Source organism: Mytilus trossulus, chromosome 1, assembly GCF_036588685.1.
Source record: "Mytilus trossulus isolate FHL-02 chromosome 1, PNRI_Mtr1.1.1.hap1, whole genome shotgun sequence".
NCBI lineage: Eukaryota > Metazoa > Mollusca > Bivalvia > Mytilida > Mytilidae > Mytilus > Mytilus trossulus.
Genome location: NC_086373.1, coordinates 80,593,285 through 80,654,232, shown reverse-complemented (window position 1 = coordinate 80,654,232; position 60,948 = coordinate 80,593,285). Strand labels below are relative to the sequence as shown.

At 32.6% G+C, this 60,948-nt stretch overlaps 3 protein-coding genes across 3 annotated transcripts; 2 read left to right on the top strand and 1 right to left on the bottom strand.

Annotated features, from left to right (window-relative positions):
• Positions 1-1,184: 1,184 nt before the first annotated feature.
• Positions 1,185-15,794, bottom strand: LOC134710407 (formylglycine-generating enzyme-like). Its single transcript, XM_063570765.1, has 8 exons — positions 15,330-15,794; positions 13,141-13,215; positions 9,987-10,069; positions 8,764-8,886; positions 6,872-6,986; positions 5,951-6,067; positions 2,475-2,534; positions 1,185-1,573 (listed from the first exon to the last, which is right to left on the bottom strand). Exons 1-8 carry the CDS (start codon positions 15,750-15,752, stop codon positions 1,457-1,459), a joined length of 1,113 nt encoding a protein of 370 aa, XP_063426835.1. The 5' UTR covers positions 15,753-15,794; the 3' UTR covers positions 1,185-1,456.
• A 2,115-nt stretch (positions 15,795-17,909) lies between these two features.
• On the top strand, positions 17,910-24,922 carry LOC134710396 (uncharacterized). The gene is made up of 3 exons (XM_063570754.1): positions 17,910-18,083; positions 21,261-21,374; positions 24,641-24,922. The coding sequence occupies exons 1-3, from the start codon at positions 17,941-17,943 to the stop codon at positions 24,861-24,863; spliced, it is 480 nt and encodes a 159-aa protein (XP_063426824.1). The 5' UTR covers positions 17,910-17,940; the 3' UTR covers positions 24,864-24,922.
• A 3,169-nt stretch (positions 24,923-28,091) lies between these two features.
• Positions 28,092-29,768, top strand: LOC134710386 (potassium voltage-gated channel protein Shaker-like). The gene has a single exon (XM_063570744.1). It carries the CDS (start codon positions 28,240-28,242, stop codon positions 29,578-29,580), a length of 1,341 nt encoding a protein of 446 aa, XP_063426814.1. The 5' UTR covers positions 28,092-28,239; the 3' UTR covers positions 29,581-29,768.
• The last annotated feature ends 31,180 nt before the right edge of the window (positions 29,769-60,948 follow it).

The window sequence follows — 60,948 nt, the reverse complement described above, 5'->3', positions numbered from 1 at the left end:
TTTTTCTGAATTAACAGAAGAAAAAATAGGCTTTTCATCAAATTGAGCATGAGAACAGTTATTTCTAATTTCATTTCTTTGAGACAAAAAAAATGCTAATAAAAAATATAGCACCTACTTTTGAGGACAAATTATGTAGAAAAGTCTATCAGCTCTAACTCTTGATATGGACTATTTATTGTTAAGTGGGTCTATAATTCAGTTTGACAGCTTCAGGCATAATTATTTTTGACCCTTTCAAACTGTACCAAATCACAACTTTTCCTTAAAATTCAGTAATAAAAATTAACTTAAGGAGGCTCGCGGGTAAAAAATTTTCAGAAAAAATTAAACATTTATTTTTCATTTCAAATTTTATTTATTACCTTTTAAAAGTAGTTGTTACTTTATCATATGGTACAAAAATCTTTCCAAATTATCAATTTGTGTTGGCCCCAGGTGACTTTTGAAATGTAGATATCATTGAAAAAGCTCCAAATTATCTCCCTTTGGTAAAAAATATAGCGAAATCCCATATTAAATTTAAAAAATGATTTAGACTCGCGAGCCCCCTTAACATTCTTAAGAACATTTCTGCATGACTTGTTTAATTTTCTTTCTAAATTTCAAATCAAATCTTATCTCCTGAAGTGTTTCAGTGTAGAATGCACTTTCATCATTGGTTTTAAAAATAACCACTGACCTCTGTTGGGGTCATAAAAAGAACATAAAATAACTTGTTTTAAAATGGTTCATGGTTCTGCCTATTAAAGTGATACATACAATTTTTGCATGAAGTTTTGAAGATAAAGCTATTTACATGAATAAAAGAAAACAAAGGATATGGGGTATCCATCCATGACACAAAATCAGTAAATGCACAGCATGTACATAATGGGCCCTGTAGTTATATACATTCAACAATGGAAGACATATTGGATTGGTTATCAGCACCAATTTGGCAAAAACAAAAACATAAGTAAAGATCAATCCAAGGATTACTTATAAAACATAACAACCCAATAGGATCTGTTCTTTGAGGTCAGAGCTTTAAACAATTTGCCTTTTCAGAATCTAAAGGACTATGGGTAATCTCAATCGTTGTTCCTAAACTAATATGAAAGTAACGTTATGTCATTGGTTGGATTTCTATTGTTTATCACATTTTGGTGTACATGTACGTTTTTCGAAATATTACCCAGAATGCATTAGATTGTGAAACAGCCAATTGAGACAATACAAAATAAAATATTTTACCGGTACTTAATAATGGATATAAATGAAAATCATAATTCAGAATATCATCAGATATAAATTTGAAAACAAACACCCTACATATTCAGGCTCACATGATCAGTCTAAAATGTATCAGTGAGTTTGGGAATATTTGCAAAACTGTATTGACAATAAATAAGAGATACCTATAGATGGTAAAAGTTCATAGTGTTCATGTGAACTAGTTGAGAAAATTATGACTTTAATTTTTTAAATATTTTGGTAATATATTAGCTGCACATCTGAATCCCAGATTTGATGCTGAACTATCTGGAGTATTCTGACTTCTTGCTTCACATCTATATCGGTAACAGTAGGACTGAAACAAAATGTTTATAGTATCACAAATTTATGCAAAAATTATACAACCCAACACACTTTAGTCTTAAATATTTTAAAATGATTACAATTAACTATTTCTAATTTTAATAAAGGGATTAGATTTCACTGATTCAGGCTAAAAGATCTGTTGTAATTGTTGAGTTAAATAATAAAAAAAAAATCCCAGAAATTGGCAGAAAAAATCATTAAACTCCCTCTGATAAGTGGACTAACAATTTTAGAAATGTTTGATTTCATTTTATTACATAAATAAGACCGTTAGTTTTCTCGTTTGAATTGTTTTACATTGTCTTATCTGGGCCTTTTATAGCTGACTATGCCGTTTGGGCGTACAGTGACCTATAGTTGTTAATGTCTGTGTCATTTTGGTCTTTTGTGGATAGTTGTCTCATTGGCAATCATACCACATCTTCTTTTTTGTATAATATATATATATTATGCTTGAAACTCTTATACCCCTAAAAACAAATTAATAATATGAATTATTAAGAGATACTGTGGATCTGTCATGAATAATCTTTGTACAAATGAAATTATCCTGAGAACTTCACCACTGCATTATGAGTTTGATGTCACAGCCATCTGACAAATGTCAAATGGACATACATTCCTATAAATCTTGACACGTTTAGATCTTACACTTCCGTGGCAACTACATGTTTTGAGCTTTCATGATGAGGATAAATCCCAAAAAAAGTGCTTTAGATGCACACAAAAAATAGCACACAATTTTCATTTACTATCACTAAGTTAAAACCAGTGCTGGTGAACTATTGGCCTTCAATGTATTGTAAATGAATTACAGACTTGACCATGAGTAAATTAGCTCAAAACATATTCTGAAAGTTATACTGATTAGATAATTCAATCATTCATACTTTATGGCACATATAAGATCCTCCTTTCTTTACTTTATCTGTACCTTTTGATGGTCCTTTCTGTAAATATATATCAAGACATATTTGTTATAGTAAAAAGGTTTCTATAAATAATTGTTAATCAATGAATTATAGACAAGAATAACAAGTGTAACATACTAATTATTAATACCTGGTATGACAAGAATAATGTGAGATAAACATAGGATCAAACTGTACTTAATTTTATTTGATCTAGCTGCTGATGAAATCATTAATCTGAATTTAACTTCTTAAAGAAGGTCTCACATGCATGTGATTTATTTTAGAAAAAAATTGCTAAATACTTCTTTAAAGCTCATACATGTCATAGAAAGTGAGCTAGAACTATTCCAGACAGTTTGGATAAAATGTTCATATTAAATAAAAATAGTTGAAATATTCACTTGAACAAGAATGTGTCCTACAATGTCCTAAGTACACAGATGCCCCACTCGCACTATCATTTTCCATGTTCAATGGACCATGAAATTGGATAAAAAATCTAATTTGGCATTAAAATTAGAAAGATCATATCATATAGAACATGTGTACTAAGTTTCAAGTTGTTTGGTCTTCAACTTCATCAAAAACTACCTTGACCAAGAACTTTAACCTGAAACTCCAACTTTCATTTTCTATGCTCAGTAGACCATGAAATTGGGGTCAAAAGTCTAATTTGGCTTTAAAATTAGAAAGATCATATCATAAGCAACAAGTGTACCAAGTTTAAAGTTGATTGGACTTCAGCTACAGCAAAAACTACCTTGACCAAAAACTTTAACCTGAAACTCCCACTTTCATTTTCTATGTTCAGTGGACCGTGAAATTGGGGTCAAAAGTCTACTTTGGCTTTCAAATAGAAAGATCATATCATCCATAAGCAACAAGTGTACTAAGTTTGAAGTTGATTGGACCTCAGCTTCATCAAAAACTACCTTGACCAAAAACTTTAACCTGAAGTAGGAAAAACAGATGGATGAACAGAAGCACAGACCAGAAAACATAATGGCCCTCTACTATGGTAGGTGGGGCATACAAAATGAAATCTACAAAAACATCCCCATGCAAAGTCCAAAAAAAGTCATCCTTCAAAATTAATAAATATAATATGTTAAGAGCATTTATTTCTTAAAAAAGAATGGTAAGCATGGACTAATTATAATCTATAAATGATTTTAGAAATAAAACAAAACATCTGTAATTTGATTTTGAAGGATGTGAATTTAAGCATGATTGATGTAATTTCTGACTTTTGGGTAAAGTAACTACTCATTGCAGAATAACGGATCATTAAGTGGTCAGTTGAAACCCATTTTTCTATGTTTTAATATGGTTTCAAAATTAAATTGGTGGAGCTATGTAGTAAATAATATAAGTTATCTACGTTCATATCCGTAGATATGGGTATTTTAACACCCTGAAGTACGCAGTACACCCTGAGGCTGAGGCATAGCCAAAGGGTGTTAAAATACCTATATCTACGGATATGAACGTAGATAACGAATTTATCGCCGGTCTTAGTTCGAATCGAGCGAGTTTTATGGAAATTGAGGTACAAAGTGTTACCTTACATTATCTAAAAAAGTTTTATTAAAATTTGGAAATTTTACATATTTTTAAGGCAGGTTATTCAAAAATATAAGAAGTTTTTAAAACAGAGACGGAGAAACTGGTTTGAGTAAAATTTGGCGCTCAATGTTGCGAGAGTTACTTCATAGATGGTGTGGTGACATCAACATGGGTCATTTGCATAGCTAGGCCAGTAGACCTAATCTTTGACATTGTGGACGTCAAACTGAATTTAATGAAATGAGTGTTATTGATTGGCAAAATAGGACAAAATCATTGACGAATTAAATACTTAATTACAAACACCATGGATAGTCTACAGAATTCAATATTTCACAAGGAGCAACCATGGAACTAAAGAAAATTTGCGTGAAGTTCCCCGGGACAATGGTGAGCAATGTCCAAGGATATGGATTAGCAACACCCAGGGGCTATGGGTTTTGTAACAATGTGTGGTAACCAATCAAAATCCTATATATAAACTAAGCCGGGGATAAGGTTTCATCTACAAAATAAACACAGAATAACTTTTGTCTGTATCAATAATAAACATAGGTGAAAAAAAATGTCAAAATAGGATCAATTTGGGTACCCTCCTGTTAAATAATTATTCAATGAAAATCAATAAAACCATCCCAAGGTTGCATCTTCAGTGCAATATTTATTTTAATGGAAATGAACTATGTAAATCAAGTATGTAAATCAAATATGTAAATTAAATATGTAAATCAAATAAGGTTTGCATATAATGTCCCACCTGCTTCAACATCGTTATTAATCTAAAGATCTAAAAACAACTACTAAGGTCAAATAAATCATGTCAGCTGGAAATTGTCTCATTCTTATTATAAACTCTGAATCAATATATATTTCTTATCTATTGCTAACTTTAATACAAGATACAAACCTGATCCAAAGACTAAAATAAGGTTTTGCTCATTGGTGAAGGCCATACAGTGACCTATAGTTGTTAATTTCTGTGTCATTTGGTCTCCTGAGGAGAGGAGTCTCATTGGTAATCATGCCACATCTTCTTTTTTTTTAAATTACACCCAACTTAAAATATTGTTTCCTTGAAGTAACTGATTGATTGTGGTTTGCTTAACCTCTCGAGGCAAGTATTTCATACATGTGTAGGACAAGAACACACTAACAACGAATCATTTAGATAGGTTGTGCAAAGTGGGTCAACTGTTATGAAGTTGAGACATTTCAACCTACATAGGAAATCTTAGTTGTGTTGGACAGGGGCAGAAATATTGCCTTTCAACATGCCACCTACAGACCCATTAAGCACATGTTTCTTGGTTCCTTAATTTGCTGAGTGCAAGGCAACCTCCTTACACTATGGATCAGATTTAATACCCTATTCCAAACGGGACATGACTGCATATTTATACATCTCACAATGCCAAAATGAAGGCTCACTTTTGCCTAAGTTTTACTGAAGGATGGTCAACTACAGCAATTACCATAGGTTTGTGCAGCTAACAAGAAACAGACAATGTACTGAAAACCTTAATCTCACCACTGGAGCTTCAAAAACAAGTCAAGGTCATATGACATATTTTCCTTACCTAATATTGTTAAACTAACATCTAATATTACTGGTGGTGGTGATTGTAAGGGTGGGGGGGTTGAATTATCTAGAGCATAAGATTAATGACCAATAAATAATGAATGATAAGGAACAATCTGCATAGGATTGTTTTGTTGTTCAGTATGTTTGGTATATTTCAAGGGTTTAGCTAAATCTAAGTGCTGCCACCACATTTAGAAGATAAATTTACAAGTCTCACCCATGGCATTTTGCATCATAGGCAGTGAAAAAGTGAAGGATAGAAAAAAGTGTAATAATTTTAAACTTAAAAATCTATTGTACATACAGGATTATCTTTAAACTCTGGTGTATGCTGTGTTTCCCACCAATCACTTGTCCATTCCCATACATTCCCTATAATATTTTTCAAGCCAAATTTGTTTTGGTCTGGAAACATTGTTACCTGCAACAATAAATAAACAAATACATGTACTACTGTGTTGCATAGAACTCACATGACAAACATATACATTTTGATATAAAACATGTCTTCTCACCAAAGGTAAGGTTCCTTAACTTCTCAAGTTCTGTGGTTTTCAACACTCTTTTATAGAAATTATATTATCCTGTATTGTACTCATTAAAAAAACATGCAGTTTTGTTTTCTCTATATTGGTTGTAACCTCAATTATTTTCAACTTGGCACCATTATCATTGATATATATATATACATTTTTAGATATATATCTATATATTCTGATTTCCAAAAGTCCAGAATTCTCAATACACCTTATCGCTAATCCCGGCTGACCTGGCCACTTGAACTTTTGACGCAGACAACAATAACTTTTCCATTATGGCGTCAGATATTTTGTATTGTGACATCAAAATTTTACGGGAACCTGTGTGATATCCAGTAATGGCAAACAAATAGCAATAAGGTGTATAAATATTGTTTCTTCAATAGTTCTCATAGTTTTTCTATTACTCTGTAAATTTATCTTAAGATATATTAAGAATAATGGATATCAGTAAAACCTGCATACAGATAAATTCATCAGAATGTGAGTTTTAATTATTGAGATACTCAGTCACATTATTTTTGCATCTTTAAAACCTTAAAATAACTTCACAATTAACACTTTATATTAAAATATGAAAGAAACATATCTCTATACCTTTGTAATTTGGTTTGTGAGAATAAAGATATAAGAGGGATAAGAGGGTAACAAATGCATATATGAATAATAGCTTCATACACACTTACTGGACAGGTTGAATCATAACCATCTTCGACAGTATTTTCCTTGGGAAATTCTCCATGCCATATGTTCATCCAATGTTCTTTCTTGGGATTTTCACTATTCCCCCATGGATATAATCTGAAAGAATAAAATAACAAGAAAATCATGAGAAGTAAATGATGTCCTTTTATGTGTCAATTATTCAACCTTATAATCTCCCCCACTTTGTACCTAAAACAATCCAAAATGACAATTAAGAATTGTCGAAATGAGATTGGAGTTCCCAGCATTACTATTTTACAATCATTCAAATCAAATTTGAGTTATCAAGGACATTGTTGGTGGATGGACAGAAGGTGGTTTTTTTTTAATATAGACCCATATATCCTGAGCAACAAATCAAAAATCATCAGGAAAATGAAAATGGAGGTTATTGAAAATTTCTGATAAAGTTCTAAACATTTTTAGAAAATCTTTTATTGAATTTTCACACATGTGAAAATTGTAACCTAAACCAAGCCCTACATTTAATCAATCAAATCCTATAAATGAATTCCAATTCAAAATCACAATCTTTAAATTTGTTTATGTTATGAAAACTAGTTAAAGCAAACTAGAGTTTTACTACCAAGTACCAACTGATAAACAATAGCTTACAATAATAGGACCAGTCTAATTATAAGGTATTAAACCAACAATTTATGATTAATAATTACCACACTGTATTTAAATTTAATTTATGAAAAAATAGGACTGGATGAACTTTTGCATGTAGCACTGAAATACTGATCTTTGTAATAAACATATGTATTGTAACAGATGGCAACAGTTTACTTTTGATACAAGATAGATGTAACAAGGACAAATCAAATCATAAATGTATTTGACATGACTTATAACAATATATACAGACATTGACCAAAGTTGTTTAGACAGCAACAGGCAATCCTTATTACAAAATATTATTCCAAAATTCATGTACTTTATGTTGAAAAAGGAAAAACATTTTCATGAAGGAATAAGCTAAATCTACATAATTTTAAACAATGACATAATTTATGAATAATTCAAAGGCAAAGAAAAACTTGTCTTTATAGCGAGATTAAGGGTTAAAAATTCCTACTTTAGCATTATCAAAAAATAACCTCCTGCTTGTATATATTCCTTTCTTATAAAAAGCTCTACTATAATAAAATGTTAAAAAAATAAACACATATGTACGTCTTTCCCAAGTCAGGAGTCTTGTATGATTTTTAATTTTGGTTCATTTATATGTTTTGGAGTTAAGCTAGTATGACATCCATTACCACTGAATTAGTGAATACTTTTGTTAAAGGGCCAGCTGAAACCCGCCTCTTGGTAGTAGATTTTCACGCTGTATTGAAGACATATTGTTGGCATTTGACTGATTTCTGCTCTTTGATTGGGTTGTTGTCTCTTTGGCACAATCCCCATTTTCTTTCTCATTGTAAATCTTAGCAGAACAGTGTGGGCGTTTCCTTTCACATTCAGGAACTTCACAATTAAATACACACACAAAGTATGTCTATGTTGCTCAATCTTCAGTTTGTTTTCTATGTTGTGTTTTGGTAATGGTTGTTTATCTTGCTGCTTTTTTTCAGCTTTTGAATTGTCTGCCCTTCTCTTCTTTCTGAATTTAAATTGCTCATAGTACCTCATTTATTTTGGCCTTAATTAGCTTCTAGGGTTGAGGTTTGGTTTACAGATAAGGGTAGTTTATGCTTAGCTTTATGGTTTGCAGCTAGTGTTAGAGGTAAAGTAATCACTAAAAGTAAATGAAGCGACATTTTTTGGACCATAGCTTTTTGATTTTTTTCTCTGGATAGTTAACAGACCCAGGTCATTGATTTGGTATGCTTTCAATACTACAATGTACAATGTCAAAGTTATTAACCTGTTGTTTTTACCACCTCTACATGCATACTCAAACTCTGCCTCTGTTGGAAGTCTTTTCTCTGCCCATTTACAATATTCAACAGCATCATTCCATGAAATATGAATAGCTGGATGATCCATCCTGAAAAAAGTAATGTAATCCTTTTCCTTATTTTCTTTTTTTTCATTTGTGTCACTGCTATTTAGTATTTGGGCCATATTTAAAAGAATGTATGTTTCCCCTCCCCGGGTCTACCCTTTGTAAACAGACCAGGAAGGTAGGTTTTTTTTAATTATTTTTTTTAACTGGATGTGATTGTCATAGCATGGTCACATAAATGGTTTGACTTGTCCAGTCCAGGCCACTTATCAATTGTTTGTGCTCAATTTGAGTGTATTTATTTAGATTATCAATCCTTCTGCTTTCAAGCACTTTCCAAAAATGGAAACTTGATTTTTTTGTGGAATTTTTTTTTGACCCAGGTGGGGGAGGCAAACAAACATATTTTTAATTTTGGCATTGTTAACTCAAATATCTTGTATATTCAGTTATCACTATAGTATTTTGTGCATTTTTCCTTTGATCTTTTTTAGTGATAATTTTTCATATCATGCTACTCGCTTGAGATGGAAAATTATTGCTAGAAACAAAGCAGGCATGTGGCGTTGCTAATGAAATTGACATGAAATTGACAATGCTGTGATAGATATACATTGTATATGGATTAGATATCAGAAAGCAAGTTGTTTAAGTTCATGCATTGGTCTGATACTCAATCAGTCACAATATTCACATTAATGAAAACCACAAAATTATTTCTGATTTTACAGTACCTTTATAAAATTGTTTTAATAAGTAAAATGAACTTTGAGATAAGTCACCAATAAGATTAATCTTGTTATCTTTTTTTCAATATTTTTACAGATTAGAACACTTAGACATGCAAAATACATTTATATTTAGTGATATGGATTGTTTTCCATTAGTCATACTTTGGCCTCTTATAGCATACTATATATGGTACAGATTTTGCTGAATGTTGAGTCTTAGATTGACCTGTAATGGTTCATATCTTGATACTTTCATCTATGGAGAGTTATCTCATTGGCAATTATATCAAACCTTATTATTTTATAATGCCAACACCAAGATATCCTCTAGTTTTGCAATTTTTGAAGTAAGCTGAAGAATATTCCTATATTTGGATAGAGAAAAAAACCCAACATTTGTCTTTCTTTTACCTATTTTTGATAGAAGAGTCTGGTCCTTCAGGATGTTTCCAGTCTGACCCATCTACAGGTATCCACCATGGGGCTGCTTCAACCTGAAAGTACATGTACAGATTTATTTACATGTAAAATGAATAAAAGTTGATTTCCATTAAAATCAAATGTTTATGTTGCGTTTACATCATGTATATTGATGAGTTTTAGTAAAAAGAACATGATTTTCAGATTTCTTCTTCTGAATTATAAACTAGAGGCTCTAAAGAGCCTGTGGCGCTCACCTTGGACTATTAAACAAAGGAAGCAGAGGAATTCATGACAAAATTGTGTTTTGGTGATGGTGATGTGTTTGTACATTTTACTTTACTGAACATTCTTGCTGCTTACAATTATCACTATTTATAATGAACTTGGCCCAGTAGTTTCTGTGGAAAATGTTACCGGTAGTAAAATTTACAAATTTTATGAAAATTGTTTAAAATTGACTAGAAAGGACAATAACTCCTTAGGGGGTCAATTACCATTTTGGTCATGTTGACTTATTTGTAAATCTTACTTTGCTGAACATTATTGCTGTTTAGTTTATCTTTATCTATAATAATATTCAAGATAATAACCAACTAGAGGCTCTAAAGAGCCTGTGTCGCTCACCTTGGTCTATGTTAATATTAAACAAAGGAAGCAGATGGATTCATGACAAAATTGTGTTTTGGTGATGGTGATGTGTTTGTAAATTTGTACATCTTACTTTACTGAACATTCTTGCTGCTTACAATTATCACTATCTATAATGAACTTGGCCCAGTAGTTTCTGTGAAAAATTTTACTGGTAGTAAAAATTTACAAATTTTATGAAAATTGTTTAAAATTGACTATAAAGGACAACAACTCCTTAGGGGGTCAATTGACCATTTTGGTCATGTTGACTTATTTGTAAATCTTACTTTGCTGAACATAATGGCTGTTTACAGTTTATCTCTATCTATGATAATATTCAAGATAATAACCAGAAACAGCAAAGTTTCCTATAAATCACCAATTCAGGGGCAGCAACCAACAACAGGTTCTCTGATTCATCTGAAAATTTCAGGGCAAATAGATTTTAACCTGATTAACAATTATACCCAGATTTGCTCTAAATGCTTTGGTTTTTGAGTTATAAGCCAAAAGCTGCATTTCACCCCTATGTTCTATTTTTAGCCATGGCGGCCATCTTGGTTGGTTTGGCGGGTCACGCCACACATTTTTTAAACTAAATACTCCAAAGATGATTGTGGCCAAGTTTGGATTAATTTGGCCCAGCAGTTTCAGAGGAGAAGATTTTTGTAAAAGATATATAAAATTCACGAAAAATGTTTAAAAATTGACTTTAAAGGGCAATAACTCCTAAAGAGGTCAACTGACCATTTTGGTCATGTTGACTTATTGTAAATCTTATTTTGCTGAACATTATTGCTGTTTACAGTTTATCTCTATCTATAATAATATTCAAGATAAAAACCAAAAACAGCAAAACTTCCCTAAAATTACCAATTCAGGGGCAGCAACCCAACAACGGGTTGTCCGATTCATCTGAAAATTTTAGGGCCGATACCTCTTGACCTGATAAACAATTTTATTCATGTCAGATTTGCTCTAAATGCTTTGGTTTTTGAGTTAAAAGCCAAAAACTGTATTTTATCCCTATGTCCTATTATAAGCCATGGCGGCCATATTGGTTGGTTAGGCGGGTCACACCACACATTTTTTAAACTAGATACCCCAATGATGATTTTGGACAAGTTTGGTTTAATTTGGCCCAGTAGTTTCAGAGGAGAAGATTTTTGTAAAAGTTAACGACGACGGACGCCAAGTGATGAGAAAAGCTCACTTGGCCCTTCGGGCCAGGTGAGCTATAAACAGCAAAATTTCCTTAAAATTACCAATTCAGGGACAGCAACCCAACAACAGGTTCTCTGATTCATCTGAATATTTCAAGGCAAATAGATCTTGACCTGATAATCAATTTTACCCCATGTCAGATTAGCTCTAAATGCTTTGGTTTTTGAGTTATAAGCCAAAAGCTGCATTTCACCCCTATGTTCTATTTTTAGCCATGGCACCATCTTGGTTGGTTTTGCGGGTCACGCCACACACTTTTTGAACTAGATACACCAAAGATGATTGTGGCCAAGTTTGGATTAATTTAGCCCAGCAGTTTCAGAGGAGAAGATTTTTGTAAAAGATATATAAAATTTACGAAAATGGTTAAAAATTGACTTTAAAGGGTCAAACTCCTAAAGGGGTCAACTGACCATTTTGGTCTTGTTGACTTATTTGTAAATCTTACTTTGCTCAGCATTATTGCTGTTTACAGTATATCTCTATCTATAATAATATTCAATATAATAACCAAAAACAGCTAAATGCTTTGGTTTTTGAGTTATAAGCCAAAAACTGCATTTTACCCCTATGTTCTATTTTTAGCCATGGAGGTCATCTTGGTTAGTTTGGCAGGTCACACCACATAATTTTTTTAAACTAGATACCCCAATGATGATTGTGCCTAAGTTTGGTTTAATTTGGCCCAGTAGTTTCAGAGAAGATTTTTGTAAAAGTTAACGCCGACGCCGGATGCCAAGTGGTGAGAAAAGCAAGGGCCAAGTGAGCTAAAAATGTACATAATTAATTTGTTGCAATTTCTCTTATTCTACTGATAGGTTTAACAAAAAAACTTATTTCATATATAAGAAGATGAATTTGTGTTTAATGTCCAGTGGTAAATATTATAATACCATGCATACATGGACAAAAATATGATAAAGTAAAATATATATATGGATTCTGTTTTGTGCTAAACTGGAACTACAGATTTTTAATCAGCTAGTTAGTTCACAAGTTCAGTCTGCTGGAAGACATATTATGTAACCCTACCCTTTACCTTATATCATGTATATATATTCTATTCTGTCTTCTAGAAAACTCTACTGTTGACTTTATTCTAAATGCTACATGCTTTATATCATACATGTCATAGTAGCAACCAATTGCTATTTTCAAGTCTAATGTTTGATCTGGCTAAGGATCAAACCCACAAACTCCCTTCATTGAAGCAAGAATGGGACTACCATAGAAGACATTTGCTGTTTGATTAATAACTAATGTAACAAATTTTCATCTTGATGCTTACCTGTTGATTTACCTTCTTTAATGTTTCTTCACTCACATATTTATCCATTATAAAGGAATTTCCAAACTTTTCAGCCTAAAAAAAGAAAAAAAACTTTTACTGTAATAATTGAATTTCCTTTTGTTCTTCAGGATCATATCTACAAAATGCATCAACTTGAAGGACAAAACAGCCATTGGACGTCACAGTAATATGGGACTACTTTCAACACACACCATTTTTTAATTTCTTTTTAAAAATAATAAAATATACCATTTGACCAGAGGTCATTTGATTAAATAACATCAATGTACAATGTACAATCATCAATGATAACATGTAAGCATTAATTTTGTGGCATTTAATATTTATGTACAGTAATGCATATATTTGAAAGTTTTCTATTAGTAGTGGGGTTACTTTCCCTCCTTAGTACAGGTAGAACATACCTGTATAAAGCCAGTCTTAATCATCTGAGCTAGGGAATCGATTATTTAACTCAGTGGGACTGAGTTGAAGAATCGATTTAAGGGTTACCACACTGACTGTCAGTGTCAAGCAGGCAAACAGGGTTCGAATCCCGGTGGTGACGATATAAATTGTTGAGTAGATACATGCTCCCTGGTTACATTTGGCGCCCCATTAAAAAATCCATGATGGATATCTGGAGTATAGTCAGTTTTTGTGTTGTTAAGAGTATATATATAGATATGATGACTCTTGTGGTGAGCAGTGATATTGTTTGCCTTAAATTAGTGGAGAATACAGGCTTTTTCCCCTGGAGAAAAATCCCAATTCGAAGAAAAAAATGGCTTAAATTATTCCCAAAAAGACAACTTTTTTCCCAAACAGTGCAGTCTCAGTAGTAATTGTGCATGAATACAAACTGAAAAACACTCATCTAAAGATTTTTCATGCCTAAAATGACTATAGGTGCAGATTTGAGGGTCTATTTATGTATTATCACAAAACCATACAAGAAATCAAAAACAGGAAAATAAAATTGGAACAAAAAGGTTTTAGTATCAACATCATTTGGACACCGGGGCACTCTGATATAGAGGGAAATGAACAGGCTGACCGTCTAGCAAAAGCAGCGGCAAAAGAGGCAGATAATAGGGGGGAAATGTCTTCAATCACGACAAAACAAGACATCAAACAAGCGGCGAGAACATCAGTCATTTAAAAATGGAAGACACAATGGGAATCTAGTGAGGTTGGGAGAAGATTTTTTAATCATCACCCAGATGCATCAAAAAAAATCAAACTCGACTTCCCATCAAAAAAACACTTCAATATTCTAAACAGTCTCAGATCAGGATACTCCAAACTAAAGGGGTATCAACATTTTATTAACAGACATGTAGAAGACAACAAATGTACTTGCGGAGAAATAGAATCTGTAGAACATTTCTTATTATCTTGTGACAATTACAGTTTGGATAGAGAAAAACTCCGCCAGTCAATATATTTCAAAACAGGAACACTTAATCTAGATCTAGAAGAATTACTTAACACCGAAGCCAGTGCAGACATACAATATGCAGTTTCCGAGTTTATAGACGATACTCAAAGATTTGATCATTTGTTTTTATAAATCAGTATCAACAGCGCCTACCTAAAGTGAAAGTACAAAGAGAAAATACAAACGTGATTAATGTATACAAACGCGCAAGTGACCAAAGTACATATGAGAAAATCAGTGTCAAGATGACGCATACTAAAGACTAAAGACTTATGTATCATCACTGATAAAATGGGGTCTTATTTTATACCAGGGTTTGACTCTTGAAAATGGGTCTGTAAATTGAAGTTTAAGTCAAATTCATGGTATATTTTAAATTTCCCAATTTGATGAAAATGACGCATATTTTCCCAATAAAAAAGGGAAGAGGTAGTTTTGAAAAAAGCCAACAATATCACTGGTGAGGGAATAGTGTAGTGGGGTTGCTTCCCCATCTAAGTGCAGGTAGAACATATAAAGCCAGTCTTAATCAACTGAGCTAGGGAATCAATTCTTTGGCTCAGTGGGTTAATGCACTGACTGTCACACAGGCTACCGGGGTTTGAATCCTGGTGGTGACGATATAAATTTTAGGGTAGATACATGCTCTCTGGTTACAAATGGAACATAATTGGCCATATAAGATAAGTCATGATTCCTTTTGACTTGTTATTCACAATACAACAGTAATATTCTTCTACATTACCTCTGTTTTGTAATTTGTCTTAGTCACAAATATTTCAAACTCCCCATTGCTAACTTCATATTTGTCCAGGTAGAAAGGGTCAACTTTAACCAATCTTTCGGGACCTTCTCCATCTACCATAAAAATTGGTTTATTTGTGCCCATAGTAAATGTTCCACCTTCAATAAAAACCATTTCATTAGTCCTTGGGTACTTAAAATCATCTTTTTGCAAAAGTTCATTTTGTAGACCTTCGTCTTCACTGTCCACGTTTTTGTTTATTTTTTCGTCATATTTAGATTTATCACGACTAATTGAACAGCCACACGATTTTTCCTTCGCACTGTTACAACTATCATCTTTGACATCGCATTGTTCTTCCAGATAGCACGCACAAAAACATGCAAAAAACACAACAGTTCTCAAATGCGTCTGCTTCATCATACTTGCCGCTTATATCATTTACTTATTGCACCTCCAGATAAAAGAAGTTTACTCTTCTACTCCTGTGAATAATTTTCCAGTTACGGGACACCTTTTCTATTCATAGATGAATCGATGGCAGTGTGATTTTAAAATAATAATATTGCAAATCTATTCAGAATATAAAAAAAGAAAACCTGTTAAATTTAATGAGCTTTAATATGTTGAACTGTTTCAAGTTGTACAGTCTTAGATGTTTTAGGTTAATATTAATTTCACCAAGGATTTGTATAGTCTAACTATACAAATCCTTGATTTCACCTATTTCAATTTTAATTCCCCTATTATTTCATGGGCCCCCAATTTCATATAAAACCATGTTAAAAAAAATCATTCCTCAAAATCAGAGTTCGATTTTGATTAATTTTTTTTAATGTCAAGCTCATTAATGTCACGGTACAGTATTTTTGATGCCGACCTGTCATAACTGAACAATCATTGCCGTTTGCAGGGGCAGTTTAACCCCTGGAACTCACCTGGATCCACCGTTACATATGGCCATTTTGCTTTTATAGTCATATGATTATTTTTTTCACACAGTGTCAAATTCATATAGTCTCTGTGCAACGATAATAAAGATAACACGTCGGACGGTTAATTAAGGAATATACTGAGGGGGCTGGGATGGGATGGAGAGAAAAAGAGAGACAACAGCTGTATAGTATAAGAAGCTGCAATATTTCTGTACAGTATTGAATGAAGAAAAAATCCTTCAAATAGGATAAGAAATATCGCCAGTAGAATTGTTATGAATAATGAACTTATTAGCAATCATATATCACATCTCCGTATTATATATCTAATGGCAAACATTGCTAAGTTCCACAATTGAGAAATCACGAATAACAAGAATGTGTCCCAAGTACATGGATGCCCCACTCGCACTATCATTTTCCGAGTATGTTCAGCGGATTGTGAAATTGGGGTTAAATCTCTAATTTGGCATAAAAATTAGAAAGATCATAGGGAACATGTGTACTAAGTTTCAATTTGATTAGACTTCATCTTCATCAAAAACTACATTGACCAAAAACTTTCAGAACCTGAAGCGGGACGAACATACGGACGAACGGTACGACGGACAAACAGACCCACAGACGACCAGAAAACATAATACCCCGCCCCTCTACTATCGTAGGTGGGGCATAAAAAGTAATTAAAAGTGTCTAAAATAGGAGGCGCAAATGATTTTTTTGTCCAAATACAAAGTTATAATAGCATTGAAGAAAAACTGTTGCAGTAACTGATGACACTGGTGACAGAATACACCAATTTCTAGACATGCCATATCGTTTTCTGGTGACGCCGGTAAAAATCTTAAAACTCAATTGTAACTCCCCTTAACCCCCCCCCCCCTTTCCCCCCCCCAAAAAAAACCAACTCCGGTCTAATCGGTAATCAAATGCGACAAAGAAACACAATTACAAGCTTTAAGAATACGAATCAGTATAAGAATTTTATTAGTCTAAACTCCAAGCAATGGGATTACTAAAATACAAAACAAAAACAAACAAACAGACAGACAGGCATATTAATTCAAAAACGATAGACGATAAACACTACAAACATGTAGCATTGAAAGAAAAAAATATAGATTATTGATATTCATCATAATACTATTTTTGACAGCATGCCTCCTCTTTAAAATTATCAATTCAAATAGTACCCTTATATACATGTATACGTGACATTATAAGTTAAACCATCAACTACACTGTTCATATATATATATATATATTGACATTATAATAATGTTGTTTCTCTCATTATACATTTCACTTATATAGTTAACAATGATAAGTAAAATATCACATTCTTTGCAGGAAAATATAAAATCAAATTATTTTTCTTCACTCATTGAATTAAAACTTGGGACAATGCTAGAAATTTCATTAAACATTTTGATCCTAGTTTTATTAATTTCTGAACATGTTATAATAAAATGAAATTCCTTTTCCACCTCTTTATGGCATAACGAACATATTTTATTTTCTAAAGCTGTTGTGTTATATCTACCGCGTTCAACAGCCAGCATGCTATATGTAAAAGCGTAGGATTTTAACGAGAAGTTCCCTGAACAATGGTGTGACGTTATAATAAAATCTCTATAGCTACATATAAGCAGAAGACGTTTGACCACGTTAGCGCAATGAAGAAACTACAGTTTGCAAAAGTCGCACCGCTTGGAGTGAAACCGTCTGAAGATTATGATAAGAAAGGGTTATCGATTCAATCTGAGTGTCCCAAGGATTTATTTCTAGCTAAAAAGGGATACCAACAAACCAAACTCTCGTAAGTTAAATCTATCAGTATTATGGTGGCACGTTTTTCCTTTCATATTTTCTCATAGTAAAAATTCAAATTTGGATGAAACAGAGGTATGAAAACGATAAAAACGGAAAACAACGCTTTCTTCTTTAAAGATGCTATGAATATAAATAAAATTTGGACACGTGGTATGATTGCCAATAAGACAATTATCTAAAACGGTTCCAATCTACAAAATACTATACCATTTTCGTTAAAATAAAGTTCTTTTGATATTTTAGTCGTTCAACCACTATATCTGCCTGACAGAGGAAGAAAAGTTGTGGTTTTACCTTGTCAAAACCATTTAGCAGGAATGTTGTGACCTTGTTCATTGGTTATAAATAAATAAATGAAAGTAAACTAAGTTTTTGGCGGCGTCTATGATCACCAAAAATCACTCATATAGTTTGAATGGATCATTTATGCTGTAAATACAACTGGGTCGACACCTATGTTGGTGGACTGGTTAATCCCATTACTTTGGTACTGGCATGTATAGCTCCGATTCCTTATCAAAAATATGTTGTCCACGAGCATCACTAAATAGACACTAATAATCGCAATGCGCATCTTATGCAGCTAAATTGGTCTCGCTAATGTTATTATGTATCTACACTAATGAACAGGATGCAGTTCCCTTGCATTTCTGTTTCGGTTAATGCATGGACGTTTCATATAGGTCTCTTAGAAAGAAATTATTCATCAAAACGAACAACATTTTTATAAAATGTTTAGAAAAAAACAGCAGAAAACACTGATATTCTGTTTTGCGAGGAGTTCTAAAAAGGACTTCCTTTGTAAATGTCAAAGTCACAAAAAGAAAATAATAAGCGTTTATTTGATAAAATGTGCCTTTAGAATATATATAAGGATTGCCATGTTCCATTTATTTTTATAGTATGATAAAGATATATAAATATTTCAACATTAATCAGATTTTAAAAACAATAACCTTTTAAACCTATATCTGAAAAGGCTAGCTGGTTTATATGATATCATCGGCTAATATATATGCTTTTTCCGTATATCATATTCTTAGTATGTACTTCTTCCGTATGTGATATTCTTACATATATATATATAATTCTTCCGTATGTGATATTCTTATACTTCTTCCGTATGTAATATTCTTATATATGTACTTCTTCCGTATGTGATATTCTTATGAACCGTTGTAATTAGTTACTTTGCCTTGTTTTCGGGGGGGGGGGGGGGGGGGGGGGGGGGGTTAGCATATTAAAAGTCATGTTCGACTTGTATTGGTTGATGGCCATTTTTCTGGAGAGAAAAAAAACCAGCATAACAACAGTCAGATGATATGAAAGCGGCTGATCTGACACAATAAGCGATTACACTTTCTCTTGAAAAAAGAAATATAACAGCAGTGAAGTGACCTGACGCAATAGTTTTTAATAACATTTACAGATATTTTAATTTCTTGTTACACTCACTTTTGAGATCCTTGACATATACTTTTACGAAATTTCCGTCCAACATGTTTAACCCGGCTAAATTCTGTATGTATATATATATACTAGAACACACCCGTGATATCGCGGGTCCGTGACTGAATTAGAGTATATAACTATGCGCAAGCCTTATTTTAGTATTCTAGTAGTATTGTCATCTGATAAAGTCATGCCGATTATAAGATAACACAGTTTTCTCTGCTTTCAAATCTTTCTGTTTTAACCCGTCGAATCAATTATTGGTAATATTAATTATTTGGAAAACAAAAGGTTCTGGAACGGAGTATTTTTTAATCAACAGCATTGTAATATATTAGTCCTGAATACACCGTTTGATGGTGCGCCTGTCAGATGCGGAACGTACAGATAAGGTAATAGGTAATAGGTAAGAGGTGAATATACTATTGATATCGGTATCGGACTCGACCCGGAACTTTTTAATTATTGGCAACATTAATTACGTGGAAAACAAAAGGGCCTGGAGTGGTGTAATTTTTAATCTACACCTTTGTACCATATTAGTTAAATATAAAGTTGAATTCTTTGATTCGTCGTTTTTACGTGATGACGGCTGACAAATTCGACCTCGTAATTTTAGTATTATAGATATATGCCTGTTCTAAGTCAGAAGCCTGTACTTCAGTGGTTGTCGTTTGTTGCTGTGTTACATATTTGTTTTTCGTTCATTTTTTGTACATTAATTAGGCTGTTAGATTTCTCATTGAATTGTTTCACATTTGTGATTTTGGGGCCTCTTATAACTGACTATATGATATGGGCTTTGCTCATTGTTGAAAGCCGAACGATGACCTATTGGTTCTAATTTCCGTGCTTTTTTCACTCTCTTGTGAAGAACTGCCTCATTGGCAATCATACCACATCTCAGTCTTTTTTTATATTTTGCAAAGATTTTTTTATCATTTAGAGATTTTTATTGCACAATTTTGAAATGCTGTTTTCCGTGATTTTTTTCTGTTTTACGGATAAATGGTAGCATGGATACATGGTTTATATTTTTTTTGTAGTTTTTTGTAGTTTTTTGTAGTAATCATTTTGATAGTCTGTGATTAATTTGTTGAGACATCAATCACTATGTCACTTTTCCATGAAATGTAACGAAACTTGGACAGAACCATCTGTAAGATTAAGATCAAGATATAAAATCTGATGACATGTTTTCCCCTTCATATTTTCCTGACAAACGTCAGTCACAATTACACTTTAAATCTGTGACAGCAGCTTCAGCAGGCGAGACATTACGTTTTCGTTGGATCCTTTTACGACTTTCTTCTTTCAATCAATACTTAATGGGATAGCGCATATACATGTACTAGTCTATGATAACGAAATGCATCATTTCTATTTCTATAACAAAGATGATCTGTAAACCATCTATATACTAACTTGGCCAATAAGTTTATCAATAATTTTAAATTTACTTTGTAAAAGTCTGACACTTCATTTATATACGATATGAACATGTTAATATGGACACCCAGATGTTTTAAAATAATTATGACGTAGGACTTGAACAGACGCGAATAAATGTTTTCACACAACTTGCACATCAAGTAACTGTACATTTCCATAAAAACTACAGATGTTTAATCCAGTATATTATAATCTGTTTAAAGAAAGTCCAATATTTAAATCTCGTTTAACCGAGCTGAATGTTTATTTGTCTTTTTAGGTTTCTTACTACGGTACCACCTACGATGTCAGACGAAAGTCCGAAGTTCCTGAGGAAAATAGCAGATCATCGTAAAAATTTCCCGAATATATATAAAACATCGAGAAGGACAAGGTAGGTACATGTTCATTAAGACTGAAAGGTTAATATGGTAATTATTAAAGAAATGCACAAATCAACTAAACTTTTAGGTATACGACGTACACAAAACTTACTCTGATATGGTCAAACTCAACTAAACTTTCAGGTATACGACGTACACAAAACCTACTCTGATATGGTCAAACTCAACTAAACTTTTAGGTAAACGACAAACAAAAAACTTACTCTGATATGGTCAAACTCAACTAAACTTTTAGGTAAACGACGTACACAAAACGTACTCTGATATGGTCAAACTCAACTAAACATTTAGGTATACGACGTACACAAAACTTACTCTGATATGGTCAAACTCAACTAAACTTTTAGGTAAACGACAAACACAAAACTTACTCTGATATGGTCAAAATCAACTAAATTTTTAGGTATACGACGTACACAAAACTTACTCTGATATGGTCAAACTCAACTAAATTTTTAGGTAAACGACGTACACAAAACTTACTCTGATATGGTCAAACTCAACTAAACTTTTAGGTATACGACGTACACAAAACGTTCTCTGATATGGTCAAACTCAACTAAACTTTTAGGTAAACGACAAACACAAAACTTACTCTGATATGGTCAAACTCAACTAAACTTTTAGGTAAACGACAAACACAAAACTTACTCTGATATGGTCAAACTCAACTAAACTTTTAGGTAAACGACAAACACAAAACTTACTCTGATATGGTCAAAATCAACTAAACTTTTAGGTATACGACGTACACAAAACTTACTCTGATATGGTCAAACTCAACTAAATTTTTAGGTAAACGACGTACACAAAACTTACTCTGATATGGTCAAACTCAACTAAACTTTTAGGTAAACGACAAACACAAAACTTACTCTGATATGGTCAAACTCAACTAAACTTTTAGGTAAACGACAAACACAAAACTTACTCTGATATGGTCAAACTCAACTAAACTTTCAGGTATACGACGTACACAAAACCTACTCTGATATGGTCAAACTCAACTAAACTTTTAGGTAAACGACAAACACAAAACTTACTCTGATATGGTCAAACTCAACTAAACTTTTAGGTATACGACGTACACAAAACTTACTCTGATATGGTCAAACTCAACTAAATTTTTAGGTAAACGACGTACACAAAACTTACTCTGATATGGTCAAACTCAACTAAACTTTTAGGTATACGACGTACACAAAACGTTCTCTGATATGGTCAAACTCAACTAAACTTTTAGGTAAACGACAAACACAAAACTTACTCTGATATGGTCAAACTCAACTAAACTTTTAGGTAAACGACAAACACAAAACTTACTCTGATATGGTCAAACTCAACTAAACTTTTAGGTAAACGACAAACACAAAACTTACTCTGATATGGTCAAACTCAACTAAACTTTCAGGTATACGACGTACACAAAACCTACTCTGATATGGTCAAACTCAACTAAACTTTTAGGTAAACGACAAACAAAAAACTTACTCTGATATGGTCAAACTCAACTAAACTTTTAGGTAAACGACGTACACAAAACGTACTCTGATATGGTCAAACTCAACTAAACATTTAGGTATACGACGTACACAAAACTTACTCTGATATGGTCAAACTCAACTAAACTTTTAGGTAAACGACAAACACAAAACTTACTCTGATATGGTCAAAATCAACTAAACTTTTAGGTATACGACGTACACAAAACTTACTCTGATATGGTCAAACTCAACTAAATTTTTAGGTAAACGACGTACACAAAACTTACTCTGATATGGTCAAACTCAACTAAACTTTTAGGTATACGACGTACACAAAACGTTCTCTGATATGGTCAAACTCAACTAAACTTTTAGGTAAACGACAAACACAAAACTTACTCTGATATGGTCAAACTCAACTAAACTTTTAGGTAAACGGCAAACACAAAACTTACTCTGATATGGTCAAACTCAACTAAACTTTTAGGTAAACGACAAACACAAAACTTACTCTGATATGGTCAAAATCAACTAAACTTTTAGGTATACGACGTACACAAAACTTACTCTGATATGGTCAAACTCAACTAAATTTTTAGGTAAACGACGTACACAAAACTTACTCTGATATGGTCAAACTCAACTAAACTTTAAGGTATACGACGTACACAAAACGTTCTCTGATATGGTCAAACTCAACTAAACTTTTAGGTAAACGACAAACACAAAACTTACTCTGATATGGTCAAACTCAACTAAACTTTTAGGTAAACGACAAACACAAAACTTACTCTGATGTGGTCAAACTCAACTAAACTTTTAGGTAAACGACAAACACAAAACTTACTCTGATATGGTCAAACTCAACTAAACTTTTAGGTAAACGACAAACACAAAACTTACTCTGATATGGTCAAAATCAACTAAACTTTTAGGTTTACGACGTACACAAAACTTACTCTGATATGGTCAAACTCAACTAAATTTTTAGGTAAACGACAAACACAAAACTTACTCTGATATGGTCAAACTCAACTAAACTTTTAGGTATACGACGTACACAAAACGTTCTCTGATATGGTCAAACTCAACTAAACTTTTAGGGAAACGACAAACACAAAACGTTCTCTGATATGGTCAAACTCAACTAATCTTTTAGGTATATGACGTACACAAAACGTACTCTGATATGGTCAAACTCAACTAAACTTTTAGGTATACGACGTACACAAAACGTACTCTGATATGGTCAAACTAAACAACATGTTCAACCTAGAATCGTACAACAAAAGCGACAGTCCCGTTCAAATATTATAAATGTCATGTGAGTAAATAATAAAGTTGGATTTCTTCTTTCACCTTATACAGTTGAGACACGATTACTTTAAAATTTCGCCATTAATTTATTCGTAATTATCATGAGTATTAAATCAACAAAGTGGAGGGTGGAAATGTATATCATAGTAGTTGTTTCTTTGTTTGATAGGTTTATTTCTTTATCATATTCAGTAAATCTGAAAATGTCGAAGCAAATAGTATAAACAAAAAAATCAATTAAAAGACATGACACACATTAAAAATTAAGCGGTCCCTTTAAATCGCTTAAATAGCTTATATGGTTCTAAGTGGTGTTTGTATATATGCTCTTATTCACACACAAACGACATAGAACTACATAATTCTATAAAACATTGTTAATATGCTGGAAAGGTGTATTCAAAATCTAAATGTATTTATCAGCTTTCATAAAGAGTTTCTTTTCTGTTTTATAGGTCAGAAGATGTAGAAAAGGAGTTTTGTTCTGGGGATTTTAATGCGAGTTGTTTTGAGAAAAATGAACAAGCCAGCTGTTGTAACATAGCAGAAAATGCTACTACCTGTAACGACAGAATAGAAAAATTAGTTGTTAATAACCGAATTCTTAAATTTAGACTCATGTATTTACGTACAAAGCTTCGTAAACAATTGCGAAAGAATCGAGTATATCCAGCCTAAAACACGTTTCAATCAAATCAATGTGAAGGTTTATTTTTAAAATAAATTATGATTTTATATACACATCGTATTGGTTTTTTTTATGACGATAAGCATTTATGTTAGTTTCCACTATAAAATATGAAAGCGTCTAGTATGTTCAACTGAAAACAAGAATTTTTAAAGATTTAACTATTTAATGTCATATTTTCCTTCAGTCACAGTCCCTTATCTCAAGTTCTGTGACCTTCAGAACGGAAAATATTTCCTTTACGTTTTGGGAATGTTTTAAACTTGTTTCTTTTTTTTCTTTCTTTAATAGTATATATGTCTCGGTTTAATCCTACAATTAAAGTACACCTTCTCATACACATCAAATTGCACGGCCGCTCCTGGTGAATGAAACACAAAAGTGTTAATATCCCAACATAACATTTCTCCCTAAAACATTCGTACCTTTATCAAACTAATATAATAGTAATTGTCTGCTTTACCCTTTATTTATACCAGACATGAGATTTTTTTTAATATGATAATGATTCACCTTCCATGTTAATTACTCAACATTATGTTCGCAGTTTAATAAAACAACATGTTGGCTACTATATGTATTATCCTATATGAATTAAGTATACAATAGGGATGCTTTGTCTTTGAAATTATGAAAGTTTAATGACGTACTCGTCTAATACGGATCCAACATAAAACACCGGCACACACGGCTAATAAAAAATACTTAATTATTGATAAAGTCTTAGAGGATGGTGTAAATTACATTAAGGCGAAAAAAGTTATATCATATAATAGTTATATTCGATTAACATGACTGTTCCACTTACTATGTGACTAAATGATTCTGTTTTTTCCCGAACAAATGTTAACGAACATTGTGCCAATTTTCACAAACCACCGTTCAAAGTTTCGTCTTTTGAACTACAATATATGTAAATACTGGATGGTATTTCTTGGTAGGCACATCACAAAAGAATTATTTACATAAAAATGATCAGAAATTTTTCTTGATATTTACTTTTTTTTTTAAAGAATACTATAGAAAATAAACTCCTTTCAGAAAAATAAATTATATTTACATGACGCAGAATCTATGCAATTACAAATCTGTAATAACTAATAAGTTTCCTAACAAATATTTTTCATATTCAGGAGGCAAATAATTTTCTAATTATAAACCCCATTTAAATTATCACTCATCTAACAAATTGTCAACATTTTATTATTATGATCTTGAGAATGGAAATGGGGAATGTGTCAAAGAGACAACAACCCGACCAAATAAAAAACAACAGCAGAAGGTCACCAACAGGTCTTCAATGTAGCGAGAAATTCCCGCACCCCGAGGCGTCCTTCAGCTGGCCCCTAAACAAATATATACTAGTCCAGTGATAATGAACGCCATACTAATTTCCAAATTGTACACAAGAAACTAAAATTAAAATAATACAAGACTAACAAAGGCCAGAGGCTCCTGACTTGGGACAGGCGCAAAAATGCGGCGGGTTAAACATGTTTGTGAGATCTCAACCCTCCCCCTATACCTCTAACCAATGTAGAAAAGTAAACGCATAACAATAAGCACATTAAAATTCAGTTCAAGAGAAGTCCGAGTCTGATGTCAGAAGATGTAACCAAAGAAAATAAACAAAATGTATAGTAAATACTGTATCAAAACAAAACAATACGTATTTACCCCCCTTTTTTAAAATTTTGTACTGATATTTCAGTTGCATGATTGATTTAAGGAATGACTGTAATATTTTTTTTCTGTCTATGAAGAAATAACATAAAAAATGTAACATAAAAAATGTGGTGCACACTGAATAACGCGCGTAGCGGGTTATTTAACAGTGTTCATCACATTTTTTTTTATGTTATTTCGAATAGACAGAAAAAATATTACAGTCATTTCTTATAATTTAATTCTAAATTCCATTTTAAACCGAAGAAAACCATAAAAAAAAGATGATGACGTCACGGTCACATGACTAAATGATGTCTATGGACTCATAACAAAATAACGTCAGCCAATCAGAAGACGCGTTACATCCAAAATTAAATTATTCAAAAATGTATTCATAATTTACAAACCGTATATCTTAGATTTTATATTCGAGTTAATCATATTTGTGTTTCTTTATTTTTTTTAAAAAGAAAACGACTTGAATGTAATACTTTTTACTATCATCATTACTTAAATAATGTCCAGTACGCATATTTCATGAATACTTATGATTAAAACAATCTAAATATTTCAATACAAGATAACCGAATAAAATGTGTTGATACATAAAAGCTTCTAGGATATTTATTCGGGAAATATTTAGAATACAAATTGATCATGTATGTAAATGCAGGTTTCGTACAGAATTGAGAAATATATAGATGTTGGTAGTATACGAATATTATATAACGCTTATATTTTGCCCTTAGTTGATTTTTGTTGCTCAATATAAAGAAGTAGTAATTCAGATGTAATTAAAAGATTTTTTAAGATGAGGGAAAGAACTGCCAGAATTATATTGGATGCACCAATACTAACACCTACCGTAAATGCATTTCATAAAAGAGCTAATATGGTCAAATTTCAAATCTAGGATTTTTAACATAAATCGATTCGTGTTTATAAAATACTCAATAATAAAGCATCTAATTTCCTAAAAGGCTATTTTGAAGAATTATAAACTTACACAGCATTTGTGAGGTCTAATAAAAATTCGATGAAAAATCTTTCACAAATAGCTCCTAAATACTTTGGAATAACCTTTAAAATAAAATAAAACTGAGAAAATATTGGTACTGTCAATAAAAAAAACTTGTGAATTAATTTTTTTTTAACCTACATTGAACTTTTGATGTCGTCCCTAAATAAATAAATCAAAAGTCAACTGTATACCGAACACATCTTTCATTTTGAGCATTTTAATCTTAAACTTTACTATACATATGATACAGTAATATGCGAGTTAACACTATGAATTGGCATGCGATTACATTACCAATATTGGAATTACAGTCTTATAGGTACATTTAATATGTTTATCTTTGTTAATAAATTGGTCCTTTGAGAGAAGCTATACCACAATATTATTCCCTTTTTATTATTTACCATATGACCTTTACTAAATAAATAATAATGTCTTGACGAAAGCAAGTTACGTGTTACAAAGTACACAAGTTAAATACATTAATAGGTTAAATGTGATAATCCAACTAGCCAAAAGAGATTGTCGAAGTTATAGAGTGTAAACTTTAATCGTAAATGTACTGCAGTTGGATTTGTTATGTGAAAGGATTAAGGCATTAATGAAAACTAAACCAGAATGTTGTCATAACCTAGGACGTTCATTCATTGGAACATTTCTATATATTTTTTGGAACTATGCATGTAATAACAGCACAAAATACAAATAATGACAAACGTTTCCTTTCTGGAAATCATTATACAAGTAACCATGTTGAAGACGGCAATAGCGGTAATGGATCGGACTCAGACGAAGCCTCACAAGACGACATCAACGATTTGACACATCATTTTTTGTTGGAATGTGACGAACACGTTTGTTCCAGAGATACTTGTAAACGGATCACCCTAAATGTTAGTGGCCTAAGATTTGAGACACAAGTCCGAACACTGAAACGACTGCCAGAAACATTACTTGGCAACGATGAAAAACGCAAAAAATTCTGGGATCCAAATAGAGGTGAATATTTTTTCGACAGACATCGACCTAGTTTCCCTGCTATCTTGTTCTTTTACCAGAGTGGCGGTAGGCTTGTTAGACCTATGGAGGTTCCTACAGACGTCTTTTTAGGGGAAATACAGTTTTTTGAAATGGGGAGAAGTGTAATAAATTCGTATATGAAAGCTGAAGGATTCATAACGGAGACTGAAAATCATGTTATGCCAAAAGGCAGTCTGAGTAAAAAAGTATGGGAATTTCTTGAGTATCCAGAAACATCTGTAGCTGCTAAAATCTTTGCAGGTGTTAGTGTAACATTTATTGTGCTATCTACCGTATCTTTTTGCGTTGAAACGTTACCAAAGTATAAAAATGTTGGTTGTATAAATGTTACAACGTTGGATGCCAATGGAGTAAAGGTGGAAAAGTTAGTTCCTAATTTTGGCCACCCACTTTCAGTCATCGAATCTGTAGTAATAGCTTGGTTTGTATTAGAACTGATACTCCGTTTCATCTTTTGTCCCTCACGTATTGCTTTTCTAAAGGATCTTATAAACTGGATTGATGTTGCAGCCATTTTTCCATACTTTGTATATCTATTTATGTATGCCGCTTCCGGGAAATGTAAAGTCGAACAAGATTCTATGGCGGTATTACGTGTTCTTCGTGTTACCAGAATTCTTAAACTGAGCAAACATTCGGAAGGACTTCGGATCCTTGGAAAAACTTTAAAAACAAGTATGAAAGAATTATTTATGTTTGTACTATTTTTAGGGATTGGAGTTATTATATTTTCCGGTGCGATGTTTTATGCAGAAGAATCTATTGAAAATACACAATTCACAAGCATTCCTGCTACATTTTGGTGGGCAGTCGTTTCTATGACAACTGTTGGTTATGGCGACATGTATCCAGAGGGCGTTCTAGGAAAGCTTGTCGGAAGTATGACTGTGCTGATGGGACTTCTAGCAATTGCACTTCCAGTACCTGTTATTGTTACAAATTTTAATAACTTTTACCGATCTGCTAAAAACAATTAGCGAGCTTATTCTTACAAATGGAGACACTATGATCCGGTAATTATTCTAGCCCTCGAATTCGTTTTAACAAAGTATTATAAGTCTTTCAAATATATTTCTGTCAAAATTCACAATCAGTCTTTCAAAAGTTAGTATTTTTTTATTTTTGATATTTATCTTAGGCCCACAAGATCTTAAAATTATTAACAATTGATATAAACAATCACCATCCAAAAAATACATTTTGCTACAGGATATAGACTTTAAGCAAATATATATTCCATAAATGTGTCTAATTATATCCTTGTTTCAACGTTTTCAAAAGATTGATCAATTTTACTTTTTTTTCTCGCAATTTCAGGGGTCAAATGATGATGACTCTTACCTCCTTCCTAGAATTTTAAATGCATCTAAATTTCTATTTACATAATAGTTTACTAAAATCGCTCATTGCTCAACCAATGCTTATTTCATGAAGACTTTCTGTAGTTTCTTTACCAATAAAAATGTAATTTCTCCATGATTTTATATTCATGCATACATTTGTATCCTGTTACAATAGGATTTCACATTTACAATAAACATCTGCGTCATGAGCGCATGATACGCCCGACGTCTTGTGTGGAAGTTTTATGCAATAATCATAAATATAAAAAGTTTTAAGCATTTATTGAGTATTTTGTAAAACAGGGGAGTTTTTTTTTTACATGTCCCGCCGTGTCTCAAAAACAAAGTAATAGTACTATTAACCATATATTGTTTTTGAGACACGGTGGGACATGTGAAATTCCCCACCCTGTTTTTTTTTTTATAAAAAAACTTTTTACAAAAAACTGAATATCACTAAAATAAAATTTCGAATCAAAACCAAAAAGTATACAGATCTTTAGATTAATATAACAAAGAAGTGTGCCAAGTTTTAAGCAATAATCATAAATTATTTTTGAGATACGGCCGACATGTAAAAAAACCCTCCCCTGTTTTACAAAATACTCAATAACTCAAAAATAATTTTTTTAATCATCACCAAAAAGTATACAGATCTTTAGATCAATATAACGAAGAAGTGTGTAAAGTTTAAGCTATAATCATAAATTGTTAATGAGATACGGCACAACATGTATACCCCCTTTTTTTTTTTTTTTTTACAAAATACTAATAACTCAAAAATGAAATTTTGAATCATCACCAAAAAGTATACAGATCTTTAGATTAATATAACAAAGACATGTGTAAAGTTTTAAGCAATAATCATAAATGGTTTTTGAGATATGGCGCGACATGTAAAAACCCCCTTCCCCTTCGTTTTACAAAATACTCAATAACTCAAAAATGAAATTTTGAATCACCACAAAAAAGTAAACAGATATTGAGATTAATATAACTAAGAAGTGTTTAAAGTTTTAAGCTATATTCAAGAATCGTTTTTGAGATACAGTGCGACATGTGAAAAAAAACACCCCCCTGTTTTAGTTACAAAGAGCCGTAACTCAAAAAGTTTAAATCTTATTTTTACCAAAAAGTATACAGATCATTTGACCATCATAAGAAACAACTATATTAAGTTCATAAAATTTGGATAAGTCGTTTTTAAGTTACGGTGAGACATGTTTACGCCGGACAGACGGTACGACGGACAGACGGACGGACACCGGACATTTGTATACCATAATACGTCCCGTCAAAATTTTGACGGGCGTAACAAAACTCACGAAAGATTCATGAATACTTATTTATCCCTTTTCTTAATTATTGTGTATATTTGCAGTCTTATATCTTACAAGAAAAAAGACAATTTATAGAAATAAAATATTTTTCATCTTATATTGAAGTACATCGGAAGTGTCAATTCTTAAATTGAGACTGTAATGTAGTTATTTGTAGGACGTGTCGCTTGTTCTCCTAATGACTGTAATGTAGTTATTTGTAGGATGTGTCGCTTGAAAAATCTTCTAAAAGAAAATAATCCACAATGCTTTTTAACATAAAAATGGTAGCACATTTATATCAAATTGTCGGCATTCCTATGGGAACGAACTGTGCGCTTCTCCTTGCCGACTTCTTCTTATCTTATGAATCGAAATCCTTAAGACAATTGTCAAAAACAAGAGCATCAAAGAAGCCAGGTCATGTAATTTCACATTCAGATTTATTGACATGTTCACCATTAACAGTCAAAACTTGTCTGATTGGGTTCCATTAATATATCCCCTCAGAACTAGAAATTAAAGAAACAACAGACACGGCTTTCTCCGCCTCATTTTTAGACTTATACGTCGAATTTGACATACACGGTCATCTCAGGACCAGAATCTATGACAAACGAGCCGATTTTAATTTTGAAATTATCAATTTCCCCCACCTTACAACTAATACCGATATACTCATTCCCACTGCATATGGGATAAACATTTTCCCCAACTTAATTATTCGATATTCAAGAACTTGCAGATCCAACTCAGACTTTGTAAAACGTCACCAGTGTCGGAGGAGAATAAAGTTGAATCTGAATTATACCAAAGAGGGTATCGTCCATTTTCTAAAACAGTTCATAGGAAGGTACCAAGACCTTGTTGATAAATATTCCGTATCAACTTCCCAAATAATACATGATGCTCTAGAAGTATAGATTCTTGGTACTGACGTTGTTTATCATCTTAATGACGTGTTTATCTTATATTTGTCTTATTATATATGAATATGACTGTTTTGTCAGTTTTTGATGATATCAATTAGGCGTGGTTCTGTACTTATACATCCTCCCATAGTGTTATTGTTCTATGATAATTTTTTAATTTTTGTCTTTCATTTTTGCTAATGTGCTGTGTCTACTATATGCCTAGTTGTGGTTCTTTGGTGCATTTCACGTGGCTATATACTTTTACATCCCGTTATTGTGTTATCGTAAATTTTGAATTCTTGTTTTCATGTTTGACAATGTGCTTTGTCTATATGTATTTTTGTGCTTCTTTGTTACATATTTGTTTGTTGTTATAGTGATTAAGATTATAACACTCTTGACTGCTGAACACCTATTTGTGACATTTTAAATTATGATGTCTTTGTTTTGTTCACACATCGTTGTCAATATAATGACATTTGATGCGACTGTCATACAAGTGAGATGTTTAAGGTAACTTTAAAATCAAGTTATCTACATAAGAAAATGCCTGTATCAAATCAGACATTTTGATGTGTTTGAGCTTTTGATTTTGCCATTTGATTTGGGAATTTCCGTTTTGAAGTGTCCTCGGAGTGCAGTATTTTTGTGGATTTACCTTTTAATTGAGTATAAAAAAAAAAATAGAAAAAAAGTACAAAGAAGGGGGTTTAGGTTTGTCACCATAACCGACATAGATACATCTCAAGTGTTAAGTATACTACAATGATAAGACTTAGTAGATGAAAGAGCAAATGCACGCTTTGTTAAGTTGTATATAAAATCTCACCTTAACTACTCGCCTTCCAAAATCAAACCGCCCAGTCATAAAACATACTATGTACTCTCATACCAAATTTGACTACGAAGAACAGAAAAAAAAACCATGTGCTTTTCTTGAAACCTGTAACAGCCTTTTACTCAGCATTGCGATGAGCGGCTCTTATCAAGTCTTTAAAAAAAAGCAGTCTCAAAATAACTGTTAGGGGTGTTGCTAAACGGCGGAAACGGAAAACGGAATAAAGGGCTGCGCTTTAGCGCATGATACGCCCGTTGCTCTTTTAACTTGTCTTTTATGCTTTAAATGAATTTATATGATCAACTAGAAATAATGTGAGCCCTGTCAAATACCCCCCCCCCCCCAAAAAAAAAATAAAATAAAAATAAAATAGAAATAAAAATGCACAAAAAAATTGGCACTTTTAAGGCTACCTCAAATTTAACTAAGTTTGTTGTCTTAATTTTTCATCCATACATTCTATCTTGTTCACAACACACTTTCTGAGTACAAAGTACCTTTTATATTTATTAAGGCATATACATTATATAAAAGTTATAGATGAGATAAAATAGACTAAGTTATTCTAAATATTGCTGAATCACAAACCATTTTATGCTGATAACAAAGATAGCCAGGTTAATTTATGATCAGAGACGAAGACTTCATTAGTTCCACTATCAACACAGTCAATATTAGTAAAAATCAAAGTTCACTTATTGGCTTGTGTGGTGGCTTATAAACATTAACTATGGTGATGTCTGAGTTATGATTTGTTCGAAAAACAGATAGTTCAATGCCATTGGAAGATTAATTTATCGGAAAACTTGGACAAAAAGGCTCCTTTGAATAAATAGCCAAACTATATGGAGGTCTCTTGTGTCCAGATGGTTTAGAATCTTGTCTATATTGGTGAAATGCATCAATTTGTGTTGCATCCACACTATCACGGTTATGAAATCTGGTTTCACAAAAACATGCTATATCAGCATTTGTAATGTTTCTATCTAAGCGAACATCCTCTAAATGTCATGTAAAGTAGAGGCATTCAAGAAACAAATTTTCAGTAATGAATTTTCTAGGTCATAAATATTTTTAAGTCTTCTTTCAATGGTAGTGGCCGGTAATCTTTCCATCTCTGTTTTTACATTTTTATCAACACCTATTTTGTCTTCTTGTAAATTTCTGATAAACAATCCATCTAGAGTCTGAACTCTACTAACAGCAACACAATGTATGTGATCAACACGTCTTTTAGGTCAACAACTACCTTACTCAAAGTATCACCCTGTGATCTATGCACTGTTTTTGCATGAGCAGGTCTAATAGGAAACTGCGAACGTTGAATTTGTGCCTCACCTTTATTGCCAGCAGCAACACTCTTTGACACTGGTTCAAGTGGTGTCCATTCATTTAAATGACAACTCTTGTACAAAAGTCTGTTTTCCCTACGGTGTTGTTTACCAATATTTTGATCTTCGAATTGAACCCACAAAATTCCACTAGCATATTCTGAAATTTGATTTATTTCCACTTTAATCATTTTACAGGATGCTCCATTAATAAGTCCATCAGTTGTATCTAAGTTGGCAGTGATTTCATAATAGGTGTTTTCAGCAACCTCCAGGCTATTTAGTAGCTGCTTAGAATTTTGTTTGTTGTTTCCAAAAGTTTCAAGAATTTTGGCTTTAACCCGGTGGGGCTGAACCAATAAATTTGTCCTGTGCTCTGATAACATATACGAAGTCATTTTTCCTGTGAATAATAGCTGAATTAAATGAATCAACTTTTTCATTTGTACAGAAGAGATGTGGTACATCCCATGGATTATCTTCAGTGTTCTCATTTATATTCCTTTCCTTCAAAACTGATATGTCCTGTTTTTTTGTGGTTTCCTTCCCTTAAGCGGTTGAGCAACTCTGCAAATGGTTTATTTTCTGACGGACGCATTATCTCATGGAGTTCAAACATGGTAAAATTTTCTTTCCAGATGTTTGTTGCTAACGGCATGCATCCAGTAGTAGCAGATGTAAATACGTAACTGTCCATAACCGGATTAAATAGGAATAAATCACCAACTGCAATCACTGAAATTCCCCCAAAGAGCTATTTTTTTTGTGTTACTTCCATTAAACGCTGGTGAATAAAGTTTAGCATGTTAAACCCAACCATTGAAATTTCATCAATGAAGATTAAATTAACTTCACCTATCTGATTTCGTAATGTATTCAATGCAGCTGAGGATAATTGTTTATATTGTAGCTTTTGATTAACAGGTACTTTTAGTGCACTGTGAATTGTATTGCCATGAATGTGGTAGGCAGCCTTGCCAGTTGGAGCTAACAGCATTACTTTGTTGGAAGAGAAATCTTCCCCTGCTTGTTTACTGTAGAATTTAACAGCCATTTAGTATAAAGCTTTTGTAACATAGCTTTTTCCCACACCAGCTCCTCCACTAAGAAACCAATAAATATGTTCTTCACTTGTTTTGAGAATATGAAATGCATCATATACAAATTCTAGTTGTTCTTTATTGAGTTTTCGAAGGTGACATCTAAATTCCCGATCTGGCAATTCAAAATCTCTGTTCAGTTCTTGCTCTTGGTTTGAGGGCTGTAAACCTAGGTCAATTCTAATGTCATAATATTCAACTCCAGTGTCCTTTGAATCAGTTCTATTGTCTTTGTCCATAGCATTTTGCATCTCTGTTTGAGGTGCTATTTCATTCCATGAATCTTCAACACCCTGATTTATTATCTGCTGGGCATCCTTAACAATTTCCCTGAATGGTTCATAAAGTTCACGTTCTGTTTCTACTTCATCTTTGATTTCTAAATATCTCTCATAGAAAGAGTTGCAGGATTTTTTCAAATCATTTTCATTTCTCCAGGAAGAGTACAAAACCAACAATTCTGATAGTACTTCTCTGAATCTGTTTTAATATCAAAGTGCACCGGGCGTATAATTCTGGCTTTTTTCTTTTTCTATATTGTCTAGAATCCTTGGAAACATCAATTTCCCCATTCTCAACCTCATCATAATTTTTTTCAATGTTTGGTTCAGGCAAGACAGTTTTAGTTTTGCTTCCCTTTGTATTTCTCTGAAATTCAAGTCTATCTGGAGAATCATCATAATATGCTGCATATTCTGTTAGTGTCATATTTTCCATTGTTCTTGGCCTATCACAGTATCTGCTGAAAATATTACCACACTCTATATCATCATCTTCATCCTCCATTTTATCAAGTAAAGTTGACGGCTTTAATAGAGAAACACGTTCTTCTGCCGATCTTGTGTTCAAAAAAATTGTTTGTCGAGAAAATTTCTTCATAGGCAATTGAAGACATATGTATGCAGCTTCTTGAGCCCCAATCTCAACTGCATTTAAGAAATGTTTGCCAACTGTTTTAATTTGTTCTGTTAGAGTCTGATTTCCTTTCCTTGCTTCATCTGAGGCCTTTCTTAAGAGTTCGCTCATTCCTCTCTGGGACTTTGTGATATATGATGCTACATAAGTTGCACATGCAAACACATCCAACACAAATTGATTATATAAGTTTGCTCTCCAACCTTTTTAAGATATTAGTATTAAAGTTGTTGACACGAACCTCTTGAGGAGAACGCTTTAGAAACACTGTATAAGATTTTATTGAAGCTCTTATGGCCAAGGTATATTTTTCATAGGTCAATTCTAATTTATCCAGAAGCAAGCAAATTGTAGTATTTTCATCATCTCCAATGTTATTTAGTTCTTTCTTAATTGAAATCCAAACACTTGTATGCCTTGCTATTTCATCTTTTGAAAAGTCTGGAGGTTCAAGAGGATGAAGAATAGTTGTCTTCTTTAAAGGCGGTTTGGGAAAACCAAATCTGCAAGTGTTTTTGCCTTTTTTCTTGCATGTTTTGTTGTGTTTGTGAGACTGAAGGCTAACTAAATCAAACAGTTCAGATTCACTTTCATCTGGTAATCTACATGTAATGAAACGATCTATATATGCACACACATCATCATCAGAATCTTCATAAAACTTTGGTGCATCAGAGCACCACACCATCATATGCACATGGGGAGAGCGCCTCTGTTGATATTCGATTCTGTAAAAATAATTTTTAATATCCCCAAGTGGTTGAGCCTGCGTTAATAAGAATTCTGTGATAAATTTTTGTACACAGAAGTCAAAATGTCGTGCACATGTTATTGACTCGGACTGTTTCAATCTACACTTCTCCTGCCAGCTCAAATTGTTCAACTCGTTATCAGTATAATCTTTCTTGTCTACTACAGTTCCAAGTATTCTAAGTAGATATGTAACCACCTTGTTTCAGCAGCAGATAATGTTAAAAAAACCGTTGCAGGTCCAATTTGTCTGATAAGAGCAAATAGTTCCTTGCTTACTTGCTCAAAATATGGTGGGAAACCTCTAATTTTGGTAGGAAACTTGTATGCTGCTTTGTCATGGTGAATGAGATCAATTGCTGCTGTACCACGTACATCCATCACAGTTAATTTCTTATCTTTTAGGTTAACTTTCCTTAAAGCTAACTTAGTCTGGTCAAGTAATGTTTTCATTTGAATCTTTTTCGTCTTAAAAAACTATATTTTCAATTGAACCTGCAGCTCTTCTATCAAGATTGCGCAATTCTGCTTTGACTATTTCCCCATAACTTACATTTACTGATCTGTCTTTGTTCGATGGACGCTTTGTACCACAAAATATCCCAGGAAATGCTAATTCTTCTGCATTCTCTTCCATAAATACACTTACAGGAATTTGCCCCTCTCCTGGAGCAAAGTTGTAAAGAAGTTGTCTCTCAGCTGGTTCAACGAAATCTGGGGCTGTGAGTAAAGTATCAGCCTGTCCTAACATTAACTCATTTTCATCAACCTCACTACATTTGTCATCCTCATCGCTATCATAACTTCCATTGTTACCATCTTGCTCATTAACTTCACTTGGTTCAGAAGCCTTATTGGTACCATCAGTATCTTGTAATGCTCCATCAGCAACATTGTTGTTATTTGTGTTGCCATCTTTTCAATGTCCACTTGTTCATGCTCAGTTTCAGTCATTTCTTCTGAAGAAATATCAACATTTCCACTGTAAGTCCACTCACTGTTGATTATTACATTATGAGCTTTATATAAAGGAGTAGTTTTTAAAAGCTCAGCTGCTTAGTGTACAAGTTCTGGACGAACATTCAAACAATAAACATGGTGCTGATACTTTAACCTTTTTTTCAATGTTGCCTTAATAGTGGCTGTTTTAGATGTCATTCGTGGCAGATTTGTCACTGTACTTGAAATATTTGCAGGTACCAAAACCATATTGCCATGAATGAATTTTTGTTTTCCACGAGGTACTTGATGAATTTTCATGAAAGGCAAATGGACAGATACATATGACAATTCTAAATGATTCATTTTCTTCAATATTCCTTGCTCTGGGAAAGTCATTTTGTTCATAGTTGATGAATGAGGAATTTTTCCTTTCTTCAGATGTTACTGAAAAGTAAAATCACAAAAATACTGAACTCAGAGGAAAATCAATTTGGAAAGTCCATAATTACATGGCAAAATCAAATAACAAAACGCATCAAAAAAGAATGGACAAGAACTGTCATATTCCTGACTTGGTACAGGCATTTTCAAATGTAGAAAATGGTGGATAAACCCTGGTTCTAAAGTGCTAACCCTCTCATTTTAATAACAGTCTCATCAAATTCCGCTACATTTACATGATGCGTTAAATAAACAGTCACAATTAATAAAATAGTCAAAATATGGGTACATCAGTCATCATCGTATAACAATTTTAAAAGGAACAATTTAACAGGACACAAAAACATCTACCATCTACGAACACATGTAACTGCATATCCATACAGTGTCATCTACACTTGCAGTTTGTGGACAATTCTGAATCACATCTACATCAGCACTGGGAAAAACAGATTTGAATTTTCTTACACTATGTTTATGCCAAAGTTGTTGACAGCTTGTACAAACATGTATTGGTCCATTATTTACAGTTGAATGGAACTTTTCAATCACATTTGTTATGTTTGATGAAACAGAGAGTCTTTTCTGCTTTCTACATGTAGTTTCTCTTTTAGTTTCACCTTCCTTATACAATGGATCTAAACGTTTATCATGACGAGTTTTAGTTTCTCTTTCAGTTTCACATTTCTTAATCAATAGATCTAAACGTTTATCATGACGAGTTTGAGTTTCTCTTTCAGTTTCACATTTCTTAATCAATGGATCTGAACGTTTATCCTGACGAGTTTGAGTTTCTCTTTCAGTTTCACATTTCTTAATCAATGGATCTAAACGTTTATCATGACGAGTTTGAGTTTCTCTTTCAGTTTCACATTTCTTAATCAATGGATCTAAACGTTTATCATGACGAGTTTTAGTTTCTCTTTCAGTTTCACATTTCTTAATCAATGGATCTGAACGTTTATCCTGACGAGTTTTAGTTTCTCTTTCAGTTTCACATTTCTTAATCAATGGATCTGAACGTTTATCCCGTCGAGTTTTAGTTTCTCTTCCTGTTTCACATATTTTATAAAATGGATTCAAACGTTTATCCTTACAATCTTTTGAATCTCTTAATGTTTCAATATTCTTATATATTTTTTATCTAATCGTTTTTCTTTCCTAATTTTAGTTTCTCTTTCAGTTTTACCTTCCTTAAACAATGGATCTAATCGTTTCTCTTTCCTAATTTTAGTTTCTCTTTCAGTTTCACCTTCCTTATACAATGGATCTAATCGTTTATCCTGTCGAGTTTTAGTCTCTCTCTCTGTTTGATTTTTCTTCCACTGGGGGTTTAGGTTTTTATTTTCTCTTGCCTGCTTTTCTTTTGCCTTCATATGTTTGCTTTTCCTTTGTAATCTTTTGTACATGGCAAAATAGTTTGCTCTACTAAATATGACTATTATTACAATTTTATAGCCATTAACTTTCCTAGATATAAAATACAAGAAGTTAACTTATTAAAACGGTTAATACAAACCAAAATTTACTGGAAAACATATGAATCATTGACAGACAGACAGACTAAAAACTATAGGGAGCCACAATTTAATGGGTATATACATATTATAAGGAATCTGTAAAATCAATGCTGTCTTTATCTTCAATGAAAGCTGCATAAAAAAAATTATATATGCTTATTGACCATGCATTTTCTTATAAATTCCTCATAAAGGAACAAAGAATATATCTTGTTCCTTAGGTGTTAAGTCAAATCATTGCTCATTGGAATAGATACAAAATCTAAAATTAAAATTCTTAAAACAACAGCATGTGATTTTAATTGCAGATAATGCTTACAGTATTTGGGACATCTGATTATGATATCCTATGTTGCTCATCCTTTTTTATTGTTTGTTCCTTTATGCAAATAATGCTTGATGTCTATAGAGCATCAACTTTGTTACCTAGCACAACTAACATGTGCAGTAATAATATTGAACTGTGCTAATTTTATGCACGACTTAACATACCTGATCAACAGAGCTAAAAAATGGTGAAGCTTGGTTAACTGAGCTAGCAGATGATTGCTGAGTTAATGAAGGTGGCTTATTTGAGCTTGTAGATGACTGCTGAGATGATGAAGCTGGCTCATTTGAGCTAGTAGATGACTGCTGAGATGATGAAGGTCGCTTTTTTGAGTTAGTAGATGGTTGTACCCATATTGAAGGTCGCTTGACTGAGCTAGTAGATTGTTGTGGCGATGTTGAAGGTTGCTTGTCTGTAGTAGTGTATTGTTGCTCAGATGTTGAAGCCTGAAATCAAAATCATTGTATTATAAAGATGTTATTTCATTTCAAAAAGAATTATGTTATATTCCAACAATGACTGTAACAGGATGATGTCACAAAAGTTCGATTTCCTTGATGAACCCTAATCTAAAAAATTCTATAAGGTTCTACAGTAAACCCCACCTTTTTTAAACTCTCCAATGTTCGTTTGAGACACTTAATTATGAAATTTGGCAGTAAGTAAGACTGACAAGTCCTTTAATGTTAATATTAAGATAAGAAATTGGAAGATATATAATTCCAAATCATACTTAAATATGTAATATTTTATATAAATTAGTCTTATTTTATGTTAACATTAATAAGAAAATGTGAAGTTGACTTTAATAAATATTGATTGGAAAATGTTTGTGTCTATTAACAAAAATATGTTTAAATACTTGTAACAGTTATTTTTGAGTAATATTAACTTGTACTTTGCTTAATTATGACACTTACTGATTTACTCTCACTCCTAGTTCTTTGTTGCTGGTGTACAATGGGAATTTTGAAACACTCTGGTATCTTAAAAACCTCAAGAAACTGAAATGAGAAAAATAGTAATAGGAAAAGTGAAAAGCATTTACCAATATTTGATTCAAATTCAAGAAAATCAGTGGTTAATTAACTCACACCTGATAATTTTATAGCAAGAACTAATATAATTTTAATTATCAAATGTGTAATTATAGTACATTTGTAGTTGAAACAATGATGAGCAACATGGATGAATTGTGTTCAGCTTGGTATAACCTGTATGTTTGTTGGGATCTTCATTTTATAAAAAAAAACAAAAAAACCTATGATTTCCTTGAATACTCTGCCACTATTCCTTCTTCTCTTATGAATCTAAATCTTGTTCATTTGTAATTCATACATTTTCCCATATGAGACCTGCTATAATTAGACTCACATCCGAGGAAAGCTTATACTAGTAAACTGCTTTCTTAGAAACAGTCTCACTTTCAAAGTCTCTGGCATCATTTTTTCTCTTCAAATCTTTTTTTGATTGCTGTACTGATTTTCGTTTATATCTAGGCATGGCTCACTCTGCTCTATCCCAAAAAAAATAATTATTCATTACACATTTTTGTTTACAATATTACAATTGTGTTCATATACAACTATATATAACTAACAAAAGGTTTTGCAAAACATCATATATGTACTCAATGTGGCATCTTCTTTTATAACCACGTTCAAATGAAATTGAATGTCAAAAACACACAGTAAATAAAACTGAATGTCAAAAACAATGTCTTTTTTTTTTAATTATCTGGTTTTAGAGGTTCTGGAGATGCTACAACTGCCTCTGGTTCTTGAGATTCTACAACTACAGTTCCAGTTGTCTCTGGTTCTACACATTTTTGTTTACAATATTACAAATGTGTTCATATACATATAATAAACAAAAAGTTTTGCAAAACAACATAAATGTACTCAATGTGGCATCTTCTTTTATAACCACGTTCAAATGAATTTGAATGTCAAAAACACACAGTAAATAAAACTGAATGTCAAAAACAATGTCTTTTTTTAATTATCTGGTTTAAGAGGTTCTGGAGATGCTACAACTGCCTCTGGTTCTTGAGATTCTACAACTGCCTCTGGTTCTTGAGATTCTACAACTACAGTTCCAGTTGTCTCTAGTTCTTGAGATGCTACAGTTGCTTTGATGCTAGGCTTGTATGGTTCTTGTTAAGATAACAGAGAATCATGAAAAAAAAAATGTCATTTTCTGATTCAAGCTCTGCAACTTTTCTCTTTTTTTCAATGCTGCCTTCTCTTTTCTGTCCTTTTTATGTTTTTCTAAGTCCCCTTTTTGCTGTTTACTTGCATTGTCTTTGATTTGTTTTGAAGTTTCCTTCAACTGTTGGCCCATTTTTCTGATGTCCTCAGATGTTTTTTTCTAAAAAAAAAAAAGCTGCATCATCACTACTGACTGTTGCAGAAAAGTTGCTGAACACTCCCCTCAGTTGGTAAGATTTATTTACAAGTTCATCTGCCATTTGTTGCATTTTTTCAGAATAATGGTCCATATTAATTGATCTGCAATTAAACAGACAATATCAAACTGGGGAAAAAATGCTTACAGCTCAGTAAGATTTTGTTTTGTATCAAATTATTGGTAAAAATTTGATTACTTCTAATAAAATGTAATTAGAAAGGAATAATGGATTTAATTAAGGTTGTTGGTTGCCTAACATAAAATCAAACTAAGGGTGAAAGCATGTACAGATCATGAATAATTTCTGAATTGATTTACTCTACCACTGGGTAGGAACCATCCACCGCTGAGTGGACAACCCTCACAATGTGTAAGCATGACATTTAGCCATCCAGTAGTATGCACTTTTGAATAATTTCTATTGCTGTACTTTTGTATAAATTGTTATTGCGGTACTTTGCTATAAATTTCTATAGCGTATTTTCTGTATGCAAATAAATAAATAATCTGCTTAGACAGTTTTTAAATAAATCTAAAATAAATGGAATATTGTATCCATACTGCTGCATGATGCCCAGCAACACCAACGTGGAGGACTATATTAGTAGGAATGTAATGATAGATACAAATATAGCTGTCCTGCTTTTTGTTATTCCTGGTATAATCTGCTTGGAATTTTTAATTTATGAAATATGAATATAAAATTATTATGTTCATTCTATTTATAATTAATTCAGCAAAAAAGAATCAATTTGTTGAAGTCATTCAATATTTTTTTTTAAATAATTAAGAATTTACCAGTATTCAAAAAACCAGAAATCACAAAAGGGAAACTTGAGGTATACACTTTATGAAAAAAATTAGCACTATAAATACTTCTTAATTAATAACAATGAATAATAAACATATCAAGTATTGAAATAATAATTCAAACAGGCTTTCAGATACCTCAAATTTTCCTTGTTGCCACAAGAAGGTTATAAGTTCATATATTTCATATATTTTTTTAAAGTTTAGTATGAGAGTCCACACAGATGAAGGAATGAATAATTATACAATGATATACTTTGCAGTTGCACAGGTGAGAAAAGTTGCAAAGGTGAGAAAAGGCATACATGTACATGCAAAATTCTATACAGATATATACTTTTATGTTGTACCTACAATTATAATCTGACAGCTTCGACGAAATTTTCACCGATTAAATGTCCGGCTGTTTTCGATTTTTTTTTAATATCAGCATAAAATGTAAAATTTGACGAAATTGGTATAGTTGATGTAAAATCTGATATTAATACAAATCAAAAGGGATGTTATAAATTGAAAGGGAGCTTACATCAATAGATAAAAAACAATTCACCAAAGTTTCATGGACATTGGTGAAAGCCTTTTTGAGTTATTGTCCGAAGTGTTAAAAATCCCCCCCCCCTTTTTTTTTTTATAAATAAAGCCCCATAAATCCAAAACTTAAAATCTGAAATTTATAAAAATTAAAAGAAAGCTTACATCAATATATATAAACAATTCACCAAAGTTTCATGGACATTTGTGAAAGCCTTTTTGAGTTATTGTCCGAAGTGTCGAAAATCCCCCCTTTTTTATGAATGAAGCCCCATAAATCCAAAACTTAAAATCTGAAATTAAAAAAAACGAAAGAGAGCTGACGTCAATAGATATTAACAATTCAGTTAAGTTTCATGGAAATTGGTGAAAGTGTTTTTGAGTTATTGTCCGAAGTGTGGACGACGGACGGACAGACGGACGGTATACCATAATACGCGTATAAAAACGACTGAAGTATAAATGAAGTTACACAACAATTATGTTTACAAGAGAATAGGAGCTAGATATCAAAGAAAATAGCAAACAGTTTTGGAACTTGATGCATAACATTGATAGGTAAATAAATAAGATGCATAGAAAGAGCACGTGTCATTCGTCTATGTCTTTGTGCATCTTAAACTCTCGAACATTATAGACTTGAATAGTTCATGATAAAAATATTTCTGTCTTCTTCAGTTTTTACCTAAACACAAGAGAGGATGAAAGAAGTTCGTCATTAAGATCAATCATTACTTTAAAAAGACAACTTACTATTACGGAAATATTGACTTGTTTGTAGCTCTCGTCTTGCTGATCATATTTGATTCAATAGTTTCTAGCTATCGGTTATAGCTTTCAAGATTTTTGGTAACAACACCAAACATTGATAAAATCATTATAAGAGCAAAGACTAAATTCAGCCATGTCAGTTATCTTGTCTGACAAGCAGGATTATCCAGCTCACTCTTTAAACTAGATACACCAATAGTAATTGTTGCAAAGATAATAAAACTGCCAAACGACATGTGCTTGGTAACATTTGGCCCAGAAGTATCAGAGAAGAATTTTGGAAAAGTTAACAAAGCCGAAAATGGACGATCGAGGGAGTAACGTGAAAAGCTCACTTCGTAGGGCCAAGTCAGATTTAAAAAAAGAACTCTCAAAGTATACCACAACTGTAAATGACTAAAACCAGCAAATAAAGGCAACAGTAGTATACCGCTGTTCAAAACTCATAAATCCATGGACAAAAAACAAAATCGGGGTAACAAACTAAAACCGAGGGAAACGCATTAAATATAAAAGAACAACGACACAACACCGAAACGGACCAAGCAACAGACAAAACACCACGAGAATAACAAATATAACATCAAAATCAAATACATTAACTTGGGATAGACAAGTACCGTGCCACGTCTTATCTCAATATCTCAAAAATAAGAGAAAACACAAACGACTCAACGTTAAAATGCAACACACACAGAAACGAACAATAATATAACAATGGCCATCTTCCTGACTTGGTACAGGACACTTTTAAAGGGGAATAAAAGTGGTGGGTTGAACCTGGTTTTGTGGCATGCTAAACGTCGCACTTTAATGGCAAAGTTAAAGATAACATTGAAATGACAACATAATATTACAGGACTACAATGCAAATAAATAGAACATATTAGACAAAGAAAAACATGATTAATAGATAACAAAAATCATCAGGTTCAAAATTCAATACGCCAAAAACGCGCCTTGTCCACACAAGACTCACCAGTGACGCCCAGATATAAAAGATCGAAAGTGAAAAAAGTACAAAGTTGTACAGCACTGAAGATCAAAAGTTGAAAAGGTTTTGCCAAATACGGCATTGTTATTATGCCCGAGATAAGACCATTATAATCTTATTATATAGAACAATTCATGCTATTGCAAACAGTAAATTTTATCAAATGAATATGAAAGAGATATACAAAACACGAACATGACAGATCAGAAACACTGAATGAACAATTCAATTTATATAATTACATTAACTAAGAAGACATTAACTAAATATGTACCACTAAATAAACCGTTAAATCCAAAATGAAAAGACATAATAAATTAAGTAGGGTGAGAAAAAAAATATAATTGAGACTTAATACATCAAAAGTATGAAGGCCAAGAGAAATAAGCCATATAATGTCTAAAAAAATATGTAAAGAATTAGCAGCTAACTTACAACATTTTATCGTATTCGCTAATTTTATGAAAGTCATCAATACCAGCTGAATACCTGATGAATGAACAACAGCAGACGTTTTTACATTTACGCTATGCATTCTCTCTAAGATGCTCTAACACATAGTATGCTCCAACATAATGCGTAACCATCTGGATTATTATAATATCATCAACGGTTTTCGTGCTGTCCTCACCTAAGTTTATATGATGTGTTTTGTGTACTAAAGTTTGTCTGTTTGTCTATTCGTTTTTTAATTTTTTTGTTTTTTTTGTGTTTCAAGTCATGGCGTTGTCAGTTTATTATCGACTTGTGAGATTGAATGTCCCTGTAGTAACTTTCACCTATCTTTTAATATTTTAAATAATAGTAAAACGTTACATCATATTGAATGAGTGACACTACTTTCCATTGTAAAAATGAAAATAAAAATTAAATCATGGCTACTTGAGAAGGACTAATTTTTCAGAGAAGAATTAGGCTGTATGATATTTAAAGCAGACTGAGTGTGGACATTTTGATTTTGAAAAGTCTAGGACATGACTACGACTATATTGGTAAGGAAACTGAGCAAATCTTATTTATTAGTTTTAAATTCTAGGAGATGCATATTTGCTTTTCCGACGTTAATACAAAACAGTGTACTTCAATATTGTAATCGGGTGAAAAAGGTTTGTATAGTGAGTGATTTTGTAAATTTAATTAATTTCTACATAAAAATAAAAATTGAATTCTAGTTTCTGGGTTTCCTTATCGGTTGTTGTCGTTACATCAGTGTCCCATTTGGTTTCTTTTTAGTTTTCGGAAAAGTTACAACGAATATCACTAATGCAGAATAACACAACAAGATACACCACGTCACAATTCAAGACAGTTAAAAATGAAACAAAAGAAAAAATCGATGAATTGCTTTTCCCCATAAATGTATACTTGATATATTTATTGTTTGACGTTAATTATTATTTTTTGACGTAAATTTTACATTGAGGTTCTGAAAAAAATAAATTACAAATTCACCAACATTCCAACTGACTCCATTTTCAGAAAACGACATCTGTAAAAAAAATAAACTTTTAGCTACCGCTTTACAAGCAGGGTCAAATACAATGAAAGTCCCAACTATGTATTGGCTTCCGAAGCTACTCAAAACACCTTACAAATATAGATATATTTCGTCTTCAAGCCATTGTTCAACTACTAAATTGTCTATTCTTCTTACCAGCACACTTGGTACAATCAAAAACCTGATAATAAATTGTTCAAATAAGGCCTTTGAAAATAGTGGAATTAATTACTTTTGGAGTGTCAAGAACTCGTTGGAAGTACTTGATAAATTGCATGCTTATATTGGTGATTTTTAATCTGTTCAAAGTTTTGATTTATTTACCCTGTATACCACATTGCCTCACATTCTCATTAAGAAAAAAATCACACACCTAATTAAATGAATATTTAAAAAGTCAGAATGTGAATATATATGTTCAAACTCTTTGAGGTAATTTTTTAGTAGCAATAAACAAAAAAACTATGTCAATTGGACATGCTTTGATACTATATATGCCCTTGAATTTTTACTAGAGATCTTTTTTGTTCGCTTTGGAGAGTCCGTATAACGTCAGATTATCGGAATCCCAAATGGGGACTAACTGTGCACCACTTATTGTGGACCTGTTTTTGTATTGTTATGAGTTACAATTTATGACAAAAATAAGCAAAGACACATCGAAACAACATCTGATAAACAAATTTAACAATACTTTTAGATATTTGGATGATATTTTGGCTCTCAATAATGACGACTTCAGTATGTATATTAAAGAAATTTATCCTGTTGAACTTACTTTAAATAAAGCTAATATTAACAATGACCACTGCCCTTTCCTCGATCTTCATATCTATATCACTTACGGAAAGCTGAATACTAAAATTTATGATAAAAGAGATGATTTTTCATTTCCTATCGTTAATTATCCATTTTTAAATGGTGACGTTCCCTTGTCACCATCTTACGGTGTTTATATATCTTAACTTGTACGATTCGCTCGTGTATGTAACAATGTTTTAGATTTTAACGAGAGAAATTTTACGGAAAAATTATTACACCTGGGTTTTCGATATCACAAACTAGGCATAACATTTACTAATTGTTTTCATCGGTATAAGGACATCATTCGTAAATATAGCTCAACATGCAGACTTTTTATACGTTCAGGTATTTCACATCCAATTTTTTATGGAAATATTCTTTGTAAAGCACATTTTTTGTATTCACCTCAGAAACTAACAAAACCTTTGAATAGACTTATTAAGAAGGGATATAGTTACGATACTGTTGTCAGGTCATTCAAGATTGCATATTTTGACGTTAATATTGATTCACTTATAGGGTCTTTGCATCGGAACTAAACACATTTATTAAAAAAAAAACCAGTTGTTGCCATGACACGGGTTATGTTCTCCTCATATATGTTATGATGGTATGATACTTAACCCCTAACGGGATGGATTGTGCCTGATGTTCATATGATGAAATCATAATCTTTCAGTCAGTTTAATTGAGGTCTCAGGAGCTGGCATGTCACCATCTTACGGTGTTTATATATCTCAACTTGTACGATTGTTTAATTTTCTACATTGGTTAGAGGTATAGGGAGAGGTTTGAGATCTCATTAACATTTTTAACCCCACCGCCAGTTTGCGCCTGTCCCAAGTCAGGAGCCTCCGGCCTTTGTAAGTCTTGTATGATTTTTTATTTTTGTTCCTTGTGTATTATTCGGAGTTTAGTATGACGTCCATTATCACTGTTCTAGCATACATACTTTTTAGGGGCCAGCTGAAGGACACCTACGGGTGCGGGAATTTTTGCTACATTGATGACCCATTGGTGGCATTCGGCTGTTGTCTGCTCTATGGTCGGGTTGTTGTTGTCGCTTTGACACGTTCCCGATTTCCTTTCTCAATTGTATTACTGTATTATTAATGGTGAAACGTTAATAAATTATTATTGTATTGTATTGTTCGTCCCTCGTTTATACACAATACTAATAATCACAAAACTGTCTTGATTAACTACGTGAATCTTGCATCTTTATGTTGAAGTTGACTAATGAATAATTACAATCGGGACATTTGTGGTCCAGAGACACATTATCCAGTGATTTTAAAATATTTTTTTTATCACATTATCATTGTTGTCTATCGGTTGGGTGTTGCTAAACGGCGGAAATGGAAAACGGAACGGAACGGAAGCAACGGAATCTGAAAGAATTGACATTTTTTTCTTTTTTGTTTTCTCATCTACATAGGCATGTTTTATAAAGTATAACACATGTTTACAAGAAAGAAAAAAGAGGAATACATTTAAAATAAAAGATTTTAGAGCATAAAGTATTAAAATAATTAGCAGGCCATATCATGATGAGACTACGGTTTCGAAATACAAAATCATGCATACGACGTTTATGCGATTCAGCAATCTGTTCGACTTTTCTTACTTAAAAATGTTGAATAAATGTCAATAAGATAGTAACCCAACAGCACAGTCAAAAATATATCTTCATATGACCTAAAAATATGAACATTAGCCTCGATTCTATAGATAGGCTGTAAATAAAATTGATAATGGAAATGGGGAATGTGTCAAAAAGACAACCCGACCAAAGAAAAAAACAACAACAGCAGAAGGTCACCAACAGGTCTTCAATGTAGCGAGAAATTCCCGCACCCGGAGGCGTCCTTCAGCTGGCCCCTAAACAAATATACTAACTTCCAAATTGTACACAAGAAACTAAAATTAAAATAATACAAGACTAACAAAGGCCAGAGGCTCCTGACTTGGGACAGGCGCAAAAATGCGGCGGGGTTAAACATGTTTGTGAGACCTCAACCCCCCTATACCTCTAGCCAATGTAGGAAAGTAAACGCATAACAATATGCACATTAAAATTCAGTTCAAGAGAATTCCGAGTCTGATGTCAGAAGATGTAACCAAAGAAAATAAACAAAAAGACAATAATACATAAATAACAACAGACTACTAGCAGTTAACTGACATGCCAGCTCCTGAGACATCAATTAAACTGATAGAAAGATAATGTCTTCATCCTATGAATATCAGGCACAATCCCTCCCATTAGGTGTTAAGTATCATAATATCATAAAATATATGAGAAGAACATAACCCGTGTCATGCCAACAACTGTTTTTTTTTTTAATAAATGTGTTTAGTTCCGATGCAAAGACCTTATAAGTGAATCAATATTAAAGCCAAAATATGCAATCTTTAATGACCTGACAACATATTTGTAACTATATCCCTTTTTAATAAGTCTGTTTAAAGGTTTTGTAAGCTTTTAAGATGAATACTGACATTTTTGTGCTCAAGTTGAGTTATATTTACGAATTATTTCCTTATACCGGTGATAAAACTTAGTAAATATTTTGACCAGTTTGTGATATCGAAAACCCTAGTCTAATAATTTTTCAGTAATACATAAATTTCTCTCGATAAAATCTAATACGTTGTAACATACATGAGCGAATCGCACAAGTTTAGATGTATAAAACACAATAAGATGGTGACAAGGGAATGTCACCATCTAAAAGTGGATATAGATATCAAGATCGAGGAAAGGGCAGCGTTCATTGTTATTATTAGCTTTATTTAAAGTAAGTTCAACAAGAAAAATTTCTTTAGTATACATACTGAAGTCGTCATTATTGAGAGCCAATATACAATGTATCATCCAAATATCTTAAAGTATTGTAAAATTTTTGTATCAAATGTTGTTTCGATGGGTCTCTGCTAATTTCAGTCATAAATTGTAATTCATAATAATACGTAAACAGGTCCGCAATAAGTGGTGCACAGTTAGTCATAGGAATTCCAATAACTTGACGTTATACGGTAAACACATTTCGAATTATAAAAGTAAACGAACGATACCAGAGGGACAGTAAAACTCACAAATCGATAATAAACTGACAACGCCATGGCTTAAGATGAAAAAAAAGACAAACAATAGTACACATGACACAATATAGAAAACTAAAGAATAAGCAACACGAACCCCACCAAAAACTAGGGGTTATCTCATGTGCTCCGGAAGGGTAAGCAGATACTGATTCACATGTAGCACCCGTCGTGTTGCTCATGTTAAACACATCCGGTAAATAGTCTTATTCGTTAGGTCACATTAATGAAAGGGATTGTAGTTCAACCTACACTCACTGTCAATTTCTAGATATAAGACAAGATATAAGACCGACTTAACGGTATCTGTTGTATCCTTTATTTCTAGATCGATGGGATAGATGCGTTCAACAAAGTCACCAAATTTTGAATCATTTAGTGAAAGAAGATCATCTATATAGCGGAAAGTAGAGTTAAATGATATTGATAACTTCTTATCTTTTTCATAAGTTTCATAACATTTGGTTGAGGCAAACTCAATTTAGAGGTGGAAACGACAGATTTAGCAATTGTTTTATGTTCATAAAGGGGCATAACTCAAAAACCTTAACAAAGACGCCACCCAATTTCAAATTTGATTTGTCTTTTAAGGTAATAACATTGTGTACAAGTTGTTTTATTAACATTTGGTAGAAGGCTACATATCTGCTCTGTGTCCATTTTGCTGTGGCAACAATTGAAAATTAAAAACTAAGCCAAAAACATCAGTCTCAGTCATTTTCTAATAGCTATGGGTTGTATTTATTCAAAAAATATTATCCATGGATAAGATAATCTCTCATCATTAATTTCTGCATAGTTCAATAGGTCTTGCGCATTATTTAATGTAACATGGACAGACATGTTCTTATTCAAGGTTCCAAAGAGTTTTATTAATTTAAAGTAAGTAATTGTGGACTGTTATCATGTAAGAGCAATGTGTTATTCATAAAAAAAAATCATAACCATTCAATACAGTGAATTTTGCTACCTTAAAGGTGTAGAATCGCATAAAATTTAATTGAAAAAATTCATCAAGCATTACAGTTATCTTAAAAATACTTTCAGACTTGCAGGAGTATTGTTTCTTTCCTAATATTGACAGATCTACATATGTAGCATAATATTTATGAGCAAAAAGGCAACTGATATGAACAGAAATAATAACTTAAGGCAGTAAAATATCAATGGTTCATCAGCCAGTCTCATGTAACATGGACAGGCATCAATTAAAACTTGTCAACCATTTAATTATTAGGGCATATAATGTCTAATTTTTATATGATTGTCTTTCAATAAAGAAAAAAAAACACAAAAAAACACCTTTGCCTTGCAATCCCATAATTACTAGAACAATGTACAATGTCTGGAACCTTGACACCTTTAGATACAAATGGATTCTGTCGCAGTTTTTTAGCCTTTAATCGTGACAATTCACTAATGTTTAATATTTTTAAACAAGATTACACATTTTAGTTTTAATTCAATTAATTGATATTCTTATTACCAATGATTAATCAAAATGAGTCATTGCATCGCAGTTCACCATGTTCACAGGTCAACAATCTTCTTTGAACCTTTCTTGAAATCATTGCCTGCAAAGAAATTTTGAAAAAAATGTTTTGAATAAGACCTTTTATATATAAATACAGTAAAATATGAAATAAAGAAATTATAGCAGCCTGTTTTATTAATTCATGTTATTAGCAATAAAGTTAAACCAGAGTTTAAGAATCATTTACCAGATTATATTTTAAAACTACAAACTACATCTGTGCTTTTATTTTGTCAATGCTGGCCAACATTTAAAGAACACAAGCATAATCTCACTTGAATAAAGATCCATTGAAAAGGCACGTTTACCTTATGGAAGCAATATGCAAATTTTGCACGTTTTGTATGTTTATAATCATCACATAGTCAGTGTAATAAGTCTTGATTAGAGGTAGCTGCAAGATTTGTTCATTATCTGGACTTGCTCGGTTTAGCTGCAAGATTTCTTCATTATCTGGACTTGCTCAGTTTGCTGGGGTTCGTGTTGCTTATTCTTTAGTTTTCTATGTTAAGTCATATGTACTATTGTTTGTCTTTTTCTTTGTAAGCCATGGCGTTGTCAGTTTATTTTCGATTTATGACTTTGACTGTCCCTCTTTTACAGTTATTTGTATACTACTGACAAAGTCAATAATTTTATAATTTAACTTGTTTAATCCCATATAAAATATACTTACATGCATGCTTTGTTTTGTTTATTTTATTAAGAGAAAAAAATGTTTTTAAGACACTTGTCATGTTTGAAATGTTGTGTGAATACCTACCATTAAATATATAATAAAGGTGACGACCTTCCATTCTTATGTCTGGTGGGTCCAACGTATCAACAACATCTGAAATTGCAATGGTATACGTTGGCCCACCATCCATCCATTTGCCATCTTTAAGATACTTATAATACATAATCCATGGCCATTCAGAAACCTTTAAGAAAAATGATATATATCAATAAAAAAGTATTAGAACGACAACCAACTTTGGACTCTGTTTTATTTCGTTCATGGTGTTTAATAAAGAGCCGTTCTATACATTGAAATATACTGAAATTTGTGTACATTCAACCTAATTCACATTATATCTGAAATTTAGAACTTTTGATACCTACATTAATTTGTAAATTTCCAAATAGTACTCACATGACTCACAATCTTGACCCAGTATGGACTATTTCAATAAAGAATGACCATCAAATTGCAAATTGAAAGTTTATGCAGCAAACTAAATTGCATATTAAATTGCAATAAATGAAGTACATGAGAGATGATTATTTTTTTGACAAAACCAACATATTGTAAACAACAATCTGCACAAAATAATTGCTTTCTAATTAATATTTTTTATAAAGGTATTGATCCTCTTGGATGTCAAGTGTTCAATTAGACAACTGTGAATAGTATCAGAAAATAATCATCTCTGGGTGCACTGCGTTAAAAAAACAACCCAAAAAGAAATAACAACAAATGTTCTTCAACTCCATTTACTACTGCTGGATAAATATTAGAACCAAACTTTACCGCTATGTTTGTACCATTATTAAAGTTTCTGTTAAAACAATGAGTAAAAGTTCAACAGGTAGGATTAAATTCAAATGTCTGAAATAAGGCTGTTCCATTACGCGTTTTAACTCAAATTAAAAAAATGGATGTGGTATTATTGCCAATAAGACAACAATTTAATTAGATCTTAACTTTAGGTCACTGTACAGATTTTGTCAATGAGCAAAAGTAACACAGTATAGACACAATTTATACCAATGTAATTTAGTTTACTGAGAAATTTAGATACTAAAACCACAAAGTGAAAGATATAAAACATTACATACAAGAAAACTAACAGCCTTATTCGTGTACAGTACATTAAATAAAAATATTATACAGCAAAAAAATAACCCTCAAATAACATGTTTCTATGTTAGCATAGCCAAATAATAACATACCTTGAAGGAATACATTTTTCTTGAACATGTTCAACGTTTTCTGTGTTTTCATGGTTCCTTTAAATATAAACAAACATAAAAATGTAATGCATTAAATGACAAAACAAAACTAACCCTACTACAGATAAAAAAAGTTATCAGAATTTTGTATGGTTTATGAGCTAATGCCTTTATTGTGTTTTATAGTGGTTAGAAAAAGTAATACACCCAAAACAAAACACTGAGGCACCCCTGACTGATGAATACAAAATGATTTCAATATTTTTTTAATCTAAAAGTAGCATGCCAAACTTGTAAAATGTAATGTCCATTGCAAAACTTGTGTAATAATAAAATAAACATGCAGAAAACCAAATCCATTTGAGATTTCTTTTCTTCTGAAAATTAAACTTCAAGACAAAAACCTACCAACTGATAAATTGATCAATAAATGTATCATGTGTATTGAAAGATTCTTTTTCGCAATCAGCATCACTGAATGACATGTTGTTGAAGTTGAGACTCGTCATACTGGTGTCTACAAAAATTAAAAATATATATATTAAAACATTTAAATGTGGCTAATGAGTAAAACAATTAATTGAAGACATTGGTTGCATTATTATGATTATCTCAGTAATTATGATAGTTATTGTATGTCAAGCATGTATTGTTTTTGGCTTTATACATTGTTGCATGAAACAAAGAATACCATATACTTTTGTTAAATTAATATTAAAACATGTTTAGATTAATGCTTTTGTCATGATTTTATACCCTTTAGGTCTGGTAGTTCAGTAAATAAGTCACTTCCAATGAAATCGTCAGGTCCATCTTCAGTTACTAATTCACCATCATCATCTCTATCATCTTGTTCGTTTTCAATGTCTTGCTCTTCATCGTTCCTGTTTAGCATGTTGAGATCAGGTCCATCTTCGGTTACTATTTCATCATCATCATCATCTCTATCATCTGTTTTGTTTTCAATGTCTTGCTCTCCATCATTCCTGTTTAGAAAAAAGTAATATCATAAAAATACTGAATTCAGAGGAAAATCAATACGGAAAGTCCATAATCACATGGCAAAATCAAATAACAAAACGCATCAAAAACGAATAGACAAGAACTGTCATATTCCTGACTTGGTACAGGCATTTTCAAATGTAGAAAATGGTGGATTAAACCTGGTTCTATAGCGCTAACCCTCTCTCTTTAATAACAGTTTCATCAAATTCCGTTATATTTACATGATGCGTTAAATAAACAGTCACAATTAATAAAAAAGTCAAAATATGGGTACATCATATGGGTAATTTTGTTAATTCTTTAGCATGTTGAGATCAGGTCCATCTTCGTTTACTATTTCATATTCATCAAATCTGTTATCTTGTTCGTTTTCAATGTCTTGCTCTTCATCATTTCTGTTTAGCATGTTGAAACCATTCAAGTTTACACTCCTCCATGTACCAACAACTGCCTCATTCTCGCATGTTGAACTTGTTCCTTCAGCATGTTCAGTGGCAGTGCAAAAACCACAAAAACAAGTCAGTATCCTGACTTGAAATTGTCCTGCTCCGATACCCCTCAGAGAATGTAGACTTCGGGTACCTTTAACTGTTTTACATACTGTGTTTGGTCCTACATGTCGTATGTTGCTTCTTTCAACCCAAATTAGTTTTCGTCTATTATGGTTACAAGTTCCATCAGGGTGTGTAAGTTCTTTCTGCAAACATAAACACTGTTGATACAAATCCTTAGCAGAGTTGATCAATCCTCCGTTCCTTATTATTCTTGCAGCCTTCGATTTTATGACCCCCTCCCCCTTCTCCATCACACCTGTTCTTTCCATGCCTGGAGCCATAAAATGCCTTTTCTGATTTGATATTATTGTCCACCTCTGACATGCTGGAATCTAAAAATGCCACCTTCAGACTTGTATTGGGCAGCACATCCGTCTGAAAGAATGAACATTTTTTCTTCATCTATTCTTTCTTCCCTCAAAAATTTTATAATCACTTCTGTAAATTTTTGAACTGCATGTACATCATGTTGTAAATCATTACTGATGATGTCAATAATGACATTATAAATGTCATCTACCATTGAATTGTTACATTCTTGGTTTTTGCACTGATATCTTGCTATAACTGGACGTATTGTAACTGAGTCTTTGGCCAAATGGGCGCCTTGGATTTCATTTTGAGAAAAGCAAGAAAAGTTTTCTACAAAATCCATTGTGAGGACAACATTTTTTTCTGGGGGGTCTATTGTTTAATTGTCTAAACTGATTTTGTTGCCAACTGGCAACAAACAACTGTTGTGCTGGGGTGAAAAATGTAACCAACTGCCTTTTTTTAATTTCTTTTCCTGTTTTGTGGTTTGGTACATTCACAAAATCCCATTTTTGCCATTTTATTTCTTCATTAGCTATGATAAGAGGTTCCATTCTTTTACTTAGATTCTCTGTTCCACAATTCACACACTTTCCTTCTATACAAGTAATTTTGTTAAATTGTTCCCCATTTTTTTCGCATAAAATCATATTAATAGCTTCGTACTTATCTCTAATTCTAAGATGCTGTTGACTCTTACGTTCTGCAAAATTGTTAAAAGCTGTGATTTTCAAATTCACGTTTTCACAATATTCACATAGACACTGGATAAGTTTTCTCTGGTTCTGTAATTTTACATTCTTTGGTCTCATTTTTAAGAATTTAGATTTTGATAACTTTGTATTTTGGTATTCGGCTTTCCAATCTGAACATATTTCTGTCATTGACTTCTGTAGCACAAATTGATTACTTCTGTATTTGCTTTCATTGCTTTACTATTTGGTACACTAATTGATATGTCTTCCCGTACAAGAAATTTGTTAACAGAATCTGTAGTATCTTTTGAAATAGTATCCTTTCTTTGTTTCTGTTCCGTGTTTTTACAATATTTTGTTAAGTATCTTTTTTCAATTCCAAAGGTTTTACAAACTAAACTTTGCATGCTTTATTTTCCACAAGCGACCAAATGACACAGAAAATAATATTTATAGGTCAATGTACATGCAAATCAAAGTTAGAGAACGGAAACGAAAAAATCTGTGTTTTGTGTTAACAGCAATATAAGTTTCGCATTTTGGCGAATTATTAAATATTTTTTTTTTGGTAGAATAAAATTGATTTTTAGAAATATGAAAAATGGTATAGCCTACCAAGTGGGTTTATATGGATATCATGTTTTATTTTTCTGCTTGGCATCAAGTATGTTTACATCCCATAGGTCCAGCAATTATTGATAACTATTTTCAACAAACATTTGACTCGCGAACTTTTCAGTATAACTAAATGGCAAAATAAGCTGAAATGCATATTACTTTTATTTTATTTCTTGGTAGATAAATGGTCTATTGTTTTAGGAAAAGTATCACTCTAATGGAATGGAATTCTCCTTTAGTACAAGTGGCATACAATTAAGACTGTTGAGACAATCACTACAGAGAAATTGGTGAATATAACAAAACCGTGCTATGGGTTATCAAAACATAATATCCCAATTTCTTCTTCTACGGTATATTTTTTTAATAGTGAACAACAAGATATAACAGACTACACATATAAACAAGTGACCAGTATCAAATTGCAAATTGAAAGTTTATGCAGCAAACTAAATTGCATATTAAATTGCAATAAATGAAGTACATGAGAGATGATTATTTTTTTTGACAAAACCAACATATTGTAAACAACAATCTGCACAAAATAATTGCTTTCTAATTAATATTTTTTATAAAGGTATTGATCCTCTTGGATGTCAAGTGTTCAATTAGACAACTGTGAATAGTATCAGAAAATAATCATCTCTGGGTGCACTGCGTTAAAAAAAAAAAAAAAAAGAAATAACAACAAATGTTCTTCAACTCCACCAAACTTTACCGCTATGTTTGTACCATTATTAAAGTTTCTGTTGAAACAATGAGTAAAAGTTCAACAGGTAGGATAAAAATGTCTGAAATAAGGCTGTTCCATTACGGCATTTTAACTCAAATTAAAAAGAAAAGTATCACTCTAATGGAATGGAATTCTCCTTTAGTACAAGTGGCATACAATTCAGACTGTTGAGACAATCACTACAGAGAAATTGGTGAATATAACAAAACCGTGCTATGGGTTATCAAAACATAATATCCCAATTTCTTCTTCTACGGTATATTTTTTTAATAGTGAACAACAAGATATAACAGACTACACATATAAACAAGTGACCAGTATGCTGTAGTTTTCATTGACAACATATTCATTTAATTTGCAGGTAGGCCTTTTCAAAAAGATGTCAGCATTTCATTGGGAAAAAGTAAAATCACAAAAATACTGAACACAGAAGAAAATTCAAAGCCGCCTGTCTGTTGTTTGTCTATAGTGTTTCTCATATGAGAAGAGGTTCTCCAGGATCAGTGACATGAAGTGCCACCTGGACGAGAAACACCCAGATATAGAACAAAGATAAGAGAAAAACTTCATGTCAGAGGCCAATAGATACTGGTTTAGCGTTTTCCCAGAGGACTACAGGAGATTGGTCACCAAAGTAACACCAAAGGGATATTCTTCTGCTGTCCAGGCACGGAGTAATGTCACCAGTTGGTTGGGGAAATGCAAGTCAATACGTATATTAAGACAGAGCTGGCTAGATGATAGGGCAAAAAATCCAAGAGACTCAAATGTAGTTGGAACACCTAGAGAGGGAATAAGGGAACCATCTGTGGAGTCAGCAGTGAGTGAGTGGGAGCAAGACGTGCCCACCAAAACCTTGGAAGAGGATGCACCAATGGAGGAGTATGACCCCTGTTGCCATCAGTGCTCAAACTCCACAGCATTCAGATGAACATAGATGGACCCCTTATTGCCCTATTCACCATAAGATATAAGGAGATGATCTGGTATAGGATTGACATTGACCAAGTAATACGAATGGTGGAGAAGTATTATGCAGCATTAGAGAGGAAAGCCAACACTATCAGGCTAACCGTCATTTCCACCATGCCCCAAGGCGGAACACCAGTTTACGGAGACGAATTCTATCATAAGCAACAGATGTGCACTGACACCCTTAACATCTCTCCTGGCTTAATAACCAGGATAGAAAGACGACCAGACATGTTCTCCTCCAAACCAAAATCCTCAGCCTCCAAGACCTAACCCATCATGGCTCCAACCAACTCTCCACTCGCATCATCTGCAACCAAGCCTCCAACATCTGCATACAAGCCTACAACATCTGCATCGATTCCTCCATCATCTGCATCCAAGCCTCCATCATCTGCATTCAAGCCTCTAACATCTGCATCCAAGCCTCTATCATCTGCACCCAAGCCTTCATCACCTGCATCCAAGCCTCAATCATCTGCAACCAAGCCTCCATCATCTGCATCTAAGCCATCCTCTTCTACAACCAAACCATAATCTTTGACAGACAGCCTTCCAGTAGTTCAACCACCTTCAACAGATTTGGCAGTCGCAGAGGAAACCCCCCCACAAGAGAAGGCCCCCGGGAGATCTTAACCCTTGGTTCCATGCCAGCCATACCACCTAGAAGGGATTTGAAAACAAAATCCATTAAAATACCAACTGGGACAACATTTTTGGAGTGGCCACCTAGGGATCCGGAAACCCTAACACCAGACAGTATGCTGATGGTCTGGGAATTTACAGCTTCCCAGTTCGAGTATCACTTCACTGGAAAATTTCGAAACTGGACACAACTGATTTGTTGGACAAATACAATTTCCTAGCCCTTCCTGGCACAAAAGAATGTCGTTATTAAAATTACGTAATCCTCTGAACAATAAAGACAACCATGACTTCTAAGTCATAGTAAACCAGCTGTGTACCACAAAGGATCTGAGGGACACTTTAACGGACAAAGTTATTCATATTTGCAACCGTAGCAGAATTCCGTTTCGCCTATTGTGAAAATAAAGTACTAACTTTATCATAGCAGATACAAATTAAATCATCATGTCACAGGAGGAAACCTTCAATCGCAGTGGAAGTCATATATGTTTTTAGTGTTTCTAAATAATGTATCATACATTAACTGTATAATATCTAATTTCAGGAGACATTCCATTTCTAAGAAGGGGATAGTGTAATACTGGAACAAATATATCATTTAATAATTTTTACAACCGGGAATTTACCATGCAAACAGAAGAAATAAGTCAACATCAGATGGATATAAACTTTAATT

Excerpts from the sequence above, each read along its gene's own strand:
- LOC134710407 (XM_063570765.1), bottom strand. The coding sequence starts at position 15,752 with ATGATGAAGCAGACGCATTTGAGAACTGTTGTGTTTTTTGCATGTTTT. Across the intron at positions 10,070-13,140 it reads TAAAGAAGGTAAATCAACAG|GTTGAAGCAGCCCCATGGTG; the intron begins GTAAGCATCAAG and ends ATGTACTTTCAG. Across the intron at positions 2,535-5,950 it reads CAGAGTTTAAAGATAATCCT|AAAGGACCATCAAAAGGTAC; the intron begins GTATGTACAATA and ends ATATATTTACAG.
- LOC134710396 (XM_063570754.1), top strand. The coding sequence starts at position 17,941 with ATGAAGAAACTACAGTTTGCAAAAGTCGCACCGCTTGGAGTGAAACCG. Across the intron at positions 18,084-21,260 it reads TACCAACAAACCAAACTCTC|GTTTCTTACTACGGTACCAC; the intron begins GTAAGTTAAATC and ends TTGTCTTTTTAG. Across the intron at positions 21,375-24,640 it reads AAAACATCGAGAAGGACAAG|GTCAGAAGATGTAGAAAAGG; the intron begins GTAGGTACATGT and ends TCTGTTTTATAG.
- LOC134710386 (XM_063570744.1), top strand. The coding sequence starts at position 28,240 with ATGCATGTAATAACAGCACAAAATACAAATAATGACAAACGTTTCCTT.